At 43.4% G+C, this 72,089-nt stretch overlaps 2 protein-coding genes, 2 long non-coding RNA genes and 1 pseudogene across 6 annotated transcripts; 4 read left to right on the forward strand and 1 right to left on the reverse strand.

Annotated features, from left to right (window-relative positions):
- The first annotated feature begins 18,854 nt into the window (after window positions 1–18,854).
- On the forward strand, window positions 18,855–19,730 carry LOC103647825 (uncharacterized). Its single transcript, XR_563077.2, has 3 exons — window positions 18,855–18,980; window positions 19,447–19,520; window positions 19,625–19,730. It is a non-coding gene; the product is annotated as an uncharacterized lncRNA (long non-coding RNA).
- A 94-nt stretch (window positions 19,731–19,824) lies between these two features.
- Window positions 19,825–20,735, forward strand: LOC103649296 (WD-40 repeat-containing protein MSI4-like; annotated as a pseudogene).
- Window positions 20,736–22,143: 1,408 nt separating this feature from the next.
- LOC109944610 (tubulin beta-1 chain) lies at window positions 22,144–23,301 on the forward strand. 2 transcript variants are annotated; one of them, XR_002267724.2, is made up of 2 exons: window positions 22,144–22,476; window positions 22,790–23,028. XR_002267724.2 is itself a non-coding variant. In XM_020549384.1 (2 exons), the coding sequence occupies exons 1-2, from the start codon at window positions 22,251–22,253 to the stop codon at window positions 23,286–23,288; spliced, it is 534 nt and encodes a 177-aa protein (XP_020404973.1). In that variant the 5' UTR covers window positions 22,144–22,250; the 3' UTR covers window positions 23,289–23,301. The 2 variants fall into 2 exon arrangements, 1 of the variants encoding a protein (XP_020404973.1); XM_020549384.1 differs by having other exon boundaries at window positions 22,981–23,301.
- A 31-nt stretch (window positions 23,302–23,332) lies between these two features.
- On the reverse strand, window positions 23,333–29,593 carry LOC109944611 (uncharacterized). The gene is made up of 3 exons (XR_002267725.1): window positions 29,583–29,593; window positions 24,738–24,740; window positions 23,333–23,428 (listed from the first exon to the last, which is right to left on the reverse strand). It is a non-coding gene; the product is annotated as an uncharacterized lncRNA (long non-coding RNA).
- An 8,455-nt stretch (window positions 29,594–38,048) lies between these two features.
- Window positions 38,049–41,750, forward strand: LOC100276045 (uncharacterized). 2 transcript variants are annotated; one of them, XM_020547585.3, is made up of 4 exons: window positions 38,049–38,566; window positions 39,047–39,265; window positions 41,215–41,228; window positions 41,430–41,750. In XM_020547585.3, exons 1-2 carry the CDS (start codon window positions 38,291–38,293, stop codon window positions 39,263–39,265), a joined length of 495 nt encoding a protein of 164 aa, XP_020403174.1. In that variant the 5' UTR covers window positions 38,049–38,290; the 3' UTR covers window positions 41,215–41,228; window positions 41,430–41,750. The 2 variants fall into 2 exon arrangements, with proteins under 2 accessions (XP_020403174.1, NP_001316393.1); NM_001329464.1 differs by lacking the exon at window positions 41,215–41,228 and having other exon boundaries at window positions 38,251–38,566; window positions 41,430–41,739.
- The last annotated feature ends 30,339 nt before the right edge of the window (window positions 41,751–72,089 follow it).

The following is a 72,089-nucleotide window of genomic DNA, read 5'->3' on the forward strand; positions in this document are numbered from 1 at the left end:
AGGGTTCACAGTCGCCTCAGACACAGAGCGAGGGATGACCCTGGGTACGTTCGATACATAATCAAGGCTCGGGCTACGCTCCCGAGGTACCCTAGGACATTTCCGAGGCCAGCGGGAGCGATCTTGTAACGAAATACCATCAGAGGGAGGCATCAAGCCCTCGGACCCCGTCAAAGGGGACCGGGTCCGGCAGATCACCCGCAGGTACTTTTGGAGCGCGCCTCCGGGCCTCTAGCCGACCCCTAGCAAATGGGGCACGGGCGTCCGCTCGGATTACCCGCCAGCAGCTCACCGGAAACACCATGTTCGGCGCCCTCCGAGGACAACATGGCGCTTTCCCCCCTCCTCCTTGCGGAAAGGCGACGCAGGGGCGTATGTAAAAAAGACGAGTCTGTCCTTGACCGTCCTCTCGCCCTGTGCAGAGGCTCGGGGGCTACTCTCGCAAACCCGGCTCCGGCCAAACCATTGACAGCGTCAACATACCAGCCCGAGAACTTGGGACCCGACCGTGCACTCGGGCTACGGCCAGCTCGCATGAGGGAACAACTAGACCAGCCGAAGTGTTGCGAAACGCATTAAGAGCTCGAAGGAGTAAACCCACTCCTCCGAGGTCTCGGGGGCTACACCCGGCGGGTGCGCTCGCGCGCACCCACCGGAATAGAATGCAACCGAAAAAGGCTGGTCCCCTTGCAAAAAAGTGCGGCAAAAGCCTCCAAGCGAGTATTAGTACTCCCTTGGAGGCTCGGGGGCTACTGTCGGGGACCATAATTAGGGGTACCCTCAAGACCCCTACATCTCAGCTGGTAACCCCCATCAGCACAAAGCTGCAAAGGCCTGATGGGTGCGATTAAGTCAAGGATCGGTCCATTCAAGGGACATGATCGTGCCTCGCCCGAGCCTAGCCTCGGGCAAGGGAAGCCGACCCCGGAGAACCTACGTCTCGCCCGAGGACCCCCCTCCAGCAACGGGCACACTATCGGCTCGCCCGAGGCCCAGTCTTCACCGAGAAGCAACCTTGGCCACATCGCCACGCCGACCGACCAAATCGCAGGGACATTTAATGCAAAGTTGGCCTGACACCTTTATCCTGACGCACGCCCTCCAGTCGACAGAGCCGAAGTGACCGCAGTCACTTCGCCGCTCTACTGACCGGTCTGACAAGAGGACAGCGCCGCCTGCGCCGCTCCGACTACTGAGCCACCTGACGGAGTGAGGCTGACAGCAGCCAAGGCCGGCCTCGGGCGTCATAGGAAACTTCGCCTCGCCCGACCCCAGGGCTCGGACTCGGGCTCAGCCCCGAAAGACGGCGAACTCCGCTCCGCCCGACCCTAGGGCTTGGACTCGGGCTCAGCCCCGGAAGACGGCGAACTCCGCTCCGCCCGACCCAGGGCTCGGACTCGGGCTAAGCCCCGGAAGACGGTGAACTCCGCTCCGCCCGACCCAGGGCTCGGACTCGGGCTCAACCCCGGAAGACGACGAACTCCGCTCCGCCCGACCCAGGGCTCGGACTCGGGCTCAACCCCGGAAGACGACGAACTCCGCTCCGCCCGACCTAGGGCTCGGACTCGGGCTCAGCCCCGGAAGACGGCGAACTCCGCTCCGCCCGACCCAGGGCTCGGACTCGGGCTCAGCCCCGGAAGATGGCGAACTCCGCTCCGCCCGACCCCAGGGCTCGGACTCGGGCTTAGCCTCGGAAGACGGCGAACTCCGCTCCGCCCGACCCAGGGCTCGGACTCGGGCTCAGCCCCGGAAGACGGCGAACTCCGCTCCGCTCAACCCAGGGCTCGGACTTGGGCTCAGCCCCAGGAGACGATGGACTCCGCTTCGCCCGACCCTAGGGCTCGGACTCAGCCCTGGCCTCAGCCGACGGTCTCCGCCTCGCCCGACCCAGGGGCTCGGACTCGACCACGGCCACGGAAGACAGACTCGACCTCGACCTCGGAGGAGCCTCCACATCGCCCAACCTAGGGCGCGGACCGACCACGTCGACAGGAGGCGCCATCATTACCCTACCCCGAGCTGACTCACGCTATGGGGAACAAGACCGGCGTCCCATCTGGCTCGCTCCGCCAGATAGGCAATGATGGCGTCCCGCACGCTCTATGACGACGACGGCTCTCGGCCCCCTTACGGAAGCAAGAGGACGTCAGCAAGGACTCGACAGCCCCGACAGCTGTCCTTCCGCCAGGCTCCAGCGCTCCTCCGATGGCCACGACATCACACGAACCGGGTGCCAAAACCTCTCCGGCTGCCACGACGGCATGTACTTAGGGCGCTAGCTCTCCTCCGCTAGACACGTAGCACTCTGCTACACCCCCCATTGTACACCTGGATCCTCTCCTTACACCTATAAAAGGAAGGACCAGGGCCCTCTTACGGAGGGTTGGCCCGCGCGGAGAAGGACGGGACGACGCTCGTGCAAGGCCGCTCGCTCCCACTCCCGCGTGGACGTTTGTATCCCCCTACTGCAAGCGCACCCGACCCAGGCGCGGGGCTAACACGAAGGCCGCGGGATCCACTCTCTCACGCCTGCCTCCCTCTGGCTGCCTCCTTTCCCCCCTTCGCGTTCCGCCTCGCGTCGACCCATCTGGGCTGGGGCACGCGGCGACAATTCACTCGTCGGTCCAGGGACCCCCCGGGTTTCGAAACACCGACAGAATTAAAATTGGCAAAATTAATGAGTTAATTGATGCCTTGAATGACAAGAATAGGTTACTAGAAAAGCAAGAGGATTTGTTGTATGAAGAACATGATAAATTTGTAGAGGCACAAAAATCTCATGCTTTAGAAGTTAAAAGAAATGAAATGCTTTCTTGTGAACTATCTACTTGCCATGAGACAATTTCTAGCTTAAAGAGCATAAATGATGATTTAAATGCTAAGTTAGAAAAATCTAGTAAATTAACATCTTGTGTAGAACATGTTATGATTTGCAATAGGTGTAAAGATTTTGACATTGATGCTTGTAGTGAACACCTAGTTTCAATTTCCAAATTGAATGATGAATTGGCTAGTCTTAATGCCCAACTTAAGACTAGCAAAAGTGAATTCGATAAGCTAAAATTTGCAAGGGATGCCTACACGATTGGTAGACACCCCTCAATTAAGGATGGACTTGGCTTCAAGAGGGAAGCCAAGAACTTGACAAGCCATAAGGCTCCCATCTCCGCCAAGGAGAAAGGGAAGGCCCCTATGGCTAGTAGTACTAAAAAGAACCATGCTTTTATGTACCATGATAGGAGACAGTCTAGAAATGCTTATAGGAGTTGTAATGCTTATGATGCTTTTGATACTCATGCCATGTTTGCTTCTAGTTCTTCCTATCTGCATGGTAGAGATATGTCTAGAAGAAATGTTGTTCATCATATGCCTAGGAGAAATGTTGTTAATGTTCCTAGTAAAGTTAATGAACCTTCTACAATATATCATGCTTGCAATGCTTCATTTGCCATTTGTAGAAAGAATAAGAAGGTGATTGCTAGGAAGTTAGGGGCAAGATGCAAGGGAGATAAAACTTGCATTTGGGTCCCTAAGACAATTGTGACTAACCTTGTAGGACCCAACAAGAGTTGGGTACATAAGACCCAAGCCTAAATTTGCCTTGCAGGTTTATGCATCCGGGGGTTCAAGCTGGATTATCGACAGCGGATGCACAAACCATATGACGGGGGAGAAGAAGATGTTCACCTCCTACGTCAAAAACAAGGATTCCCAAGATTCAATAATATTCGGTGATGGGAACCAAGGCAAGGTAAAAGGGTTAGGTAAAATTGCTATTTCATCCGAGCACTCTATATCTAATGTGTTTTTAGTTGAGTCTCTTGGATATAATTTGTTATCTGTTAGTCAATTATGCAATATGGGATATAATTGTCTATTCACAAATGTAGATGTGTCTGTCTTTAGAAGGTGTGATGGTTCACTAGCTTTTAAGGGTGTACTAGACGACAAACTTTATTTGGTTGATTTTGCAAAAGAAGAGGCCGGTCTAGATGCATGCTTAATTGCTAAGACTTGCATGGGCTGGTTGTGGCATCGCCGCTTAGCACATGTGGGGATGAAGAACCTCCGCAAGCTTCTAAAGGGAGAACACGTGATAGGTCTAACTAACGTGCATTTCGAAAAAGATAGACCTTGTGCAGCTTGTCAAGCAGGGAAACAGGTGGGAAGCTCTCATCACACCAAAAATGTGATGACCACATCAAGACCCTTGGAGATGCTTCATATGGACCTCTTCGGACCCGTCGCCTATCTAAGCATAGGAGGAAGTAAGTATGGTCTTGTTATAGTTGATGATTTTTCCCGCTTCACTTGGGTATTCTTTTTGCAGGATAAATCCGAAACCCAAGGGACCCTCAAGCGCTTCCTAAGGAGAGCTCAAAATGAATTTGAGCTCAAGGTGAAAAAGATAAGGAGCGACAACGGGTCCGAGTTCAAGAACCTTCAAGTGGAGGAGTATCTTGAGGAGGAAGGGATCAAGCACGAGTTCTCCGCTCCCTACACACCACAACAAAATGGTGTGGTAGAGAGGAAGAACATGACGCTCATCGATATGGCGAGGACTATGCTTGGAGAGTTCAAGACCCCCGAGCGCTTTTGGTCGGAAGCCGTGAACACGGCTTGCCACGCCATCAACAGGGTCTACCTTCACCGCCTCCTCAAGAAGACTTCGTATGAGCTGCTAACTGGTAACAAACCCAATGTGTCTTATTTTCGTGTATTTGGGAGCAAGTGTTATATTCTTGTAAAGAAAGGTAGAACTTCTAAATTTGCTCCCAAAGCTGTAGAAGGGTTTTTATTAGGTTATGATTCAAATACAAAGGCGTATAGGGTCTTCAACAAATCATCGGGTTTGGTTGAAGTCTCTAGCGACGTTGTATTTGATGAGACTAATGGCTCTCCAAGAGAGCAAGTTGTTGATCTTGATGATGTAGATGAAGAAGACGTTCCAACGGCCGCTATGCGCACCATGGCGATTGGTGATGTGTGACCACAGGAACAATTGGAGCAAGATCAACCTTCTTCCTCAACGATGGTGCATCCCCCAACTCAAGACGATGAACAGGTTCATCAGGAGGAGGCGTGTGATCAAGGGGGAGCACAAGATGATCATGTGAGGGAGGAAGAAGCACAACCGGCACCTCCAACCCAAGTTCGAGCGACGATTCAAAGGAATCATCCCGTCGACCAAATTTTGGGTGATATCAGCAAGGGAGTAACTACTCGTTCTAGATTGGTGAATTTTTGTGAGCATTACTCTTTTGTCTCTTCTATTGAGCCTTTCAGGGTAGAAGAGGCCTTGCTAGATCCGGACTGGGTGTTGGTCATGCAGGAAGAGCTCAACAACTTCAAGAGGAATGAAGTTTGGACACTGGTGCCTCGTCCTAAGCAAAATGTTGTGGGAACCAAGTGGGTGTTCCGCAACAAACAGGACGAGCACGGGGTGGTGACAAGGAACAAGGCTCGACTTGTGGCAAAAGGTTATGCCCAAGTCGCAGGTTTGGATTTTGAGGTGACTTTTGCTCCTGTGGCTAGGCTAGAATCTATTCGTATTTTGCTAGCATATGCTGCTCACCATTCTTTTAGGTTGTACCAAATGGATGTTAAGAGCGCTTTCCTCAACGGGCCGATCAAGGAGGAGGTGTACGTGGAGCAACCCCCTGGCTTCGAGGATGAACGGTACCCCGACCACGTGTGTAAGCTCTCTAAGGCACTCTATGGACTTAAGCAAGCCCCAAGAGCATGGTATGAATGTCTTAGAAACTTTTTAATTGCTAATGCTTTCAAGGTTGGGAAAGCCGATCCAACTCTTTTCACTAAGACTTGCGATGGCGATCTTTTTGTGTGCCAAATTAATGTCGATGACATAATATTTGGTTCTACTAATCAAAAGTCTTGTGAAGAGTTTAGCAGGGTGATGACGCAGAAATTCGAGATGTCGATGATGGGCGAGTTGAACTACTTCCTTGGGTTCCAAGTGAAGCAACTCAAGGATGGCACCTTCATCTCCCAAACGAAGTACACGCAAGACTTGCTAAAGCGGTTTGGGATGAAGGACGCCAAGCCCGCAAAGACGCCGATGGGAACTGACGAACACACCGACCTCAACAAAGGAGGTAAGTCCGTTGATCAAAAGGCATATCGGTCAATGATAGGTTCTTTGCTTTATTTATGTGCTAGTAGACCGGATATTATGCTTAGCGTATGCATGTGTGCTAGATTTCAATCCGATCCAAGGGAGTGTCACTTGGTGGCCGTGAAGCGAATTCTTAGATATTTAGTCGCTACGCCTTGCTTCGGGATCTGGTATCCAAAGGGGTTTCACTTTGACTTAATTGGATATTCAGACTCCGACTATGCTGGATGTAAGGTCGATAGGAAGAGTACATCGGGGACGTGCCAATTCTTAGGAAGGTCCCTGGTGACGTGGAACTCTAAGAAACAAACTTCTGTTGTCCTATCCACCGCTGAGGCCGAGTACGTTACCGCAGGACAGTGTTGCGCGCAACTACTTTGGATGAGGCAAACCGTCCGGGACTTTGGCTACAATCTGAGCAAAGTCCCACTCCTATGTGATAATGAGAGTGCTATCCGAATAGCGGAAAATCCTGTTGAGCACAGCCGCACAAAGCACATTGACATCCGACATCACTTTTTGAGAGATCACCAGCAAAAGGGAGATATCGAAGTGTTTCATGTTAGCACCGAGAACCAGCTAGCCGATATCTTTACCAAGCCTTTAGATGAGAAGACCTTTTGCAGGCTGTGTAGTGAGCTAAATATCCTAGATTCGCGGAACTTGGATTGATTTACAACATACATGTATTTATGCCTTTGATCATGTTCCTTATGCATTTTGTTGCTTACTGTGGTGCTCAAGTTGTACAATCACTCCCCGGACCTCACAAGTCCTTTTGCAAGTGATGCACATATTTAGGGGGAGTTGTGTTACAACTTGACCCTTTGAGACTAACTGTGTGCTTGAGTTTGCTTGATTTAGTCTCAAAGGATGTTTGAAAGGGAAAAGGTGGACTTGGACCATGAAAGACTTCCACTGCACTCCGATGAGAGGGTAACTTATTCCAAGTTCATCTCATGTACTCCTATTGCCTTTGTATTCTTATTTGAAGATTTTGGTGAGGCAATGGGGTTAAAGGGTCAAGATTGATCCCGTTTTGGTGCTTGATGCCAAAGGGGGAGAAAATAAGGCCAAAGCAATAAATGGATCAGCTACCACTTGAGAAATTTTGAAAATAGTAGAATAGAGCTTTTGGTTTGTCAAAACTCTTCTATTGTCTCTTTTGTCAAAAGTTGGCCTCTTGTGGGGAGAAGTGTTGATTATGGGAAAAAGGGGGAGTTTTTTGAAATCCTTGATCAATTTCCTTTGGAATACCTCTCTTTATGTCTCTACAAGTGAATTTGACTTAGAGATAGGAATTTGAGTTTGGTTTGCAAAAACAAACCAAGTGGTGGCAAAGAGTGATCCATATATGCCAAATTTGATTCAAAACAACTTTGGGTTTTCATTTGCATTGATATTGCACTTGTTCTAGTTGCTTTATGTTGTGTTGGCATAAATCACCAAAAAGGGGGAGATTGAAAGGGAAATGTGCCCTTGGGCCATTTCTAAGTATTTTGGTGATTGAGTGCCAACACAAGTGCTTTTGTGTTAATCCATGCAAAGTGGTGGACAAAGTGCAAATCATGTCAAAAGGTATGTTTCTAGACTTAGTACATTGTTTTATGGACTAATGTATTGTGTCTAAGTGCTGGAAACAGGAAAAATCAAGTTAGAGAAGAGATGGCTTTGTTCTGCCAAAGTCTGCTCAGTCTGGATGCACCAGACTGTCCGGTGGTGCAGACTGACTCTGGCGAACTTGCTGCTCTCGAGACTTCGACGGCGGTGTACGGCTATAATTCACCGGACTGTCCGGTGGCGCACCGGACTGTCCGGTGAGCCGTTCACAGGCGAACTCGTCGCTCTCGAGAGATGATTAACGCCGTACGACTAAAATTCACCGGATTGTCCGGTGGTGCACCGGACTGTCCGGTGAGCCAACGGTCGATCGGGCCAACGGTCGACCGCGTGATCTGCGCGGGACACGTGGCCGAGCCAACGGCTAGAAGGAGGCACCGGATTGTCCGGTGCGCCAACGACTCTCAAACCCCAACGGTCGGCTTCGCCAAATAAGGAAGGATATCCGCACCGGACAGTGTCCGGTGGTGCACCGGACTGTCCGGTGCGCCAGGCGACAGAAGGCAAGATCAGCCTTCCTGGAATGCTCTCAACGGCTCCTAGCTGCCTTGGGGCTATAAAAGGGACCCCTAGGCTCATGGAGGAGAACGCCAAGTATACTCAAAGCATTCCTAAGCACCGAGACTTCGATTCCACGCATTTGTTTCTTCGTGATAGCATCTAGAGCTCTAGTTGAGTTGTGAACTCGTCGGGTTGTGTTGCGAGCTCTTGTTGTGACTTGTGTGCGTGTTGACATTCTGATTTTGTGTCTTGTGTGCGTTGCTCATCCCTCCCTTACTCCGTTCTTCTTTTTGAACTTCAAGTGTAAGGGCGAGAGGCTCCAAGTTGTAGAGATTCCTCGCAAACGGGATATGGAAAAGCAAAGCAAAACATCGTAGTATTCAAGTGGGTCTTTGGACCGCTTGAGAGAGGTTGATTGCAACTCTCGTCCGTTGGGACGCCACAACGTGGAGTAGGCAAGCGTTGGTCTTGGCCGAACCACGGGATAAACCATTGTGCCATCTCTGTGATTGATATCTTTGTGGTTATTGTGTTTTGTTGAGACTCCTCTCTAGCCACTTGGCATTATTGTGCTAACACCTAATCAAGTTTTTGGTGGCTTAAGTTTAAGTTTTACAGGATCACCTATTCACCCCCCCTCTAGGTGCTCTCAGGTGCGCCCGACCAGGGTGCCTTCGGTTGTCCCTTTGCTCCTTTGTTTGAACCCTTTTTCTTGGTCTTTTTACTGGCTTATTGTGAACCTTTGGTACCTGTAGAACTTATAAACTTGGGCAAACTAGTTAGTTCAATTATTTGTGTTGGGCAATTCAACCACCAAAATTAATTTAGGAAATAGGTGTAAGCCTAATTCCCTTTCAGCAATAAACAAAAAATATTTGGAGACTCACTAGACGGTATGTTGTGAGGCGGAGGGGCTTAAGACGGTATGTTGTGGGCCACAGGGTCTCAAGAATAGGATGTTGGAAGTGCTGCTGCTCCAGCTCGTGGCTACCATGGGGCGAGGTGCATAAGGATGGCAAGATGACGATTGGAAACGCAGGCGAGCGAGGATGGAAGGCGCGATAAGGTTGGCGCATGCATCGAACGCGGGGCTGGCGAGGGTGGAGGGACGATAAGGCTGTTGGGTGAGCGCAAAATGCTAGACAGCGGGGTGGGCGAGAATGGTGGTCGCGACATGCACGAACGCGGTTGGAGCAGACGTGGCAAGAACGAAGCATGGCGTGGATTTCGGGAGGTCACAGTTGCAGCGCCCGTGGGCGAGGATGGTGGCCGTGGTTGGAGCGTCCGTAATTACGGGTGGGTTCATGGCGAGCGGAGGGGTTGCGAGATTTCCTAGGTGCTCGGGCCATTTGCAAGCTCCACGGCAATGGAAGCGTGGCGGAGGCGGCATGAGGAGGGAGGTCGCGGGGAGATCCGGACAAGCAGAGCTGGTGTGGGGACGACCGTCTTTTTTTGCTTTTTGGCCCTTTTGAGGAAAGAATTTCACAAGTAAGCCCTTTTCAGTTTCAATTCAGAAAATGGACCCTTACCTCGGCGCCATCACTATTGGCGCGGAGGTTACACGTCTCGGCGCCAATATAAATGGCGCCACGGTATCGCTCCGGAGCGCCGCTGTGGCGCCTACGTGGTAGGAGTCGGTGCCATTAATATTGACGCCGACCCCTGCCGCCCGCAAACTACCGCTCAGCCCTTGCGTTCGTGCGTTATTAGCCCTCCTAATAACGGCAGGCGTCTAGGATAAGCCGTCCTTGCACTCACGGACGTCTAGTATAAGTCTTAAGCGCTTCATGGATTTATTTCCTGTTCCTTCACGTGAGTAACCTGAAAAGAAAACACATACAATTGCAAGTACCTATCAGTTGGCATGTAGCTGAAATGAAAACTCGTAACATTATGGCTACGACCTAGAGCATGTACGTACGTATGATTGCTAGAGACAACGAAAAATGGGAGCTATTCACAATATATATATATATATATATATATATATATATATATATATATATATATATATATATATATATATATATATATATATATATATCTATACTACCTATTAAGGCTGCAAGGGGTAGACTGCCTCCCCTGGTTCTGCCTTCCATAAATCTACATCGTCCATCTATATCATCAAATCTACACCGTTCGTCCGTGTGCCTCGTCCCCCGCCTGATTCGCCAACATCCCACGTCGGTTCGTGCGCCCCGACCCCCCGCCTCACCGGCTCACCCGCCCCCGCTCAAGCCGCGCTCGCTCGCCCACCCGGCAAGTCCAGATCTCCCACCGCTCACCATGGACCTCCTCGACGCGAGGCACCGCCACACGCCGGATTCGAGCTCCTCCCCACATGCCGCCTCCGACATGGGTCTCCCGCTCGCCGGGGCTGCCTACCAGCCCTACGTCTCTGAGCTCCTCTCCTTCTCCATCGAGCGCCTCCACAAGGTACGTACGCCTACACTTGCCGCGCGACCCTTGATTGGCGGCGATAGTGATTCCCGGTTTGTTGGTTTGGTGAGCGATTGTAGGAGCCGGAGCTTCTGAGGGTCGACGCGGAGCGAGTGCGGCGGCAGATGCAGGAGGTGGCGGTGGAGAACTACGGCGCCTTCATCGCCGCCTCCGAGGCACTCTCCTTCGTCCGCGCGCAGCTCGAGAACTTCGATGGCCACCTCGAGGCTATGGTAATGCGGCCGATCCCTCCCTGCTCGTAGTAATCTTTACTCCATTGCTTCTATTGTCTGCCCCCTTTATGCCAGAAGCTGTTCCTCTATATGGTTCAGTAACATTTAGTAGGTCTTGCGCAATCAACTGATCGGATTAATGCTTGTGGAGGGATTGAGTTCAGCTGCTTTATGCTGGTAGCAAGTAGATCACGTGATCTTGTTACTGTTGCACCCCAGAGATGTGGTTGCCTCTTAAGTGGAACTGCAATTCTGCTAGCAATGTGGTCATTTTTAAGTTGACTTTTTCAATTATTTCTATTGGCCATGAAATCACGGTCATATAGATGTAACTATGTAATAAAAAACGACTCTAATAGAACCTCTTTTTGTGGATCTAAGCTTCCATATAGTTAGCCTAATTATTTCGTGAAAAAAATACAGTGCCTGCATCTTCAAATATGCGTATCAGGACAGAAGTAACCTTAGTTCATTCTGATGAGGCAGGGTCATTCTGATGAGGCAGGGTCTCAACCTCCACCTCACCCTAGCCTGCCTCCGCCCCCCGCCATGGCCTCCCTCACCTCAACCTCCACCTCACTCTTCCCGCAAGCCTCCACATCCAGAAGCCACGTCCGGCATTGACGGGCTCCGCTTCCACGCGCGCCTCGACCACGTGCTCGCCCACGACGACAACCGCATCGCCGTCGCGCGCGCCTCAGGAAGGACCCCACCGTGCACTTGCTCCTCGGCGTCGAGGCGGACCCGTGCGTCGGAGGATGCCACCCCCACCCAATACCACCACCCAGGAATGCAGCCAACCGGCACCCAGTGGCGACATCGGAGCCGGGCACAACCACAACACTAGAGGAGAGCGGCGCGAAGATATCGGCCACGACCGTGGCACTGGAGGAGATGGCAACGAATACTCAACTCATTCACCTTGCCTCCACAATGAACTGGCGATGATCACTCCCTCGCCTCGAAGATGCTGCTACGACCTTCTTGCTACATCCAGGTAGGAAACGACACGCCACACAACAAAGTACGCTCCGTGCTGCCCATATCTACCTATTCAAAGCACATATGCACAACAAGTGTTAGACTTTTTGCCTCTGTGAGATGGTTGTTCAGTTTGGGCCTAAAAAATACTTGCACACAGATGACTGTTGTAGCTGATGGCTTCGAAGTTCATAAAAAACAAATAACAAGTTTTGTTTATGTATTCCAATATATTCAGTCATTTGAATTCAGCAACCTTTCTTATTAGTAGAAGGCCAATGGAAAATAAACATTTATCAAGCAAATGTGCTTTTGTTTATGGTAGGTGAGAACATGCACACAAATAACCCGGAGATTGCCCTTGCCCAGACTTGCTGGAAATTTGGTTAGTACAAATACGATCTCTTGTTGTAAATAGTAGTTTGACAACAACTAGCAAGAATGAAATTTGTGATAAACTTTATCTGTCCTAAGTGTCTTTAAAACACATGCACAATTCATTCTGATGAGGCAGGGTCTCAACTGTATGTCGTTAGACTACCATTCCATGTATGAATAAGCGGCAGGGTCCCAAGTGTATTAATTCTTTGGCTTTAATGGTACAATTACTTGCTTGGTTAGTTCCCTCCCTCCCTCTCTTTCTTTCTGTGTTGTGGAATAGCAAAGACCATCGACGACATCTAGATTGTGTTAACTTGTGTACAGTTTCAGTTGTTGAGCAACTTCAGGTTATGGCATCAAAACATCAGTATAAAGAAGCAGCTGCACACACCTGTAAAAGCTTTAGAATTGATTTCAATGTCTGAAATATTTTAGTGCTCGTACTGATTATTTTGCATGATTCTGCATATGATTTCTAGCCAATTTCTAACTCTGTTCCAGGCACTGAACCAACTATGCAGTCATTTTGAAGCCTATAGAGATATGCCCAAAATAACAGAGCTGAGAGAGAAATTCAAGAACATCAAGAAAAATCCCTTAGTTGAATTATTTGTCTCCCGCGGTGGGCAGTAGTTGCTACTGACGCACGCAACCCATGGTAAATTGACTACAAGCAAGTTTCTTATCTGTCCCCTCGCCCTTACTGTCCCTTATATCCCTTAATTGAATTATCTGTCTGATCACTTGTAAGACGGGGCCATGTCAATATTCCTTACTTTTATTGCCTGGTCAATTAAAAGATTGTGGACAAGATCCAACAACTACAACACTTCCACCTGAATATAAGGCAATTTTTATGTTACTCCTACGCTACAACAACTTTAGGATATAGGACAATTTTTAAATTCTTGCTATTATGTGCTTGTACCATGTTTTCTGGAAACAAATATCGATTCTCCACTTCCTCATCCTCCTGAATTGTTATTAATTGATTGTTTCGTGTCTGTTACTTTGACGGTCTTTTTTCTTAAAGGAGAAGTCGAGGTGTCCTGATTGCAGATCTTGAGGTTGCATCATGCGTTCAACTAAGATACATCATACATGTTTTGTAGTTACTTTTCTCTTAGCTTCTGTTCTTACAATTCTGTGAAGTGAGTGTGGCAAAAACAACGGAATATTGTATGCTGACAAATAATTTACTTTTAAGAATTTTTATTAACTTTCTGAAATGGATAACAATTTCCATATCTCTTTGGTTTCTAGCAACCATAGTTGTTATTACTTCTTTGCTAATGATGACAGTGCCAAAGTTTACAGTTTAGTTATGTTCTCATATTTTTTATAGATTCTTACTAATACCCGAACCTTAAACAACATGAATAAATCTTGGTATTGGTAGTGTGATCTTTACAAAAAGTCAAGATGGTGAAGTTCACGGCTGAAGAGCTTTGTGCCATCATGAACAAAAAGAACAACATTCGTAAAATGTCTGTTAATTGAAGTTGTTCTAGGAGAACTCGAAGTCAACAAAGGTTAGGGATAGGAGTAACCAATATTATGGAAAAGTGAAATGATAGCAGTTTTTTTGTACATCTTACTCGAAGTGGTAATCCAGGAATCAACAGAAGGTTCAGACCCTTTCTCACCTACTCCACCTTTGTGAATAGAAGCAGCCATCCAGAGGGGCATATTGCTAATCCCCTTCTTAAGAAAATAGTATGAAGCTCTCCTGCTTTGTTCCTCGTTGGTTCCATTGCTGGTCACTAGCTCACAGATCTCTCCTTGCCTAACTAATGATAAGCGCTATTGTTTCCGCTACAGACCTATTGCTCTGACTAATGTTGCTTTATTGAAAGGATGAAAAATTTGCAGGAGTGATGATGGGTAATTTGTATCTGGTCTATACTGCCCAGCTGGTAGTTATCTCATTGCATAAATTTATGAGGTAAAAATCTTTTTAAGTTATTATTTCCTACGAACACTATTTCATTACATTTAGAGGTGCAATGTCATGTTAATGTATAATATATATACTACTATTTTCCAAGATAATGCCAGTTAGATACTATTCCATGCTTTATGCTATTTCTCTATTTTTCCATGCTCATGATAACTACGAATGCCACACAATTAAACTAAAATTGTTTCCTTAAATTGAATCTTCATCTCTATTGATGGCAGAACTAGCGTGTGTAACTTGATGAGGTTTACGGGTCTCAAGCAAGCGCTGCTCAGAGCGTTCTTATATGATAATCTACATCATTATCTATTTGGCATTGTCTAAATTTGAAATAATTGAATGCTTTTTTATGACTCTGACCATCGCTATCCTCCCCTGTAGCTAGCTTGTAATCCTACATATGGTCCTTCACTTTCATGATTTAAAGTTGGTCACCTCCATATCAATCGTATTGAATCCCTAGGCAGCCAAACAAAATTGTGGAACATTGAACAAGATTCTGGCAGCAAGTTATTGGTCAAGGAATTGAATGAAGCAATAGCGTTGGTCACTAGGTTTTTGGGCCCTCCATTGCAACCTTTGGCGGAATAGGATGATGAAATGGAGAACACTTGCAGGCAACTCTCTATAGAATGCATAATCGTCTGAGACTACTGAATATTGTTCCAACCTATCAGTAAGCAGTGTTTTATGTGTTTGCACTTATCTCATGCATTGATTTGACCTTATGAAGATAGAAAAAGAAGTTACACACTAATCTTGTATGATGATGATGATGTTTCAAGCTTACAGGCGTATAGCCATATCAGAATTAGGGGCGAATGAAGCTTTTTCTTTTGTTTGTTTGTGTGGCACCTTTTTTCTTGTGTGGTCCACTTTGAGTAACCATATTACTAGGGTTAGAGACAAAAATATCATATGATCTTAATGATTCTATGTATTTGGCACAAATGCAATTTTTTCTTACTCTCAAACTATTGTAGTTGCTTTTGGACTAAAAATTTTGGTAACTGGTTATTTGTTTTGTTTTATGTTTTTATAGTGCAAGCATTAGCAGCTCTATTGAGTGGAGCTCCATTGTCCTCCTCGTATGGATTATGGTAGGGTAGAAACACCATAAGGGAAATGCTCCTAAAGTCAAGTTTCTTCGTACAAAGGTGCCTACAGGTAGCAAGAGAAGTTTCTTTGGAGGTGATTTCCTGTTTCCACTTCTGCTTCTGCTGAACTTCAGTCCACTCAGTTAGGATATACTCTTGCAGGAAGTAGACCTAGCAGCCTATCCAATTACAGCTACAAGAGCCCTATACTGAAGAAGGCTAGGATGGAGGTTAATAGGTAATGGTTGCTCTTGGTATTATGATGATAGATAGAAGCTACTCTTTCTGGAACTGCCACTCTGTGTTGTAGTCAAGTAGGTTGCAATCTGCTATCCAAAAGAACACTTTTGCAAGGTTTGCACCGCTACTATGCTACCAGTCCATGTCGACATGAATGGTTTTAGCAAAATGCAATTTCAATCATGAAATTCCCAGGTTCGCAGTTTTCTAAGCATCTTTTTTTCATTGTATCTACTGACGGCCAGTGACAGAAGAGGCTTTGTTGAAGCAACCTAAAGTGTTCCCTTGTAATATTTCAGCGCTTATTTCTGACGTGCATTTGTTTCATTCTTATCTTAATGTGAGGCTTATGTGTGTTTTGGAATTGAGTTCCAAGAAGGCCACTAAGAGGAACAAACCTACCAAAGGAAGAAATAGGTTCCGAAAGAACATTGGCTTTGGTTTCAAGACACCCAAGGAAGCTATTAAAGGTCAGTATCTCTTTTCGTGTCTAGCCAAGTAGTTGGTGTTTTTGTTAGCTTGTTAGCCCATATGAAGCTATGAAGACCCCACAACATGCATATAGTACATGACTATTTTGAAATGATAAAATTACTAATCTTTACTACTATTAAGGTTGTAAGGGGTAGGCTGCCTCCCTGGTTCTGCCTTCGGTGAATCTGCATCGTCCGCTCGCTTCTGTAAATCTACACCGTCCGCCCGCCCACGCCCACGTTCATCCCCCCGCCTCCCCCTTCCCCCACCCTGCGTGAGCCGCCACCGCCCCGCCTCCCCCCTCCAGTCACGGTAACCGTCGGCGGCCCCGTGTGCGCTGCTGGGGAGGACGCCGCGCCGGAGAAAATGTCGGAGGAGGACGAGGAGATCGTGGCCGCCCCCGCTCCCGTCACTACCGCGCCCCTCGACCACAGCCGGGTACGCCATGCCCCCGCTCCCGTCACTACCGCGCCCCTCAACCCTCCCCTCCACTCACCGCGACATCGCCCCATTCTCCTGTGATCACCGCCGAGCAAACCCGACCGTGGTCCTCCTCCTCGCCTGCCCCTTCCATCAGCTCGAGCGCTCGCTCCCGTATTTTTCTCTCCCCGACATCGTGCCCTCTGCGCTCGCCTCCTGCTACCTTTCTCTCCTCGACACCGTGCCAGCCGCGCTCGCCTCCCCAACAATCCCCTCCATCTCGCCTCCCACTCCTGTCCTTCCCCTTTCTCTACCCGACACTGTGGTCGTCGCGCTGACCTCCCACACAATCCCCCTCCATCCGCACGAGGACGTGGAGTTGTTCGTCCGTTCCCTCCTCAGTGGCATCTTCCTCCGTGGGTGACTTCTGTGCGCTCCCCTTGATGGGCGCCACCACAGCGGTGGACCAGATCTTGTCGGGCTCGTGGAGACGACGGTTGACCTCCTTGGAGTATGCCTAGAGCACCTCTACCCTGCTCGGCCCCACTGACGTGCTGCTGCACGATTTCAAGTTCGAGCTAGAGCAGGTGCTGAGCAGGGAGATCCTGTGCAACGAGAACTGTGTCACCGGTAGCAGCACCCCATTGTTTAGGACACTTTGTCATCCACGGGGGTGGGGCCACCGACGCCTTCTACTCGGGCCAGGAGGATGGTTCGTTTGAGTTAGGGGAGAAGACGCGTCGCAGCCGCCTCAATTAAATTAGTGGTCGGTCTCCCTTGCCATGGAGACGGGAAAGCATTAGCGGTCGGCACCAGCCTTCTTGGCTAGCTAATCTTCATCGTACCCATCAATTTTTTGAGAAATTTTTCTTGCATATATATAATTGATGTGGTTTGGTTTGTGGGGGCAAGAACTGTAAGCACAACCCTGAAATACATATACAAGCTAGGAGCTTTATACTGGCAGAGAAAAGGATGTGATCATGCAATATAATGTCAAATCTGATGGTTTTTATTAGAGTGGGTGTTTCTTTAGTAGCTTGAACTTGGTTACAGTTGTAGCAAATCTGATGGGCACCAAGTTTGACTTCTTGGCCTACTCGTCGACGCTCAAGCATTTGGTACTTGGTCAGGTCTACTTATTATACGGTTCTTTCTAGTTCAAGTATCCTTGTCTTCATGGTGGCAACATGATTATTCTGGTCACCATGGAAAACTATACTCTTTACATATTTGGATACGGACAGACAAGCAGAGAAACACCAGTTGGTCAAGATGTTAGCTGGTTTCCAGCTCGGTGTGATCAGGTCACTTGCACTCTTTGTTGCTATTGTCATCTGCAACAAAGCTCTCATCTGCACGCTTGGTTTTCCGTTTGGTTAGTACAACATACTTTGTTTTTCCCATGCATCAATGCACCTTGAATAACAAAGCATCAAGTATAGCTGCTCAGAGCAGGATGTTGACTTGTCTTGTTTATGAACCTATGTAGCTACAACATTAACAAGCTAACATCTGATGGTGGCCTTCTGCACCCTTCATGTGGGATGTGACATAGCGCTTGCATTTTTTAGCCCAAGATGATTGATGGACAAACAATGATACTCTTTGGGTTGTTGAATAGCATGTCAAATAGCCTTCTCAACCTGAGTTTCGGATTCAACTACTGGATTCTACTAGGTAAGCTCGTTTAGGTACTATCTTGATCTGGTCCTCTCTTTTTGATAATAATCCTTATTCAGGTAAGCATATCTATTTGTTCCATTTTTTGTTTATGTTCTTCATCAGTTTCATTGTCAGTAACTAATTATTTAGATACTCCATTATAAAGTTTGTCAAGTAGAGTTGTAGCAATTTCAAGTAATCTAGAATGGAGTGTTCCATTTTGTTTCCTGTTAAGTGGTTATGAAGTCTGATTTGTTTTCTCCTCTATACCTTGGGAAAGAATACCCACCACATTGTCAAACTTTATTTTATCCCTAGCATATGTGCAACTTTTAAATAGTTGTAATGCCTCTCTTTGAAGATATCGTAACTTATCCTTTGGTACAAAACTTACTCTATTGCATAAAGAGTGGCTTTTAATTATTTATTTTTTTGATGTTGTAGTATCCACATCTTCACAAATATGCACTAAATTTTCGACGACCATAGTTATTATTCAACAAGCATAGTTATTTTATTGTCTGAAGATCCTGTATATGGTGACAAACACAGTTCTCATTAGCTTTTGGACCTCTGTACAAGTTCACAAATGCCCGAGTCAGAACCAAATATTTTGCGTCCCCATCCCCCAATAACTCACACCAAACACTATAATGTTCTGAATTCTTAAAGCCCATCTTCTCGTTATGAAGTCCCACATTTTTATTTATATTAATACCCTATATTGTTTTTTTATTTGGGGATGAAGTGCGCAGGAGTTTTGTAGTGTGGGTGATGATGCTTGTCTTATTCTGTGGGATGCTCGAACTGGCACTGCCCCAGCTGTTAAGGTGATAGTTCTCTTGTTCTATATCTAATTGGATAAAATATGTTTTTGGCCAAAATTGAGTCCATGAATGCAATGCGGCTTCTTTTGTAATAATATAACTTCACTCAAAGAGGTGATGGGTTGTTGGTTTTTAATGAGACCATTGCAATCACATGGAGCTATTTAGTTAGTCAAATTGGCCTGAGATACTTTACTTGATGCATGATAATTGTGTTTCTAATTTTATTTCTTGAATGACTGTTCATTTTCATTAACTTAACTGATATAATGTGTTGGGAAATTGATCCTGACTGATTTATTAGTCGAAAGTATTTTGTTCAGTTTTTTACTTGTTCCAAACAGGGTGACATTATATTTCTTTCTTAATCCTAATGTGTTGTACCTTTAGAATTTTCTTTTTCAGGATATGGAGTTTGTAAATGCAGTATGGACTATGATGTTAAAAGTTATTTATTATTTATTTCCAGGTTGAGAAAGCTCATAGTGGAGATGTTCATTGTGTTGATTGGAATCCCCTTGATGTGAACTATATCTTAACTGGGTATGATGGCATTAAGGCTCAATTCAGCATAATCGTTGAAACAAATTTGATCTCGACCAGTTCCTTATACGTTCAAGTAATGAATGTTTCAATTGATATTTCAGGTCTGCCGATAACTCTGTCTGAATGTGGGATCGTCGGAATCTGGGTTCAGGAGGAGCTGGTTCTCCAATTCACAAATTTGAAGGCCATAAAGTTGTTGTTCTTTGTGTTCAGACATGTCAGGATAATATTTTTGCTGTTATTTTCTCTTTATGTGGATGTGGCTGCTTTCTATGCTGTTTTTTTACCTTTTTTGGCCATAATTCTCTCTTTTGGATTTCAGTGGTCACCTGACAGAGCATCTGTTTTTGGAAGTTCTGCAGAAGATGGTTTCTTAAACGTGTGGGATCATGAGAAGGTAACCACTCATACACTGAACTATCTTGTCTTTTCTGAAGGAACCATGCACAACATCGGTGAAGGTGATTGGGTTCAATTGCTTGTGATTTCTCATTTATTTCTCTGGCCTGACTAATAGAAGTGTTTGTAATGGCAGGTGGGGAAGAAGAAAAATTCTAATGTCCCAGCCGGGCTTTTCTTTCAGCATGCTGGTCATAGGTTTGTTTTCTCAGATGCAAAAACTAACCCTTAGCATACATGCTTCTATGTCTACCATGCATTTCATAATTCATACGGTACATCTTACAGGGATAAGATTGTAGACTTCCACTGAAATTCGTCAGATCCTTGGACAATTGTCAGTGTCTCTGATGATGGCGAGAGCACTGGTGGAGGTGGAACACTGCAGGTACCACCTATTTCTTGCAATATTTTTTGACTGTCTTTTTGTTTTGACTGTCCTTTCTTGCAATATTGCAAACAAATGATTTTATAACACAAATATCAATCTGTATTTTCATAGTTAATTGGAGTCACTAAATCTTCTATATAAATGTCTTGTATTCTTACTGTTTTGTCTGCGCAGATTTGGCGCATGAGTGATTTGATCTACCGCCCAGAGGATGAAGTTCTTGCAGAGCTGGAGAATTTCAAGGCTCACTTGGCCAGTTGTGCACCGAAGAATTGAGTCATGTGGGTTACCTGCGGAATACAATCCTGTGGAAACTGAGTAGGTGATGTAGTTTCCTGGCCATAAGTATGAGCTCCAGTTGACATTGAATCTGTCCTCTGATGCTCCTAGAGTTGTACCCTTGAGGGGCTTGTGCTTTTGTGTTCTTGGTCGCAGGTTTATTGATATGGCAGAATCCTTGTGTCAGAAACGTGCTTTGGAGGCTTTCCGTTTGGACCCGACGAAGTGGGGAGGTAAAATCTTGTGTAGTCTAGCAGCAATATCTATTATGTTGCCATGTCGTATGTTCCTTTTTTGTGAACATATCTCTTTGCAGTTAATCTTTTACTGCACTAAAGCTGTAGTACTTTTCTCCTTTCCTGGTTTGGATAATGTGAATTATAGAAGGCAATGATGGAAAACACTCTGTTTTACCTATGAGAGATTAAGAACAGTTTGTAGCAATTTAGAAATGTTACAAAGTTTGCAAGGAGTTCAGATTACATAGGATCAGTTGAGAGAATTAACTTCTGCATATGTAGGAATTGCTCCATCACAGACTAAACAACTTGCCCATCTTACCTACATATAATGTGTGTCCACTCTTCTACATTATTATATATGTTTTTCAATATTTATCTTTTGTTTCTGACCATATTTCTCTCATAATGTTAGCTGCCTTTTCACCAAAATTTTATTAACTCATGACCAATTTTCAACCTGTACAGCGAATAATGTGCAACCTCTATCCGGTTCGCCCGCCAACTTCCATGTATACACTGCACTCTTGAAGCCACATGAAAGGATCATGGCTTTGGATCTTCCTCACGGTGGACATCTTTCTCATGGTTACCAGGTACATGGGTCTGGAGTTTCCTTGTACCTCCAACTATTTTTATTTTGATGCTGCACACAATCATGGATGTTTCCTTCTCTGTTGCCTTTATTTCCTTTCTGTCTCTGTGGTTTGTTTGGATTTCTTTATGGCTGTTCCATTATTGCACTGGCACCTGCTATGCAAAATTAAGTTCTGCCTGCATGCTTGATTATGTTATGCATACGTACTATCTGCAAATGAGTGACATTTTCCCATAAATTCTTAGTAACATTCAGATATGATGCTCTAGATACTCATATAGCTCAAAAGTTCTACCTACTGTTTGCATACTGACACTAAGAAGATATCTGCAACTTCAATATTTTTTGAGACAATGCCTTACAGATTGGATGAAAGCACTGGATTGATTGATTACGATCAGGTCATTTGCCTTTGCAGCGTGGGCGCACACTAGCTGTTCGCCGAAACTCCTGTGGAGTGAGTAGTGATAAGTATATTTTGTGACAAATGGACTGCATCGACAAGGATTAGGTTTTCTACACATATTGTTTATAGTCTGACCCATGTATGTTGTTTGATTGATTTCATATCTGAAAGACATCAAAAGTGTCGTGAGGGATATGTGATTGACACCCTCAATAGGTATTTTATTATGTGATATTGGACCACACATTGCCCTACTCTTTTGTGAGAGAACACATTTAGGTTGTCTCTATTTTGTTTGTGCACAGGTTTACTATGATGGTAACATTCAGGTGTCCTTAGTCTCACTAATTTTCTTAACTTGCTGTAATCAGGCTTCCAAGTCTGTCATTCCCTTGGAGGAGGCACTGGATCTGGAATGGGCATGCTTCTCATTTCAAAGATCGGAGAGGAGTACCCTGATCGGATGATGCTGACATTTTTTGTCTTTCCCTCGCCCGAGGTGTCAGACACTGTTGTTGAGCCATACAATGCAACCATGTCTGTCCATCGGCTGGTTGAGAACGCTGATGAATGCATGGTTCTTTGCAACGAAGCACTTTATGACATTTGCTTCCGAACTCTGAAGCTGACGACCCCTAGCTGTAAGTTGATTTAAGCTCAAGTTTAATTTTCCTGTTTTCAAAATGTGTTCTTTGCGATATGCATTGTCAGAAGATTTATATTCCTATGATGGCTTTGCCACAATATATTTTTGCTCAATAATTTCATTGAGCTTTTATTTATTTGTATTGTTAGCAGATTATATACACATGGCTGCCGAAATAAAAAACAAGCTGGCATTTGATCTGTACCAGATTTCAATCAATGATTTCGCTTCTTAGTGTTTACATAAATCATGTTGTCATTTAGTGTTTTGAAATTCTTGAATACTTCTGACAGTTTGTTTCTGAACAGTTGGAGACTTGAACCACTTGATCAGTGCAACGATGAGCGGTGTCACTTGCTGCCGAAATAAAAAACAAGCTGGCATTTGATCTGTACTAGATTTCAAACAATGAATTTGCTTCTTAGTGTTTACAGAAATCATGTTGTCATTTAGTATTTTTGAAATTTTTGAATACTTTTGACAGTTTTTTTCTGAACAGTTGGAGACTTGAACCACTTGATCAGTGCAACGATGAGCGGTGTCACTTGCTGCCTCTGCTTCCTAGGACAGCTGAACTATGACATGCACAAGCTTGCAGTCAACCTGATCTCGTTCCCTCGGCTCTACTTCTTCATGATCGGCTTTGCGCCACTCACCTCGCGTGGCTCGCAGCAGTACCGTGCGCTCACCGTCTCTGAGCTAACCCAGCAGATGTGGGATGCCAAGAACATGATGTGTGTTGCTAACCCACGCCTCTGCCATGTTCCACAGCCTCTGCCATGTTCCGTGGGTCAGCCTCTGCCATGATGTGTGGGTCGCTGTCTCACAGCCTCTGCCATGTTTCGTGGCAAGATGAGCACTAAGGAGGTTGATGAGCAAATGATTAATGTCCAGAACAAGAACTCGTCCTACTTTGTGGAGTGGATCCCCAACAACGTCAAGTCCAGCTTATGATTAAGCATTATATATTTACTCTTTAGAAATTATTTGTGCGATTCTATTTCAATCTATTTGGGTAGACATATTTATACCGTTCTGTATCTATGTTTAATCACAGATTTTACCGTCACTATTGTACTCACGTCGCTCGTCGCCAGTGCCCTAAGTCCATTAGAGGGTCGTAATTTGTGTTCCGTGGCATCGCACGGGCACATTCCTAGTATATATATATATATATATATATATATATATATATACGGCGGCACGAAAATGCACCTGGGTGCATTCTCTATATTGAATGCACCCACCTGCAATAACACCTCGAGCACGCCTCGGCCTCCTGTATGCGCGCCTTCCTGCCCCCCGCCGCCGCGCGCCTCCCTGTCCCCGCGCCACCCTCTCCCCCACCGCCGCCGAGTGCCACCCTCTCCCCCACCGCCGCCGAGCGCCACCCTCTTCCCCACCGCCGCCGAGCGCCTCTCTGTCCCCGCGCCGTCGCGTGCCTCCCTGTCCCCGCGCCGCCGCGCGCCTCTCTGTCAGCGCGCCTCCATGTCCCTCGTATTAGGTGTGATTGCAACTGCTGTATAATTCTACCCAAATATCTGTTAAAAATGTAAACACAATGATTGCAACTGCTGGTGTGTTGTAATTGCAACTGCTGGTGTGGTGTGGATGCAACTGCTGAGTTGCTCTGATGTGATTGCAAGTACTGAATAACTCTGGAAATTTTGTTAAAAAATATGATTGCAACTGCTGGTCTGGTGTAATTGCAACTGCTGGTCTGGTGTGATTGCAACTTCTATATAACTATGTCCAAAAATTTGTTAAACAAACAATGATTGCAACTGTTGTCTGGTGTAATTGCAACTGTTGGTCTGGTGTGATTGCAACTTCTTTATAACTATGTTCAAAAATTTGTTAAACAAACAATGATTGCAACTGTTGTCTGGTGTAATTGCAACTGCTGGTCTGGTGTGATTGCAACTTCTATATAACTATGTCCAAAATCTGTTAAACAAACAATGATTGCAACTGTTGTCTGGTGTGATTGCAACTGCTTTCTAGTGTAATTGCAACTGCTGGTCTGGTGTGATTCCAACTTCTATATAACTATGTCCAAAAATCTGTTAAACAAAACAATGATTGCAACTACTGTCTGGTGTAATTGCAACTGCTGGTCTGATGTGATTGCAACTTATGTGAAGAGGTTGAGTCGTTCGTGGAGAAAGAGGGGTGTGGGCGGGAAAGTGAAAAAGTTCTGTCGGGAGCGGGCGGGAGCGACGAAGACGTGCGGGAGGGACGAAGACGGACGAAGACAACCTGGGTGGGACGGTTGGCTCGGACCTGGCGCGTAGGTTCGGCCTGGGTGCATTCTCTATATTAAATGCACCCAGGTGTAATATATAAAAACAGTATATATATATATATATATATATATATATATATATATATATATATATATATATATATATATATATATATATATATAAACACAAGGATTAAACTGAAGTCTGCATAAAGTTCGAATTCCTCAATAATCCATTGTGCTTTTATGTGAAAAATAGACCATACTAGCATCTTAATATGGAGATTAGTTTGTGTTTTTGAAATCAAATAACAGATTAAGCATGTCCATCAAACAATACCTATACACGTCATCAAGTCACTTGTTCAAATAAAATCATTTTCTTTATTTAGCACGAGCCAGCATTAGTTGTGTTGGTTAGAGACGTGAGCTTTAATCTTCTCGGCTGTTGGTTCAAACCCCTGCCGCATAGGCGCCACGTCGACGCTTCGGAGCGATGCCTCCGTGGAATTCAATCCGAAAAGGGCATATTTGTGAAAAACTTTCTAAAAAAGGGTCAAAAAGCAAAAAAAATACGGTGGGGGACGACAGCGTAGGAAGGAAGATCGACGAAAATGATGTTGGACTCAGCGTGGGAAGGAAGATCGATGAAAATGGTGTGGATCCAGAGAGAGGTGGGACAAAGAAGTGCGTAGGACAGTGTGTTGATTCGTAAAATTTCAGTGGGTATTTATAAAAAAATAACGCTGGACGACCGGTGAAACTAGTGCTTAATATAGTATAGATTTGAAGCCCTACACTTTAAATTTTTATATATATATATATATATATACCTATTAAGCCAGTAAGGGGTAGGCTGTCATTCCATGTTCTGTCATTCACATTCCCATTCCCTCCTCCCCACAAAGCTCATTCTCATTCCCGGCTACCATTCTATGTTCTGTCATTCTCATACCTATTAAGGCAGTAAGGGGTAGGCTGTCATTCCGTGTTCTGTGGCCCTAATGGGATTCGAACCCGCGACCTCTCACGCAAATGTGCTCGTAGTTACCACTACACCACATGTGTGTTTATATGAATATCTGTTACAGTAAAAACATCTACTACATCTCTCCCAAAACCCACCTGCTACCCTTACACAATGTGTAGTAGTAGTAGATAATTATCAACGAGATTCCCGAATTACATTTTTAGATGGAGAGAGTAGTATTTAAAGAAGAGCCATGCATGCAACTTCTTTTGTTTGAATAAGTTTTCAACTTAAATTCCTTTTTTATATGTGTGACATTTATTCTCCGTAATATTTTTTCTATGGATCTGACTTGTGAGTCATTTTCATAAACCAACGCCAAAGATGAATTCATGTTTCTTACTTCGAAACCCCAAACAAACACCACTGGCATGAGGCGCTCACGTTGGCGTCGCTCATCGACGATGAGAAGCTTGGCGACTGCCAGTTCGACCTCTGAAATCAGTCTTACTTGGTCGCATGTGTCGCTATGTTCGGCAAGCTCCGGCGCAGCCGTCGCTTGGACGTGGTCCAGAGCGGATACATCGCTGTCCATATTCAAACGGGGGACCTCATAGTCGTCGCCAACGCCGGTGACTCTCGGGTTGTTTTGGGCATCGCATCCAACGACGGCGCCGTCACGCCATCTAGCTCATCATCCACCTGAAGCTCAACCGACCACGTAAGTTGCTACTGACCGGCCATGAATTCTTGTGCGCTGGGACGACGACTATTGCTGATGTTGTGTGAGTATCCTTGAACAAGATGTATGTAGAGGAGTAGCACATACAAAATATATTTGTATATTATAATTAGCAAGATGTCCTAGATATTTATGTGCTACATTTTTATTATAGAGGAGTAGAACGAAGAGTGTCATGTAAGTTACAGATTAGAAACAAATTCTAATCATGCATAAAATCATTTCCTATCCTCCACCCTATGAATTTGAGATAAGCTTATATCTGAACTTTGGAAAGTGGTGGAATGCCAAATTCCAAACTAAATAAGTTACTTTATTGAGTGAATTCCAATTCCTTTAAAATGAAGGGATCCAAACGCCCCGTAATAGTAATTTAGGCATATATCAATTAAGCTAATTCGGTTTTATGCAAAATATATTTGTATATTATTATTAGTAAGATGTCGGAGATATTTATGTGCTACATTTTTACTATAGAGGAGTGAGACGAAGAGTGTCATGTAAGTTACAGAGTAGAAACAAATTCTACTAATGCATAAAATCATTTCCCACCCTCCACCCCATGAATTTGAGATAGGCTTATATCTGAACTTTGGAAAGTGGTGAAATGTCAAATTCCAAACTAAATAAGTTACTTTATTGAGTGAATTCTAATTCCTCTAAAATGAAGGGATCCAATCGCCCCGTAGAATACATTTTCAACGGTCATCTTTTTTTTTAAAAAAAAAGTCCATACATTTCTTCTAAATCAACTCAGCATACAATGCTAAAAAGCGATGCAGCAGTTGTGGTTTGAACCCACACCTTGATAGAAGAAAGATGAGAGACACTAGACAAAATTGTCTAACCAGTAGAATATCATGCTCATGAGTTTATAATAATGAATATAAATTGTATATATATATATATAATTTTTTGTAAAATAAAAAATAATCGTGTCGGGCCGGGCCAACACTACGAGCCGAGACTACGGCTGAAGCACCGCACAGTGCTCGTGTCGGGTTGGCACATGCATTATTAAATGGGTCGTGCCTCGAACCGGCTCGCCAGACACGAACCATCTGGCCATCTATACCTCCGCACGGTAATGATGGTCCTCGCCTCAGTTGTCACCACCTCGTTCGTCATTCTACTTTTTTCTCTCCTCTCGTGCCTTCACCTCCGCACCACCCAATTCTCGGTAGAGGACACAGGAGCATGCACCCCCTCCCCGTATTCGTCCGACATCAGCCCTGACACCCACTTGTGCAGTGGCTATTGCACGCCTATGAGAACGTTTCACATGATGCGCGCACCATCATTTTCGCCGTAGTCAGACGTCTCATTCGTCTTCCCGGCCTTCGCCCTGTTCTTCCTCCCCAACCTGCTGCCCCCGTCCACGGTCGCAGCCGCGAGCCGACTAACGCTCGTCGACGCGGGTACGGGGCGAGTCGGACATGCTCTTGTCCTTTCTCCGTGCTCAGGTGTTTATAATAATGAATATAAATTGTGCATATGTATATATGATTTTTTGTAAAATAAAAAAATAATCGTGTCGGGCTGGGCCAGCACTACGGACCGAGGCTACGGCCCAAGCACCGCACGGTGCTCGTGCCAGGTTGGCCCAGGCACTATTAAATGGGTCGTGCCTTGAACCGGCTCGCCAGACACGGTCCATTTGGCCATCTATACCTCCACACGATAATGATGTCCTTGCCTCAGTTGCCACTCCCTCGTTCATCATTCTACTTCTTTTCTCTCTCCCTTCATGCCTCCACCTCCGCACCACCCCATTCTCGGCAGAGAGCGTAGGAGCATGCGCCTCCTCCCCGTATTTATCCAACACCAGCCCCGACACCGACTTGCGCAGTGGCTATTGTACGTCCACGAGGACGTTTCACATCATGCGCGCACTATAGTTTTCGCTGTCGTAGGACATTCCGTTCGTCTTCCCGGCCTTCGCCCTATTCTTCCTCCCCAACCTGCTATCTGAAAGGGAAATGTGCCCTTGGGCTATTTCTATAATGTTTTGGTGATTAAATGCCCAACACGTTTGAATAAGTTCTTATGGGCCAAATAAAGTGAGAATTAAAAATCAAGGCACAAGGTATGTTTCTAGACTTAGTACATTGTTTGTTGAACGCTAATGTGTTTCTCTAAGTGCTAGAAACAGTGAGAAAAGAAAAGAAAAGGATTGCACAAGAATTGCTGTGTGTAGCCAAAGTCTAGCTCGGCCTGGCACACCGGACTGTCCGGTGCGCCAGGCTGGTCTCCGGTGAAAGTGCCGCTCTCGGGACTCAACGACGACGTACGGCTAAAAATCACCGGACTGTCCGGTGAGTCATCCGCGGTGAACTCGTCGCTCTCGGGAAAAGCAACAAGGCGACGTGGTTATAATTCACTGGACTGTCCGGTTGGGCACCGAACTGTCCGGTGAGCCAACGGTCGGCCGCGAAATCTGCGAGCGACGCGTGGCAGTTCCAACGGTCAGAAGGAGGCACCGGACTGTCCGGTGCGCCAACGGGTCCAGAGCTGCAACAGTCGTCTATGCCCATTTTGGAAAGAAATCACGCACCGGACAGGCTACAGTAGTTGTCCGGTGGCGCACCGGACTGTCCGGTGCGCCACTCGACAAAAGGCAGGAATTGCCTTCCAAGATTGTCTCCAACGACTCCTAGTTGCCTTGGGGCTATAAAAGGGACCCCTAGGCGCATGGAGGAGTCACCCAAGCATTCACTAAGCATCCTAAGACTCCAAGACCCCAACTCCACGCATTTGATTCTCTGTGTTAGTGATTTGAGCTCCATTTGAGTTGCGAACTTCGTGTGTTGTGTTTTGAGCTCAAGTCGTGACGTGTGTGCGTGGTTGTGCTGCGAATTTGAGTCTTGCGTGTGTTGCTCTCCCCAACCTTACTCTGTGCTTTCTTTGTGATCTCTATTGTAAGGGCGAGAGACTCCAAGTTGTGGAGATTCCTCGCAAACGGGAAAACACTAAAGGAAAAGACCGTGGTATTCAAGTTGATCATCGGATCACTTGAAAGGGGTTGAGTGCGACCCTCGTCCATTGGGATGCCACAACGTGGAAGTAGGCAAGTATTACTTGGCCGAATCACGGGATAAAATCGCGTGTCTCTTGTGTTGCTTTCTCTGTGTTTGTTTTGTCCACAAGAACTCGCCTCAAGACTACTTAGTCGCACTAACACTTCTATAACTAAGTTTTGTGGCTATTTAGTGTTTGATTTTATAGGATCACCTATTCACCCCCCCCCCCTCTAGGTGCTCTCAATTGGTATCAGAGCCATACTCTTCACTTAAGGGACTAATCGCCTGAAGAGATGGATCCTAAGGGAAAGGTGATGGTGATCAACGACAAGGAAAAGGAGTCCTTCCTCAACGAGCCTAGAGATAACAAGCCAACCGACTCAGGCTCTAGTCACAAGAAAAGAGACGGGAAGAAGAAGAGGTGCATCAAGAAGATCATATACTATGACAGTGATGCCTCGTCTTCTTCACCACACGACGACGATGACGACTCCTCGTCAAAGAAGAAAACTGTTAATCAAAACTATTCATTTGATTATTCTCGTATTCTGTACAATTCTAATGCTCATTTGCTATCAATTCCACTTGGGAAACCCCCTCACTTTGATGGAGAAGACTATTCTTTCTGGAGTCATAAAATACGTAGTCATTTATTTTCTCTCCATCCTAGTATCTGGGAGATTGTTGAAAATGGAATACACTTTGATAGTACTGACAATGCCGTGTTTATTAATGAGCAAATTCATAAAAATGCCCAAGCCACTACTGTTTTGCTAGCATCTCTGTGCAGGGATGAATACAACAAGGTTAGCGGCTTGGATAATGCGAAGCAGATCTGGGACACCCTCAAGATATCTCATGAGGGAAACGACGCCACCATGATCACCAAAATGGAGTTGGTGGAAGGCGAGCTGGGAAGATTTGCGATGATCAGGGGAGAGGATCCAACACAAACCTACAACAGGCTCAAGACCCTGGTCAACAAGATACGAAGCTACGGAAGCACAAGATGGATGGATCATGATGTCGTCCGACTCATGCTAAGGTCATTTACTGTAATTGACCCCCATCTTGTCAATCTTATTCGTGAAAACCCCAGGTACACCAAGATGACGTCCGATGGGATACTCGGAAAATTCTTGAGCGAGCGCATGATGGTAAAGGAGGCACGATACGTGGATGACGCCTTGAACGGTCCACTACCCATCTATGAGCCGCAGCCCGTTGCCCTCAAAGCAACAAGCAACAAGGAGGCGCTACCAAGCAAGGTAGCTCAAGTGGAGGCTACTGGACTCAATAAAGATGAGATGACACTTATCATCAAGTGCTTCAAGACCGCACTTAAAGGACGCAAGGAGTACTCCAACAAGAACAAAACAAGGGGAAAGCGCTCCTGCTTCAAATGCGGTAAGACTGGTCATTTCATTGCATAATGCCCCGATAACGATAATGACCAGGGACAAGAAAAGAGTGGGAAGAAGGAAAAGAAGAAGAACTACAGGAAGGCGAAGGGCGAGGCACACCTTGGAAAGGAGTGGGATTCTGACTGCTCGTCATCAGACTCCAATGACAAAGGACTTGCTGCCTCGGCTTTCGACAAATCCTCACTCTTCCCCAACGAACGTCATACATGTCTTATGGCCAAGGAGAAAAAGGTACGAGTTCGGGACACACCCAAGTACACTTCATCTAGTGATGAAGAATCCTCCGATGATGAAGTAGATTACTCTAGTTTATTTAAAGGTTTAGATATAGCCAAAGTAGAAAAAATTAATGAATTGATTGATGCTCTGAATGAAAAGGATAGACTTTTAGAAAAGCAAGAGGACATTTTGTATGAAGAACATGATAAATTTGTTAGTGTTCAAAAGTCTCTTGCTCTAGAAGTTAAAAGAAATGAAATGCTATCCTCTGAGTTGTCTGCATGCCATGAATCTGTCTCTAGTTTAAAGAATTTAAATGATGAATTAAATGCTAAGCTAGAGGAGGCAAATGCAACTAGATCATGTGTAGAACATGCAGTTATTTGCAATAGATGCAAGGACTTTGATGTTAATGCTTGTGATGAACACCTTATTTCTATTGATAAATTAAATGATGAGGTGGCAAGTCTTAATGCTCAACTTAAGACTTGCAAAATTGATTTTGATAAATTAAATTTTGCTAGGGATGCCTATACTGTTGGTAGACACCCCTCAATTAAGGATGGACTTGGTTTTCGAAAGGAAACCAAGAACTTAACAAGCCAAAAGGCTCTCGTTCTCAACAAGGAGAAAGGGAAGGCCCCTATGGCTAGTAGTTCTCAAAAGTGCCATGGCTACATTTATGATAGAAAATTTTCTAGGAATGTTTATAATGACAGAAACTATGATCATGCTATGCGTGCCTCTAGCTCTACTTTTGTTCATGGTAGAAGTAGGCCTAGGAGAAATCATGTTGTATCTCATGCTCCTAGAAAAATGTATATTGGACCTTCTACCATTTACCATGCTTGTAATGATTCTTTTGTACTTTCACGTAAAAATGCAAAAGTAGTTGGTAGGAAATTGGGATCCAAATGCAAGGGAGATAAGACTTGCATATGGGTTCCAAAAACTGTTATAACTAACCTTGTAGGACCCAACAAGAGTTGGGTACCTAAAACCCCAAGATTAAATTGCCTTGCAGGTTTATGCATCCGGGGGCTCAAGCTGGATCATCGACAGCGGATGCACAAACCACATGACGGGGGAGAAGAAGATGTTCACCTCCTACGTCAAGAACAAGGATTCCTAGGATACAATCATATTTGGAGATGGGAATCAAGGCAAGGTCAAAGGTTTGGGAAAGATAGCCATCACAAGCGAGCACTCCATATCCAATGTATTTCTAGTAGAGTCGCTTGGGTACAACCTTCTGTTTGTAAGTCAATTGTGTCACATGGGTTACAATTGTCTTTTTACAAACATTGATGTATATGTCTTTAGAAGGAGTGATGGTAGGGTGTATTAGATGGCAAAATCTACTTAGTTGATTTTTCGAAAGAGGAGGCCGATCTAGATGCATGCTTAATAGCTAAGACTAGTATGGGCTGGCTGTGGCATCACCATCTAGCACATGTTGGGATGAAGAACCTTCATAAACTTCTAAAGGGAGAACATGTGTTAGGACTAACCAATGTTTGTTTCGAGAAAGATAGACCTTGTGCAGCATGTCAGGCAGGAAAACAGGTGGGAAGCACTCATCACAGCAAGAATGTGATGACAACATCAAGACCACTGGAGCTTCTTCACATGGACCTCTTTGGACCCGTTGCCTACCTTAGCATCAGGGGAAGTAAGTATGGTCTTGTAATTGTTGATGATTTTTCCCGCTTCACTTGGGTATTCTTTTTGCAGGATAAATCAAAAACCCAAGGGACCCTAAAGCGCTTTCTAAGGAGGGCTCAAAATGAATTTGAGCTAAAGGTGAAAAAGATAAGGAGCGACAACGGGTCCGAATTCAAGAATCTGCAAGTTGAGGAGTATCTTGAGGAGGAAGGCGTCAAACATGAGTTCTCCGCTCCCTACACACCACAACAAAATGGTGTAGTAGAGAGGAAGAACAGGACGTTAATAGACATGGCCAGAACGATGCTTGGGGAGTTCAAGACACCCGAGCGGTTTTGGTCGGAAGCTGCGAATACAGCCTATCACGCCATAAACCGGCTCTACCTGCATCGCCTTCTCAAGAAGACCTCCTACGAACTCCTTACCGGTAACAAACCCAACGTCTCTTATTTTCGTGTATTTGGGAGCAAATGTTACATTCTAGTGAAGAAAGGTAGACATTCAAAATTTGCTCCCAAGGCAGTAGAAGGGTTTTTACTAGGGTATGACTCAAATACAAAGGCGTATAGGGTCTTCAACAATTCATCAAGATTAGTTGAAGTCTCTAGCGACGTTGTATTTGATGAGACTAGTGGCTCTCCAAGAGAGCAAGTTGATCTTGATGACATAGATGAAGATGATGTTCCGACGGCCGCAATGCGCACGATGGCGATCAGTGATGTGCGACCACAGGAACAACAGGAGCAAGATCAGTCATCTTCCTCTACAATGGTGCATCCCCCAACTCAAGATGATGAACAGGTACATCAAGAAGAAGGGCATGATCAAGGGGGAGCACAGGAAGATCAAGTGATGGAGGAAGAAGCACCACAGGCCCCTCCAACCCAAGTCCGAGCAACGATCCAAAGACATCACCCCGTCGACCAGATTCTGGGTGACATCAGCAAGGGAGTAACTACTCGCTCAAGATTAGCTAACTTTTGTGAGCATTACTCGTTTGTCTCTTCTATTGAGCCTTTCAGGGTAGAAGAGGCCTTGCAGGATCCGGATTGGGTGTTGGTCATGCAGGAAGAGCTCAACAACTTCAAGAGAAATGAAGTTTGGAGCCTGGTGCCACATCCAAAGCAAAATGTTGTGGGAACCAAGTGGGTGTTCCGCAACAAGCAAGACAAGCACGGGGTGGTGACAAGAAACAAGGCTCGACTTGTGGCAAAAGGTTATGCCCAAGTCGCAGGTTTGGATTTCGAGGAGACTTTTGCTCCTGTGGCTAGGCTAGAGTCTATTTGAATTTTATTAGCCTATGCCGCTCACCACTCTTTTAGGTTGTTTCAAATGGATGTAAAAAGCGCTTTCCTCAACGGGCCAATCAAGGAGGAGGTATACGTGGAACAACTCCCTGGCTTTGAGGATGACAGGTATCCCGACCACGTGTATAAGCTCTCTAAGGCGCTCTATGGACTTAAGTAAGCCCCAAGAGCATGGTATGAATGTCTTAGAGATTTCTTAATTGCTAATGCTTTCAAGGTTGGGAAAGCTGATCCAACTCTTTTTACAAAGACTTGTGATGGTGATCTCTTTGTGTGCCAAATTTATGTCGATGACATAATATTTGGTTCTACTAATCAAAAGTCTTGTGAGAAGCTTAGAAGGGTGATGGCACAAAGTTCGAGATGTCGATGATGGGCGAGTTGACCTACTTCCTTGGGTTCCAAGTGAAGCGACTCAAGGATGACACCTTCATCTCCCAAACGAAGTACACACAAGATCTTCTCAAGCGGTTTGGGATGAAGGACGCTAAGCCCGCGAAGACACCTATGGGAACCGACGGGCATGTTGACCTCAACAAAGGAGGTAAGTCCATTGATCAAAAGGCATACCGGTCCATGATAGGTTGATTGCTTTATCTATGTGCTAGTAGACCGGACATTATACTAAGTGTATGCATGTGCGCTAGATATCAATCCGACCCCAAGGAATGTCACCTTCTGGCCGTTAAGCGAATTCTTAGATATTTTGTTTCTACGCCTTGCTTCGGGATCTGGTATCCAAAGGGGTCTACCTTTGACTTTATTAGATACTCAGACTCCGATTATGTTGGGTGCAAGGTTGATAGGAAGAGCACATCAGGGACGTGCCAATTTCTAGGAAGGTCCCTAGTGTCCTGGAGTTCAAAGAAACAGACATCTGTTGCCCTATCCACCGCTGAGGCTGAGTATGTTGCCGCAGGACAGTGTTGCGCGCAACTACTTTGGATGAGGCAAACCCTCCGGGACTTTGGCTACAATCTGAGCAAAGTCCCACTCCTATGTGACAATGAGAGTGCAATCCACATGGCGGATAATCCTGTTGAACACAGCCGCACTAAGCACATAGACATCCGACATCACTTCCTAAGAGACCACCAGCAAAAGGGAGATATCGAGGTGTATCATATTAACACCGAAAACCAACTAGCTGATATCTTCACCAAGCCTTTAGATGAGAAAATTGCGTAGTGAGCTAAATGTCCTAGATTCACGTAACTTGGATTGATCTATAGCATACATGTGTTCTATGCCTTTGATCATGTTACTTTGTGCATTTCAATCAATTATTGTTATTTATGGTGCTCAAGTTGTACAAGTGATCCCCGGACCTCATAAGTCCATGCGAATGATGCACATATTAAGGGGGAAATGTGCTACAACTTGACCCTTTGAGACTAACCTATTTGGTTGAGTACTCTTGATGTAGTCTCAAAGGTGCATTGAAAGGGAAAATAGACTTGGACGATGCAAAGACTTCCACTGCACTCCGGTATTGGTGTATTTAATTCCAAGTTCATTCTTATGCTCTATTTGTTGTTTGCTCTTAACTGATATTTTTGGTGAGGCAATGGGGTTAAAAGGGCCACAAATGACTCCGTTTTGGTGCTTAATGCCAAAGGGGGAGAAATTAAGGCCAAAGCAAATGGATCAGCTACCACTTGTGAATTTCAAAAAATAATAGAGTTAGAATGTTTAATTTGTCCAAAATGCTCTTATTGCAAAATTTGGTCTCTTGTGGGGAGAATTTTGACTATGGGAAAAAGGGGGAGTTTTTGGCACTTAATCAATTTCACTCTTGGAATATCTCTCTATTTGCCCAAACAAGTGTGTTTGACTTAGAGATAGGAAAAGAATTTGATTTGCAAAAACAAACCAAGTGGTGGCAAACAACGATCCAAATATGCCAAATTAAAGTCAAAAACAATTTGGTCCTCAATTGCATTGATTTTGCACTTCTTTTGTTGCTTTTTGATGTGTTGGCATAAATCACCAAAAAGGGGGAGATTGAAAGGGAAATGTGCCCTTGGGCCATTTCTATAATGTTTTGGTGATTAAGTGCCCAACACGTTTGAATAAGTTCTTATGGGCCAAATAAAGTGAGAAGTAAAAAATCAAGGCACAAGGTATGTTTCTAGACTTAGTACATTGTTTGTTGAACGCTAATGTGTTTCTCTAAGTGCTAGAAATAGTGAGAAAAGAAAAGAAAAGGATTGCAAAAGAATTGGCTGTGTGCAAACAAAGTCCAGCTCGGCCTGGCACTCCGGACTGTCCGGTGGTGCACCGGACAGTGTCCGGTGTGCCAGGCTGGTCCCCGGTGAAAGTGCCGCTCTCGGGACTCAACGACGGCATACGGCTAAAATCACCGGACTGTCCGGTGAGTCATCCGCGGCGAACTCGTCGCTCTTGGAAAAAGCAACGGGGCGATGTGGCTATAATTCACCGGACTGTCCAGTTGGGCACCGGACTGTCCGGTGAGCCAACGGTCGCCAGCGCCAATGGTCGGCCGCGAAATCTGTGGGCGACGCGTGGCAGTTCCAACGGTCGGAAGGAGACACCAGACTGTCCGGTGCGCCAACGGGCCCAGAGCTGCAACGGTCGTCTGTGCCCGTTTTGGAAGGAAATCACGCACCGGACAGGCTACAGTAGCTGTCCGGTGTGCCACTCGACAGAAGGCAGAAATTGCCTTCTAAGATTGTCTCCAATGGCTCCTAGCTGCCTTGGGGCTATAAGAGGGACCCCTATGCGCATGGAGGAGTCACCCAAGCATTCACTAAGCATCCTAAGACTCCAAGACTCCAACTCCACGCATTTGATTCTCTGTTTTAGTGATTTGAGCTCCATTTGAGTTGCGAACTCCGTGTGTTGTGTTTCGAGCTCAAGTCGTGACGTGTGTGCGTGGTTGTGCTGCGAATTTGAGTCTTGCGTGTGTTGCTCTCCCCAACCTTACTTTGTGCTTTCTTTGTGATCTCTATTGTAAGGGCGAGAGACTCTAAGTTGTGGAGATTCCTCGCAAACGGGAAAACACTAAAGGAAAAGACCGTGTTATTCAAGTTGATCATCGGGTCACTTGAAAGGGGTTGAGTGCGACCCTCGTCCATTGGGACGCCACAACGTGAAAGTAGGCAAGTGTTACTTGGCCGAACCACGCGATAAAATCGCGTGTCTCTTGTGTTGCTTTCTCTGTGTTTGTTTTGTCCACAAGAACTCGCCTCAAGACTACTTAGTCACACTAACACTTCTATAACTAAGTTTTGTGGCTATTTAGTGTTTGATTTTACAGGATCACCTATTCACCCTCTCTAGGTGCTCTCACTATCTCTGCCTACAGTCGCAACCACGAGCCGACCGACGCTCGTCGACGCGGGTATGGTGCGAGTCGGTCATGCTCCTGGCCTTTCTCCATGTGTGCCATCGAGGAGGACATGGTGACACCTGCCACGCTTAGGTTATCTTGGTGATGAGGAGTCCAGGTCTGAGATATTGGACAACTAAGGCCCATAGCGTAGCAGCAGTCGGCATATGCTACGGAGTTGGTGGTGGTGTAGTATCGCTTCGGCGGGTACAAGGCTGGGAAGACACCTGCATTCTATTGCCATTCTCGGATTGACACCTGGTGCGGGTGTCTCTCGGTTTGAAGCTGTTCCGACTGGGCTTCTTTCTCCGCTTGCGTGCTCTCTCCTTATATATCTAACGGTATACTACCTATGTCGCCTTCAGATGCCCAGGTCTTCGTCGTGCCCTTCTCTGGCAACGAACAAGTATGTCCGCCTCTTCCCTTCCCCTCCTGCTCTACGAAATCTTGGAAGTGGGAGAGCCGAGGGATGAGAGTCTCTGATTTGCTACCTATGGTACCTATACGTTCATAAAAATATTATGCGAAGAGCGGAGACAAATAATAAAAAAATTTGAAATCTTTTTGATGAATAATTTACGTAGATATTGTTGTGAGCCGTCGCAACACACAGGTAACTGACTAGTAAATGTTTATCATTCATAGCGTCCCACGAAATAAGATGACTGTCAAAACCTTTCCTAGTCTGTGCCCAAATCAAACACAACACAAATCACTTCGTTTGAGCACAGGAAAAAAATGCTTTTCGAATCCTAAGACTTGGGCCCACTGTCAGCCTCGGTAGATATCACACTCACTAGTCCACTCCCCTCTTCACTCCCGTCGGTGGATTCCATGTCCAACCGCGTCGCCGGAGGCCGGAACCATGAAGCCTGTCAGTGTCGCCGAACACAACAACCACCAGCCTCGCCTGCACTCCCCCACGCCGGCGTCGGCGACCAAGATCTCGATCCCCATCTCTTCGAGCGAGGCGGCGCTGTTCGGGAAGGGTAGGTACAAGGTGTGGGCCCTCGCGGCCATCGCGCTCCTAGCGCTCTGGTCCATGTTCGCCGCCTCCGTCACGCTGCGCTTGTCCTCCGTCGATCTCGCCACCACGTTCGGGGACGCGAGCGATCCGCTCATCGACGAACTTGATCCCCTGGTACGACTCATCAATCCCTTCCCTTTCTCTCCTAGATCTAGCCGCTTACTTGGTTGTTCATCCTCCTCATAACTTACGATGTGTAAATGCGTGCTAAGAGCTTTCTGGTATTGCAAAAGGGAAAGGAAAGTAGACGGTGTGTTTACTTATATAGTTCTAGATTTGAAGGGGTGATTGTTTACAAGATATTCTAAGGCAGGAAAAAGTGGGAGGTATTTGTCAGTTTATGACTCGTAAAAAAAATGTCAGGTTATCACTGAGCTCATCTGCCCTTACAAGATTTTTCAATTTTCAGGACGATTAGCAGTTAGCACCATGCTAAACTGTTAATAAACAGCTACACTTACATGAACTTTAGTCTCCATTGGTGCAAGGTGGTTAGATTGTTTCAGCTAGACTAGACAAACATCTCTTTTGCCATGCACTCATGCTTTTGGGCTGTAAGACAAGACTGAAACTTGCCTAACCGTGGTTGAACAGGAGATGGAGCAAAGAGAAAAGCTAGTGCGCCGGATGTGGGATGTGTACACACGCACAGATAATCATGTACGGCTACCACGGTTCTGGCAAGAAGCATTTGAGGCTGCATATGAGGAGCTTGCTGGTGATGATACGCTTACTACTGATGCAGCTATATCTGAGATTGCTCGCATGTCAATCCATAGGCCTGAGGTTGAGCAATCGTCGAATAAGGATTAGGTATGAACTAACTGACCTATTTGTGAACTTAGTGGCTGAATGCTGTCTCCTTTTCTTAGGATGTGCCATCAAATCTTAATGCAGCATCTTTTTTAAAACATATATGTAGTGCAAACCTATATGTTTGCACCTTAGGAATATGTAGTATAAACCTATGCAGCAAAATATTTTGTCTATTTATGCTTGGTTTGCCTTGTGAGCATCTCGTTCTGATAATTGATTATCAGCAATAAAGTCGCATCATATTGTAAACTTCAGAAGTTAATGAAAAAATATAATAAAGTTACTGCTTCTGCAGACTGCTGCACGTGTTAACTTTTCTGAATCCAATGCTGCAAGTAAAATCAAAGTTTGAGACGTATTATAAGTTGTAGTAATGACTAATGAGCTATATATGAGGCATGCATAATTAGCTTACCCACACATCATTTTTTAACACAGATTCCATTTATAGTACCATGGGTCGCTCATTGTCCTTTGCCCTCATTGGTAGGCTTTTTCATTGTATACTGAAATCCCGGTTTCTCAAATTGATCATGTATCTGACCAACGGAGAGTCCCGTTGACGAACCTGTACCATCGTTTTACTGCAAATACACGTGTACTCTGAAAAATTTAGCTTACCCACACATCATTCCAATTTGGCACCTGTCTTGAAATTTAAAACTTTCCTCCTAGTTCCCAGTTTTCAGATAATAAGTTGTACTTAATATATAAACAAGGAAAGAAGATTTAGTGGTAAATTACTAAAAAAAGAGTATGTGGTTATCTGGCAGAAAGAGGGAAAATGTACTCCATCTGTCCCAAATTAAAATTCGTTTTAGATTATTACCAGATTCGTACAACACTTGATGTACATGTTTTATGTATTTGTCTAGATTTATCTTTGTTCGTTTGAATATAGACATAAAAACTGAGAGCTGAAACGAATAATATTATGGAACGGATGGAGTATATATTTGTGCTGCAAAACTGTTAGGGCTAGTTTGGGAACCCTATTTTCCAAGGGATTTCCATTTTACCAAGGGAAATTAGTTCGTTTTCTCTTGAGAAAATAGAAATCCCTTGAAAAAATGGAGTTTCAAACTAGTCCTTAACTGGGAAAAAAATACAGAAAGTTCTTATAGCAATTTTCGATATGCTGCCCCTCTAGCTATGCATGCCTTATACGTCTGGATTCGTGCTGCTTAGTATTGTTAGCGAGTTCTCGCTCGCTCCAATTTGTCAGCAGTTATGAAAACTGAATGTGTGGATTATTATATTCATAATGTGAATGGTGTGGAACTTCCTATTTGTTTATGTGAGCGGATTTTAGAGATCTAGTGTAAATGGTGTTCCATGATTTCTTCTGCAACTTTAATTGTGCGCATGCATACTCTACTGGTTTAGCAACATTCTATGTTGATTTGCATGCAACCCTGCTTGCCTCACAGCCTGAGATTTTTTTTTTGAAACCCAACAAACAAGCTTCGTTAAGTACCAGCTGAATCGCGAATCAGCTGTCAGCTGAGCATTTACAAAAGTTGGGAAAGGATCCACCCACATCAACACCTGATCAGTTTCCCCATTTAACGCTAAGTGAGCAAGCTCATGAGCACACTCATTACAGGATCGCTTACAATAATCGAAACCCAACATTGAGAAGAAAGATTTTATAGATAGCGCCCTTCCTTGAACAGTAAGCTCGCCGGTGCCAGATCAAAGTCATCAGACTTAAAAGCTTTTATCAAATTCAGGCGATCAGATTCCAAGATAATATGTGAAATTTCCAACTTTGTTGCTCTTCTCAGCACTGTGCATCCTTTCGCTTCAGCTTGCATAGCATTGTATATATGTGCTAGTTTTCCAGTCCCTGCAGCAATTCGCTGCCCATAGTGGTCTCTGATTATGAACCCTCAAACTCCTCTTCTTTCTTCTCCAATGAATGTTCCATCAAAATTGATTTTCAGGTATTCTTCCGGAGGTGGTTTCCATTTCTCAGTTTGAAGCAACGTCCATTGGATCTTTTATAATTTTGAGCTGGTTGAACTGTCCGTATATATATATATATATATATATATATATATATATATATATATATATATATATATATATATATATATATATATATATATATATATATATATATATTTGGATCTCATTAACCTCTGATTGTATCTCGCAGGAGATCAGAGGAACAGGACAGATATTTGGAAGGGTGGAACTGGTACGCTGAAGGTGAAGAACGTTAAAAATGGTGCCGTCCCATCTAAAGACGGAGTTGCAAAGTCTGACCCTTAGCGCCGCAGCAATTTAAGGAGATGTTTGGTTTGAATAATCAATCTATTTTAGATGAGGTGATGTATCATAAGTTCATTCCACAAATTTGGTAGAATAAATTTATTCCTCATATTATGACTAATTATTAACCTATGAGGAATAAAATTATGGTGGATCAACCTATTCTATTATTTAAACCAAAAGTAAGGAGTAAGAAGATGGACTATCTCATTTCTCAAACTAAACATCTCATAAGCTTTATAAGTTGCGTTGTCTTTAATTTGTTAGTTTTGTTTACAACCTATTCTATTATTTAAACCAAAAGTAAGGAGTAAGAAGATGGACTATCTCATTTCTCAAACCAAACATCTCATAAGCTTTATAAGTTGCGTTGTCTTTAATTTGTTAGTTTTGTTTACCCGTAGCCATAGGTAGATGCTATTTAGATAGTTGCATTTAGGGATGAAAACGGTCGGGAACGGTCGGTAAAATACCTCTACCGTTTTCATTTTCATATTTAACTTGCGGGACGAAAACGAAAACGGGATATGTCGGTAACGAAAACGAACGGGATAAATACGGTAATCGAAAACCGATACGATCCGGTCGGGTTAAAGTCGAAATCGGACGGGAACCGATATTTTTGTTCGGTAAAATCACACCATAAAAACATATATTCAAAACTTAAAAATAAATATAAAAAATTGTAAACACAAGTCTTAATTAAACATAGATAAAAGCCATATAAATCCGGAGCACACATAATTTAATGTAGCACATAAGTGATAAATCTTGGGCTCTTGGCTAACATAAGAAGCCATATAAGTCTACTAGCACTAGGGATGAAAACGATCGGAAACGGTCGGTAAACACTAAAACCATTACCGTTTTCATATTTTTTATCGGAAACAAAATCGAAAACGGTAACTCCGGAAACGGAAACGATATTGGTATTTCGGAAACATCAGAAACGAAAGTTTGGTGCGGAAAATACACCGGTAACGGTCGAAATCTAAAATACGATCGGTAAACATATCAAATTTCACAATACAACAAAGTTGACAAAAGATCACAAAGACCACAAGTTCACAATTCATGATATAACAAGTTCACAATATAACAAGTTCACAAGGATCACAAATTTATAGTATAAAAATTTTACAAAGATCACAAGTTCACAATATAACAAGTTCACAGTATAACAAGTTCATAAAGATCATAAGTTCACAGACTCAAAGTTTACAATTCACAATATCCACTTGATCTAGCTGACATGGCATGCTTACTTATGAAATATTTTTTCCTCACATAAAGAGTTTTTTACAATCTCACAGGAAAACCCTAAAACCTAGTGTGTGGAAAAGACCAAATCGTTAATCCCAACTGACTTCCAACACCATCTATCCAAAAAAAAATCTTAACGCGTTCAAAAAATACAAAAATAAGTAATCCTTATCTATAGAGGTACAGGCGATGTTCCGAGACACAATTCCGAAAAATTCCGAGACACAATTCCGGAAAATTCCGAGACACAAATCCGGTAATTTTCGACAAAACCCGGTAACCGAAGGAAACGGTTGGTAAAACACCAAGCCGATTCCGATACCGATTCCGATAGAAAATTCCGAAAACCGATTCCGTTTTCGAAAAATACCGTTACCGATAAATCCGATCGAAAAATTTCGAAATCGGTTTCCGGAATACCGAAAAATTCCGAAACCGTTTCCATCCCTAACTAGCACACATGACACAATATAAAGTTTAAAACACATATTCATAATCACTTGCTCACATCTGGATCACTTAGCATACATAGACTATTACAACCAAGGCTCATCTGTCAACAAACATAAGACACATTGCTTATGGAGAGGAGCCACTTGCTACATCTTCGTTATTCTTAAAAAATTCTAGTGCGTCTTCATCCTGTTAATGCACAAAAATAAGTCAGTTTTGGATAAATAAATACATATAGAACATGAATTGGTAGGCAGGGAGTATCAAATAACAACAGCTATGCACCAACAGAAGTACGCACCAGCAGTTATGTAAAATAGCAAGATAGCAAGTATTATGCACCACAGAATTAAAACAGCAACAATAAAAAGCAAGGCAGCAAGCAGCCCATGCACCAAAACGTGGTGGAGTACGGCTGGGAGCTAGCAGCTAGCGCCTAACACGGCAGGACTGCAGGACGGCAGCGTGGTGTAGCAAGGCAGCAAACAGTAAAAAAGCAAGGCAACAGCAAGCAGCCCATGCATCAAAACAGTAGTGAACAATAGCAAATTAATAGCCCATGCACGAAGTAAATGATAATCTTTAAATACCTCATCCATATGATTCTCATGATTTGTTGCAGCAGCAATAACAGAGTCTAGCACCTCGAGATCACCAATCATTGTTGGAAAATATGTAGCACCTTGAATGACACAAATATGCATCAATATAAGTAAAATAATTGTTGAATAACTATAAATTGGAACTTCATTATAACATATATGCATTCACCTTTCCTAGATGCTGCTATCCAATCTTTTGTGCATATCAAAGCTTCAACAATCTCCGAACCAAGACGATTGCGGTAAGGATCAACAACACGACCACCAGCACTGAACGCAGACTCAGAAGCAACAGTTGACACTTGTATTGCTAGCACATCCCTTGCAATTTGGGTGAGAATAGGATATTCTGCAACCCTTCCCCTCCACCATGATAAAATATCAAACTGACCACTATGCTTCAAAAGGGGTTCAGACATATATTTATCCAATTCATTTGACTCTACTTGATCATAATCCTTCAACTCATGCAAATAGTTTTGAAATTCATCATCTTCATTTTCCATCAAGGTATCATCTGTACTATCATTAGTAGTTGTCTTTGTCTTTGGAGCTGAAGGAGTACAACTAGAATAGAATTGATACAATTTTCTAATGACCCTAACAAAGTCATCTACATGAACTTTGTATGAATCACCATGGAATTTTTTCATATAGAACTCAATCAATATTTTCTTGTACCTAGGGTCAAGGAAGCATGCTACAGCTAGTGCAATATTAGACACTTTCCAATATTTCTCAAACTTTTCACTCATTGCAACGGCCATTCTCCTAATGACAAATTTTTCATGAACACACCATTGGTCAATCAAATCCTTTATCTCACAGAAACCTTTGTAAAATAAATTTGCAGTAGAATATTGAGTACCAGATAGGAGTTCAGTGAGATCAAAAAACTTCTTCAAACACTTAAAAAGAGTTAATGCCATCTTCCACTCCTCGGCCTTAGGACAAATTGCTTCGTACCTACAAGAATTGACATTTGATTAATTGAGAATTTATAATGATGACATGTACAACAATTGAGACAAACGTACCTACGAGGATCACTTGTTTTAAGCCTTATTAGTCCCCAACAATTAGGGAAGTTGCAATGTCCCCATACCTGAACGTATTTCTTTCCATCGACCTCCACTTCAATTTCCTTCTTGGTGAAATGCTGCCACACATCAGATGTGCACTTCTTTACCCTCTTCTGTGGTGCTTCTTCTTCGGGTTCAGCTTGACTCGGATTTGTAGCTTGTGGTTGAGGTTGAGGTTGTGGTTGTGGTTGTGGTTGTGGTTCATGAACAATAGCCATATCGTCTTGACTCGGATTTGTAGTTGTACCATTTGCATTTCTACTGCTTACACTCTGAATAAAATGCCTCTCGGCCTCAGTTGTTGAGGATGATGGTGATGTGCGGCCACATCCATGCCCACGCGCGCGTGCACGTACATTCTGAATCCGACTAGAAGAGGCTTCAGCTTTTCTTTTCAACCCTGTGACAAACAGATTTTTCGTATTATTCTACAGTCAAAATGATGCTTCCCAATCTACAACCAATTAGTAATGCTAATGCTATTGCTACTGTTTTTCTAATATATACCTTGCGCATATGCAGAGAATACTGAATTTGTTTTGCGAGTAGAAGGCGCTCTTGTGGTAGACATCAACTTGGCCAATCTCATGGCTGAGCTTGAGCGAGAATTATTTCCAACCGGAGGCGTCATCTCAGGAATGACGTGCTGGTGCAGTGGTGCTGCGACTGCAAGGGGCAGAGGGAGTCAAGCTCGAGCAGCAGTGGAGGACGGCCTGTGGAGCAGCCGAGCAGCAGTGGAGGACGGTGGCGTGTGGTCTGTGGAGGGAGCTTGAAAGTTGCCTAGAGGGGGGGGTGAATAGGTAAGTTAAAACTTTTTCAACAAAAACTAGAAGCAAACTGGGTAAAACTGAATTGATCTCGAAATTCACCCAATTAACTTTGGAAATGAGATATTCTAAATGATCCACAGGGTTCAAAGTAGTAGATCTGAGAAGGGCACTTCTCAAAATCCACACACCAAAAAGATATAAACAAATCTTTCATGAAATGGTGAGAGAACGAAGAACACGAATAAGCACAATGAACAAGAACACAAGAGACACAAGATTTATCCCGAGGTTCGGTCACACCACCAAGGTGCCCTACTTCCTCGTTGAGGCGCCCACAAAGAGCCGGGTCTCTTTCAACCCTAATCCTCCCTTTGCCGACCACAAAGGTCAAGCTCACACACTAATCTTTGCTCAAACGAGCGGGTAATACAAACTTTCTTGTGGTCTTCCACAAGATTTGGAGACTCACAAGAGACACCTAGTCGTCTAGGAGCTAGAAGCTCCAAGAGTAATGAATCCACAAAGAACTCGATGTAGTACCAAAGCTCGAATGAAGAAGAAGAGCAAGAGAGATTTAGAGATGAAGCACAAAACCGCAGCTCTCAAGCTCACTCAAAGATTTCTCTCCAAAGATTTGAAATGGGAGAGGCAAGAGATGTGTGTGAGAGAGAGAGGGAGGTGTTTCTTGGGTTAGAAATGGAGTTTAAATCGTGCTCACTGCTTTGGGGTGAGAGGTAGGAGTGAGTATATATAGTTGGAGCTCAAAACTAGCCGTTGGGGCAGATTTTTCTGCCTGAGACCGGTTGAACAGCCCCCTAGGGCGGTTGAACCGCCCCTGGCAGACCTGGCAGCCTGTCTGCCGGTCTGACTGGCAGACTGACGCGCAGACTGGTCAAAGTTGACCAACACCGGTTGAACCGCCCAGGGGGGCGGTTGAACCGCCCCTGACAGCTCTTGGTGACCTGTTTGCCAGTCTGACTGGCAGACTGCAAATCAGAGGTCAGAGGGGTCAGAGACCAGCTGAACTGCCCCTCAAGACCAGTTCAACCGGTCTTGACCAGTGAGTTTAGGAGAGAAAACCCCAGCTCAACTGCCCGGAGGCAAGTTCAGCTGGTGTATGGTCAAAGAGGTTCACAGCTGAAGTTGAGTTCAGCTGAAGTTGAGAAAGCTCAACTCAGCTGAAGTTCAGCCCAGCTGAAAAGCTCAGCTGCAGCTGAAGAAGCTCAACTCAGCTGAAGTTCAGCTCAGCTGAAAAGCTCAGCTGCAGCTGAAGAAGCTCAACTCAGCTGAAGTCAAGTTCAGCTGGAAAGCTCAGCTGTAGTTGAAGAAGTTCAGCTGCTTTTCAGCAAGAACACTCTAGGTTTCTCAACCCTAACCACGGTCAACCATAGAACGTTTAAGAGATTTTTGCTTTTCAAAAATAGCTTTTGAATAGAGAGGTTTGAGCTTTGGCAAACACCAACCTTCTTTTGGATCCCCCTTTATAGTACGACGATTCCTATACTCAAGTTAAATAAAATAAAATGAAGTAAACTCCTTGAGTCATTGGTGTCTCATGTGTGATTTCTCCATGGCATTGCTTCATAAGGATCACAAACATCTTTGTCTCACCTTTTGAAGCAAACTCAAATCAAACCATGTGACTTGTACCATATCACCTTATATGAGTTCAAATCATGGCTTCAAGTCACCTTACTGATGCATCAACATGTTATAACTCTTCATAGCTGATTAGTTCATCGACTTAGTGCAAGTACTCTCTTCTTCACCTTAGCCATGGTACCTCGGTCTACAAGCCGTCGCTTGGCCTTCACCTTCGCTTAGTTCCTCGAAGCCCTTTCCTTGCTATCTTCACCCTATCAAGCCATTCTTGAGTCACATCATATTGAGCATCCATTGAGAGAATCATTTCTTCAATATTGTGAACCTTGCTTGAATGTCTTCTAGATATAATTGTTAAGATTAATCAAGCTCTAGTTTGATTCTCATAGAAGCATATATGGACTGATAGTAATATAGTCAAGCCAATTCACGATTCCTCATATCTTATTCTCTTTGGCTTGACCAATCCTCTAAATCACTTTGTCCTCTATTCTGGTCATATGTATGTAGTGATTTCTCAGGTCTTGTCCATATATTCAAACCAATATAGAGATCATATTATATCCATTTGCATTGTCTCATTGGTTATTTAACCTCGTGTTGAACCTTTGTTCACTGATCATTATACACTATTCAAGTATGTTCATCATACTGAATTTTCTGTTCAACACTTAGCAAACTTGTTAGACCTTTAAATGTGTTGTTATCCAAATCACCAAAACTCACAAAAGGGATGAATGCACTTTCAATCTCCCCCTTTTTGGTGATTGATGACAACACATTTAAAGCTTACATAAGATTTGATAAATAAGATTTTAAATCCTATGATATAGTTTCCTCCCCCTAAATATGTGCATTTCAGAAAATAACACTTTTGTACTCAAATGCCAAAAGCACATATTTAGGTCAAAGTATAGACAACTTATATCATACTATTCATAGGGTGCAGTGTGTCATAAAATAAACGTGATGCTCATGACATGGAATGCACTTATCAACTTTCTTCATCTTATGTTTTTCTTATGACATCCCCTTTTTGTTAATTATTTCTCCCCTTTTTAAAAGTCTTCTAACACTTAGTTACATAAGACAAAAGGTAAGCTTTAATGCACAATTTCTCCCCCTTTGTCATAAATCTCCAAAAAGGATACAAAGAATATAAAGGATAGAAATTATGATTAAGCAAGATGAGAACACACTATTATGAAAAGGGTCCTTAGATGGCACAAAGGTAATGGAGAAGTGTCATAAGTGATGTACCTTTGCGTTTTACCTTTTCAAGGGGTTTCCAGACTTGTGTTGGATTTAGAATTCATTTGCAAGCTCTTGTTGGCATAATTGTGACATAGGTCCAAGATATCAAATGAAGATTGTCATACTAACTGAAAGATAAATCTTGATACCTGGAGTCTAGATGTCACCTAGCATTTTCTTATCACAACAAGAGGCAACATGATAATTGCACAAGTATGGATTATGCAACTAGTGATCATGTATGAAAAATATCAATTGAAAAACACCAATTGATACAATTTGATAGATAAATAGATCACTAATAGCATATTACACTAAGTTCTCCTCAAGTTTTAGTGCACACATATATATATGAATTCAATTGATATCTGTTGAGAGTACTTATTTGCAACTTAAAGTACCATTAGCATAAAAGGAGTATCAATTGAACATAATCATACAACATAAGAAACATGTGCACTATTTAATCAATTAAGTTCTAGACAGGAGAATCTATAAGCTATGCTACTTCAGATATTTGTAATCAAAAAAGATGTGATACATATTTACCAATTTTAGATGACGTTGGAGTAGCATATACAGGAGAAACTCATTCTCTTATGAAATGTATAGAAGATACATTTATTGGAGCAAAGAATCTTTGATACCCATCAAAATTTGCAGTGGAAGTGATTGTCTTTGCCCGAAGATTCCTTTCTAATTCGAGACTACACACATAATAGACTTGGAAATGAAGTTAGTCTCAAAGATTCAAATTATAGACTATTCTCCCCCTAAATGTGTGCATACAAGTGATGAATACTTGTTTAGCTTATGCACTTGGACTTGTGAGGCCAGGGGGATTAAGTCCTACAATTTGAACCTTGGTACAAATAAAGTATGAAAATGTGAAATTGTACCAATTTAAGGAATTACTCATAATTAAAAGGTATATTAATAGACATGATATGCAATATTTTAAGTCAAGATTCTTGAGAAGTTAGCATGTTTGACTCATACCTCACTAAGATGACTTAAGACTAACTTATGATATCACCACAAGAGGTATTAATCAAATATCTAGAGATTCTTTAATCGTCACCACAAGTGCAACCTTATGATGTGACTTAAGATATTGCATATACATGCACACACTAGCATGTAAGAGCCTAGATACACAAATGTAATACAATAGTTCATGGAGTGACGCACCTTTGTTCTACGCCACATGGTCTCCATTATAATCATGAATTTCCATCTTAGCTTTTGATAGGCTTGACATTTCAAAGAGAAACTCATCCTCTTCAAACGATCAAGAGAAACTCATTTTCTTGATAGGTTCAAGAGAAACTCATTTTCATTTCTATGGAACCATTCGTCCTCATTTGATGCTCTCCAAGGTGTGAGACTACACAACATGAACTTGAAAGAAATCATTAGTCTCACAAGATATAGGCTAAACTCTCCCTCAATTTGTGCATGCAAGAGTACACAAAGTACACTTATGCACATTAACAATGTGAGGTTAAAGGAGATGTTTGTACTATATCTTGGCTTAACATAACATGCTTTATATAGATGATGAAAATTAAACCAATTGAAGATTTAAGAACTGAAAGTATATCAATTGAAATCCTGAAGGGTAAAGCATGCTAATATGAACCTCAAACCTCATAATGAAGGATATCATATAAATATGTCACTACATCTTCATTATTTGGTTGACAAAAAAAATAACTCCCTTCTTGAATCACTGTGATCTCTTTTCTCTTTACGATTTCATCCAACCAAGTGACCTTGAACTTCTTTCATCTTTTCTTGATTCGATCATACTTGATATGAGATCAATTGAAACTCAATGATTGAAACAACCAAGACTCTTATATCCGTAGATTTTAAATCCATCTTGAAAACACTTGGAAGGACCTTATTGAAACACTTAGAAAAGAGAGCATTAGAAAAACAAGGGAGGGTTTCACAAATGATAATCCTTATATGTGGATGGAGAATGAATCATCATTCTTGAAACCCAAAAGGATAGATTAAATTCCTTTAAATTAGTGCACACATATATTTGATCTCAAAGTTATATGCACTATTGAACATTTTATATTGCAAGGAAATTAACCTATACTATGGTACATCCCACTAAGGATAGAATACTAAAACAACTGAAGGAGAGGAAGTTTTCATACCTTGGCCTCTTATCAACTTCATCTTACTTTAGTTGAATAGTATCCCTTAAGCTTGTGATTTATCCAATTTAATAATAAGCACCATCTCTTAATATAGATTTTCTATGGATAAACTCAACACAAGAGATGGCATTAGTAGCACAAGCACAAGTTTCTTATTTAGCAATCCTTTATATGTGGAAGGCAAGCGAGTTGCTAAAATAGAGAAACCTCATAATATGGACTAAATTTCCTTTGAGCCCTCATGCACAATATATTTTGAATGACATGGATAATATGCATGGTGTTCAATGAAGTCTAAAGGGCTGACTTAATCCATATTATGGTAAGTGTCTAATATAGAAGAATCAAATCCAAATTAACTAGATAGAGAATACATCACATAATTTTGGATTGTTGACCATATGATAATATTCATTCATCTTCCAATTGGACCTTTATTTCATATTCAACAACTGATGTATATCCTCAAGTGCTTCTTTTCCCTTAGTGGCTACACAAGTCACAAAAGAGATAAGATTTGAAAATAATATGCACTTGAGATTCAGTTGTTACCACCCTTGCTACTATCTCCAAATATGATTTATACATTCATTATCGAGCACCCAACTTGATCCATTGAAGGAGTGATCCTGCAAAACAAGTTTAAGCTTCATATCTTGGTACCCAATTTGATTTGGGTCCTTTGAGATTAGTAGTAAAAGCCTTGAGTACCCACACAATCCTTATTGTGGCCTTTCTCTTTGTGTAGGCACTCACATATACATGACAACCATCTTACATGGTTTCAATTCAATATTTAATCACATAGATAAAAGCTAGAGTTAAGAATAAGAGCCTTTTCTCCTTTTCTTGATACATCGTTGTGTTGCCTTCTTGATGATGAACCTAGCTTGACCTTGGGTGCACCTAGCTTATCAAGGTTAGTCGCACAAGCATTCATATCATGAAGACAAGTTATGCATGGAATTTACAACTTAGTGATCCAATTCAATGTGAAGCATATGGATACCGATTGAAGTAGATTTCTAAGATATCAAAATATGAGTTTCTAAAATTTAGAGAGTATGGATCACTAATTGTACCTTTTACAGTTTAAAAATCATATCCATGTTAGTGCATATGTATGTCATGAATATCACCAAAAAGATTCTTATGCACTTTTAGATTTAACGATAAGGCAATTTTAAACTGCATCAAGAGTAGCTATTTAGAAAACAAAGATTACAATCCATATTAATGAGATACAAATTTACCATTTTGGATTGTCTTAGTATAGCTTACTCAAGGGAAACTTATTCTCTATGACACAAGATATATAATGTTCTCCCACTAGATATGTGCATCAAGTATTTGAATGACTTGCCACATGCACTTTCAATTCAGTTAAGAGTCTCATGGGGAGTACATTACATATCATGGTCAAGGCATGACAAATTTGCAATGAATTAACTTATGCCTAAGAATACTTACCACCATATAGAACGTACCATTTGTTATACCAATTTGACAGATCTTACTATCTGTGGTGGTGTCACCTTAGTATTCTTCTTTTCATCATTTGTGGAGACTTCCTTCTTTGTTATCTCTTTCCCTTTTAAAACTAGTCGATAAAACAGTTTGAGAAGAGGTATTAGTAGTACAAGGAAGTATTTAATGAATGATGATATCTATATATGAATGGCAAACAAATCATCATTTATGAGGCATAAAGGCATAAATTTAAATTCCTTTTAAGTTAATGCACATGGAGGAGTGAATTAATAATATGCACCAATTTACAAATTTAAGCCAAAAGGAATTTAACCTTCATATTGACATTTCTTTCCATAAAATAGATTATTACCAATTGAAAGAATGCCACTTGAAAGGAACTATTATTGGTCACATACCGAATGAAACAACTAGTTCCATACCTTTGCCTTGAGCATTCCTAATCTTTCTTTTAGGTGAAGATTAACCTTTAATGCTTGTGATTTTACCAAATGAAAGAGCACAATCTCTACTTATGAATTTCCATGAAATAGCTTAAAAGAGATTGCATTGGAAACACAAGCAATAGTTTCCTATTTAGCAACCTCTAGTATATGAATGACAAGAAGGTTACTAAAATAACGAAACCTCATGATATGAACTAAATTACCCTTACAAGCATCATGCATAACACCGATTTAAACAAGGTGAAAATAGCATGATTATTTAATTAAGTTTACATGGCAAGTTTAATTCATAACATGGTGAGTGATTAATGTAGAAGACTCAAAACCAATTTAAACAAGAAGGAATACATCACATAGTATTGGATTGATCTTCTTTGAATGTTGAATGGCACATTCCATGTGAGAAACACATTCTCATGTTGTGAGACTACACAAACACTTAGATAGAAACATTAGTCTCACAACTCTAGTCATATAAAGAATTCCCTTTTGGTAAGTGCTTTAAGAATTTGAATTTCTTACTTAGCACTTTATTCATTTAAGAACATGGGATAATACTCTTTATGTCTAGGTCATGGCAATAATACGATAATAAATTTGAAATATGCCACAAGATACATATAATACAACCAATTTAAAGGATGTAGATTGCCATATATAAGAATAAAAATATGCAATCTACCATATAATTAGATCCTTTCCAAAGCAAGGTAAAATCTTTTAAGTTCATTCTCAAGTGCTTCATTTTTCCTATGTGGCTACAAAAGACACAAAGGAATATACTAATTAAAAGCAATGTGCACTTAAGAATTAATTGTTACCATCCTTTGGATATCACTTGGTTGTAGGCCTTTTGCTTGATTCCCACAAAGGTTAATCCTTATTCCCTACAACACAAGTTCTTGCTAGAGATGAATATGAAGTTAGTGATATAACAACTCAATTCATCTTTGGGTCAATCTTAAAGGATAGACAATGTAAGATTGATAGCTTGAGATAAGAATTGAGTTAAACCGCTCAAGCACCCCAAAGCTTCATATCATCTCTAGAAACCTGCAAAACTTATTAAGTACACTTTGGTACCCATTTTTGGATGGGTCCACCAAGGTTAGCTAATAAGTACTTAGGCACCCAAATGGCCTTTGTGCTAGTTTTAGGTGAACTAATTACCTTTCTAGCACAAGTGTCATTTTTGGGTCTCCTAAGCGAATATGAATGAATTGACATGGTAGACTTAGGATACTTACTCATGGGACAATCCTTGCAAAGGTGTCCCTTTCTTCGGCAAGTGTAGCAAATATGATTTTTAATTTTGCAAGACTCCTTCTTGCCTTGCTTCTTGTTTGCTACATGATTAGTGAGCCTCTTTCTTTCCAAAGTTAAACCACTATCTTTTATGTAAGGACATGACTTAATCTCATGTCCCTTCTCATGACATTGATAACACTTTCTAGTGCATCTTCTCTTATTTGGAAGAGTGGCTTGTTTGTTACCTTGTGTGGAGCATGTGGAGGAATGGTTGAGGCACTTGTCATGAGCTTTGGCTTTCTTCTCTTGATGTTTGCTCATGCCTTTCTTAGGGAACTTAGCATTATTTTGAAGCGGGTTTGTGCATGCTACGGTTGTCCCCTTCTCAAGCTTCTTCACCATGTTATCACGGTTATCGTGAGAAGGTTGAGCATGACACTTTCCCTTCAAAAGAGTTAAGCTCCTTCTTAGCCTTCCAACTTCTTCCTTGAGCTCTTTATTTTCTTGTGTGATAGAAATATCACTAATTCCTGAAATTTCTAGCTCAATGGAAGATTGGCTTGCTTGATAACAACAATTGTTAGCACATGGTAATATAGTTTCAATTTCAACACATGTGCACATGTGAGGTTGGTATGATTTCAAATTAGTTAACACAACCTCATGAGCCATTTCTAACATGATATGTGAATCCATAAATTTATTATGAGAGCATACAAGCATATCATGTTTTTCTTGCAAAGCTAGATTTTCAATGTTTAGCTTTTCTACCTTGTTCTTGAGCATAGCATTTTTATTTTCTAATTGAGCAATATATGATGAATGATTAATAGCTTTAATTTGCTCAATTGAAATGTTTTCATACCTTTGGACCAAATCATCATGAGAGCACTTTAGCTTCTCATGCTCTTTGGTCAACTTCTCCAAGTCTTTGATTTTTTCGATGAGGATATCTTCTTGCTTATGAATCATTTCCTTTTGTTCTTCTGCTCTTTTCATGAGTTTGAGCAAGCTCATCTGGTTCTTCTTACTTAGTTGAGCGAAGAATTTTTGAAGATCATCCTCATCTTCACTATCACTTTCATGCTCCTCCTTATCCTCTCTTTCGCTTTCACTGTCACTCTCATTAGCAACAAAGCACATATGAGAAGTGGATTTGAAAGACGAACCTTGTGAAGAGGTGGATTCGTCGTTTGGTCTCCATCGATCATTTTCTTCTTCTTCAATAATGTTCTTCGCCTCATCTTCCTTCATTTTGAGGAACATCCTTTCGGCGATTCTCATGGCAAGGTCTATTGCCCTAGGATCAACATCTGCACCAAAAGATGAAGTCAAGGCAACCTCAACTTTTTCAAGCTTAGAAGCACTTTTGTTTCTTAGTCCCCCAGACATGATCTTTCCTCACGCGGTTAAGCGTTAGAACGAGGATTAGGCTCCGATACCAATTGAAAGTTGCCTAGAGGGGGGTGAATAGGCAAGTTAAAACTTTTTCAACAAAAACTAGAAGCAAACTGGGTAAAACTGAATTGATCTCGAAATTCACCCAATTAACTTTGGAAATGAGATATTCTAAATGATCCACAGGGTTCAAAGTAGTAGATCTGAGAAGGGCACTTCTCAAAATCCACACACCAAAAAGATATAAACAAATCTTTCATGAAATGGTGAGAGAACGAAGAACACGAATAAGCACAATGAACAAGAACACAAGAGACACAAGATTTATCCTGAGGTTCGGTCACACCACCAAGGTGCCCTACTTCCTCGTTGAGGCGCCCACAAAGAGCCGGGTCTCTTTCAACCCTAATCCTCCCTTTGCCGACCACAAAGGTCAAGCTCACACACTAATCTTTGCTCAAACGAGCGGGTAATACAAACTTTCTTGTGGTCTTCCACAAGATTTGGAGACTCACAAGAGACACCTAGTCGTCTAGGAGCTAGAAGCTCCAAGAGTAATGAATCCACAAAGAACTCGATGTAGTACCAAAGCTCGAATGAAAAAGAAGAGCAAGAGAGATTTAGAGATGAAGCACAAAACCGCAGCTCTCAAGCTCACTCAAAGATTTCTCTCCAAAGATTTGAAATGGGAGAGGCAAGAGATGTGAGAGAGAGAGAGAGGGAGGTGTTTCTTGGGTTAGAAATGGAGTTCAAATCGTGCTCACTGCTTTGGGGTGAGAGGTAGGAGTGAGTATATATAGTTGGAGCTCAAAACTAGCCGTTGGGGCAGATTTTTCTGCCTAAGACCGGTTGAACCGCCCCCTAGGGCGGTTGAACCGCCCCTGGCAGACCTGGCAGCCTGTCTGCCAGTCTGACTGGCAGACTGACATGCAGACTGACCGCAGACTGGTCAAAGTTGACCAACACCGGTTGAACCGCCCAGGGGGGCGGTTGAACCGCCCCTGATAGCTCCTGGTGACCTGTTTGCTAGTCTGACTGGCAGACTACAGATCAGAGGTCAGAGGGGTCAGAGACCAGCTGAACTGCCCCTCAGGACCAGTTCAACCGGTCTTGACCAGTGAGTTTAGGAGAGAAAACCCCAGCTCAACTGCCCGGAGGCAAGTTCAGCTGGTGTATGGTCAAAGAGGTTCACAGCTGAAGTTGAGTTCAGCTGAAGTTGAGAAAGCTCAACTCAGCTGAAGTTCAGCCCAGCTGAAAAGCTCAGCTGCAGCTGAAGAAGCTCAACTCAGCTGAAGTTCAGCTCAGCTGAAAAGCTCAGCTGCAGCTGAAGAAGCTCAACTCAGCTGAAGTCAAGTTCAGCTGGAAAGCTCAGCTGCAGTTGAAGAAGTTCAGCTGCTTTTCAGCAAGAACACTCTAGGTTTCTCAACCCTAACCACGGTCAACCATAGAACGTTTAAGAGATTTTTGCTTTTCAAAAATAGCTTTTGAATAGAGAGGTTTGAGCTTTGGCAAACACCAACCTTCTTTTGGATCCCCCTTTATAGTACGACGATTCCTATACTCAAGTTAAATAAAATTAAAAGAAGTAAACTCCTTGAGTCATTGGTGTCTCATGTGTGATTTCTCCATGGCATTGCTTCATAAGGATCACAAACATCTTTGTCTCACCTTTTGAAGCAAACTCAAATCAAACCATGTGACTTGTACCATATCACCTTATATGAGTTCAAATCATGGCTTCAAGTCACCTTACTGATGCATCAACATGTTATAACTCTTCATAGCTGATTAGTTCAGCGACTTAGTGCAAGTACTCTCTTCTTAACCTTAGCCATGGTACCTCGGTCTACAAGCCGTCGCTTGGCCTTCACCTTCGCTTAGTTCCTCGAAGCCCTTTCCTTGCTATCTTCACCCTATCAAGCCATTCTTGAGTCACATCATATTGAGCATCCATTGAGAGAATCATTTCTTCAATATTGTGAACCTTGCTTGAATGTCTTCTAGATATAATTGTTAAGATTAATCAAGCTCTAGTTTGATTCTCATAGAAGCATATATGGACTGATAGTAATATGGTCAAGCCAATTCACGATTCCTCATATCTTATTCTCTTTGGCTTGACCAATCCTCTAAATCACTTTGTCCTCTATTCTGGTCATATGTATGTAGTGATTTCTCAGGTCTTGTCCATATATTCAAACCAATATAGAGATCATATTATATCCATTTGCATTGTCTCATTGGTTATTTAACCTCGTGTTGAACCTTTGTTCACTGATCATTATACACTATTCAAGTATGTTCATCATACTGAATTTCCTGTTCAACACTTAGCAAACTTGTTAGACCTTTAAATGTGTTGTTATCCAAATCACCAAAACTCACAAAAGGGTTGAATGCACTTTCAGAGCTGCCGAGCGTGTGGTCTGTGGAGGGAGCAGCAGCCAGCAGTGGAGCCGTGGAGGACAGCAGAGGGAGTCGTGGCCAGTGGAGCGAGCTGCCTGCCGAGCGCCGAGCCGTCGCGGACGTCTGGTTGCCTGGTCGCCTGGGCGTCGACCCCTGGATCGCTCACCTCACCGCTGGGCGCTGGCTAGTGGCTAGGGACAGTGCTGCACTGCCGCGGGCCGCGGCGACTGGCGAGGCCAATCTGTAATACTCAAAGTTGTATTCAAGGAATGTATAGTAGATCTCCTCATTTCATGTGCCATATTTGCATCATAAAAAGAGCACACATGTAATCGAGAGTGATTAATTAAAACCAATGATACCAAAATAAAAGAAAGTGCATTTTGTTGGAGTTTTTATATGTTTGTGCATTAAATAAAATAATAAGGATAATGATAATAAAATAATAATTCTAAAAGTTGGATTAAACCCTAAAATGAAAGTAGGGTTTTAAAAATAAGAAAGAGAGAAAGGTGATATAAATAATATATATCATTATATTCCTCAAATTGGCGCTTTTCATTTCGCAATGTGATTTGAGAATAAATTGCACAAATTCATATTTAAATTCAAACTCAAACTAAACTTAGAAAAGAAGAAAATAGAAAGAAAAGATAAAAAGAAAAAGGATAAAAGCTTCATGGGCCTCGAGACTTCAATTCGGCCCAGCAGCCAAACCCACCCGCGCGGCCCACACATTGTCTTTCTCACGCTCGCGCGCGTTGACCTATGGGTCCCGCTTGCAGCCCCTCTGACCCGCGCTCGCCTAGTGCTCGGTCGCTGACATCGTGGCCCTGCACGTCAGGAGCGCTACCTTCTTCCCCGATCTCCCCGCGATGGTAACAGACCCGCCCGAGCTACTCGCCGTCTCTCGCGTTAGCTGGGTTCCGTAACCCCTCCTCCACCCTGCGCCTATAACACCCGAAGCAGTCGTTTCCCCCTTCTCCTCCCTGTTCGCCCCACCAATTACACCGCCGCCGTGTGCCTTTAACGAAAGGGAGAAATCGCCGTCGCTGCTGATCCGCGCAGGCATCGCGCCGGGGGTGTTGCACCGGTGTGGGGAGCTTTGTCGCGTCTGCGGAAAGCTGCCAGACACTTTCGCGGGGGAAAAGGAGGCTCTCGTGGTCGGTGATTGCTCACCGGAATTGCCGATCTACCGCGGGGCCGCGGGACATCGTGGGCAGAAACACCGGCACGATTATAGTAAGTAAGAACACCCTAATAGACTTCGGTTTTGCCCCCGCAAAATGTAGATACGTTTAAGGCTAAACCCTGGTGGTCGGAGTCTCGCGTGGCCGAGTCCGGCGATGCCGCTGCCGGTACGGCTCCAAGCGCCGCCGTGCTCCGCGTTAGAGAATTGGGGAGAAGCGCCCTGACCGTCGATCAGGGAACACACGGCTAGGATTAGTTTTGGGCATACCGATTCGCTAGGATGGATCGGGGTCGTCAATCTGTCAATCTATGGCTTGGATTAGACCATAGCATACCCGCGTCTCTCGGCAAGTTTTCTTCCGTTCGATCTGATCCTATGGCTGGCATGGGGCGGTAGCGTGGTCGCGCGATGGCCCTCGGATCTGAATCCAGCGATCCGCGAGCGCACGCAGAGTTAGTTAAACCTAGATCTAATCTGGCACGTACATCTCTAATCGGACGGCCAGAATCTCGCAATACCCCTTCGGCCGCGCAACTTGCAAATGTGACCCCCTTGTTTTCAGGAATTAAACCCGCCGTCCTTGACCGCTATTCACTGAGTCTTGGAATTATTGCACCAGAGCCCCTGACCTTTCTGGAAATTGAGGCCCAGTCCATAATAGTATTAAATCAGAGAAAAATAAATTATAAATGAATTTTTAATATGAAAATAAATACTAGAACTTGATAAATCCATAGGAAATTCATTTTTAATCCAAATCACTCCATTCCAATTTCTAAATTTTTGTAATAATATTCTCTATCATTTAGTGTCTCTGTTTTGACATGAAAACATTATGAAAATTAATTTCTCATTTAATCCTATTTCAAGCACATTAAACCTTAGGAAATTCATAACTTGAATTCTATAACTCCAAATTTAGTGATTCCAGTTCCTATGATCTCATTTTAATGTATAGATTTTTACTGTATATTTTATTTGCATGTTTGATGTGATGTTAATTTATGCTATACTATGTATGTATTGTGTTGATGCGAGTAGACGAACAAGCCACTGTGGAATCTGAGGTTCAACAAGTAGAGATAGCTGAGCAGGAGCTCATTGAAGGCAAGTTGTGCCCTTGATCACTTACTTTTCCTAGCCATGTTCTTATTAATTTTAATGATCTGCATAGGTTAATTTTGATGGGATCCTTTAAGTTACCCTAGTATTGGTTATCTTTATACCTTGTTCACCCCTGGAATATTTTTGGGTATTACCTGCTATTGCTTTATGTGGATTGGGTATGAAGATACACTATTCATGATTATTCTGTTATTATCTTGTTATTATTACTGTTCATGTTAAGATCATTAAATTAATGGGAACATGGAGAGACCACCCGGGAAAACAGTGCTACTGATAGTCGCCTAGAGGGGGGGTGAATAGGGCGAAACTGAAATTTACAAATATAAACACAACTACAAGCCGGGTTAGCGTTAGAAATATAAATGAGTCCGAGAGAGAGGGCGCAAAACAAATCCCAAGCGAATAAGCGAGTGAGACACGGAGATTTGTTTTACCGAGGTTCGGTTCTTGCAAACCTACTCCCCGTTGAGGAGGCCACAAAGGCCGGGTCTCTTTCAACCCTTCCCTCTCTCAAACGGTCCCTCGGACCGAGTGAGCTTCTCTTCTCAAATCAAAGCCGGGAACAAAACTTCCCCGCAAGGGCCACCACACAATTGGTGCCTCTTGCCTTGATTACAATGGAGTTGTGATCTCAAGAACAAGTGAGAAAGAAAAGAAGCAATCCAAGCGCAAGAGCTCAAATGAACACGGCAAATCACTCTCACTAGTCACTAGGGATTTGTGTGGAATTGGAGAGGATTTAATCTCTTTAGTGTGTCTAGAATTGAATGCTAGAGCTCTTGTAGTAGTTGAGAAGTGGAAAACTTGGATGCAATGAATGGTGGGGTGGTTGGGGTATTTATAGCCCCAACCACCAAATGTGGCCGTTGAGAACCTGTCTGTTCGATGGCGCACCGGACAGTCCGGTGCACACCGGACAGTCCGGTGCCCCCTGCCACGTCATCACTGCCGTTGGATTTTAGCCGTTGGAGCTTCTGACTTGTGGGCCCGCCTGGGTGTCCGGTGCACACCGGACAGGTACTGTTTGATGTCCGGTGTGCCAGCATGGGCAAGTCTGACGTCTGCGCTCGCTGCGCGCGCATTAAATGCACCGCAGGGAGCCGTTGGCGCCGAAGAGAGCCGTTGCTCCGCTGGTACACCGGACAGTCCGGTGCACACCGGACAGTCCGGTGAATTTTAGCGGAGCGGCTGCCACCCGAACCCGAGGCTGGCGAGTTCCGGAGACCGCGCTTCCTTGGAGCACCGGACATGTCCGGTGCACACCGGACAGTCCGGTGAATTATAGCGCGCCGGCTTCCGAGAAATTCCGAGGGTGAAGAGTTTGAGTCTGAGTCCCCTGGTGCACCGGACAGGTACTGTTCACTGTCCGGTGGCACACCGGACAGTCCGGTGCGCCAGACCAGGGGTGCCCTCGGTTGCCCCTTTGCTCCTTTATTGAATCCAAAACTTGGTCTTTTTATTGGCTGAGTGTGAACCTTTTACACCTGTATAATCTATACACTTGGGCAAACTAGTTAGTCCAAAGATTTGTGTTGGGCAATTCAATCACCAAAATTATTTAGGAACTAGGTGTAAGCCTAATTCCCTTTCAATCTCCCCCTTTTTGGTGATTGATGCCAACACAAACCAAAGCAAATAGAGAAGTGCATAATTGAACTAGTTTGCATAATGTAAGTGTAAAGGTTGCTTGGAATTAAGCCAATATAACTACTTACAAGATATGCAAGGAATGTTCCTTTCTTATTTAGCATTTTGGACCACGTTTGCACCACATGTTTTGTTTTTGCAAATCCTTTTGTAAATCTATTTCAAAGATCTTTTGCAAATAGTCAAAGGTAAATGAATAAGAGTTTGCAAAGCATTTTCAAGATTTGAAATTTTCTCCCCTCGTTTTAAATGCTTTTCCTTTGACTTAACAAAACTCCCCCTAAATGAGATACTCCTCTTAGTGTTCAAGAGGGTTTTGATATACCATTTTTGAAATACTGCTTTCTCCCCTTTTGAACACAATAGGATACCAAATGATAAATACTTTTGGAAAACACTAAGTTTTTGAATTTGGTGGTGGTGCGGTCCTTTTGCTTTGGGCTCATTTCTCATTTCTCCCCCTTTTTGGCATGAATCGCCAAAAACGGAATCATTAGAGCCCTCGTTAGTGTTTTTCTTCCTCTTTGGTCATAAATGAATGAGTTAAGATTATACCAAAGACGAAGTCCGTTCCTTTTGCTTTTGAGCTTTTACTCTCTCCCCCAAGGATGAAGTTCTTTTCTTTGATGCTCATTTCTCCCCCAAAGAGTAGAGAGTTGCTCGGAGTGATGGCGAAGTATGAGTTGCGGAGTGGAAGCCTTTTTCTTCGCCGAAGACTCCAATTCCCTTTCAATATACCTATGACTTGGTTTGAAATAGACTTGAAAACACATTAGTCATAGCATATAAAAGAGATATGATCAAAGGTATTCAAATGAGCTATGTGTGCAAGCTAACAAAAGAAATTTCTAGAATCAAGAATATTGAGCTCATGCCTAAGTTTGGTAAAAGATTGTTCATCAAGTGGCTTGGTAAAGATATCGGCTAATTGATCTTTAGTATTAATGTAAGAAATCTCGATATCCCCCTTTTGTTGGTGATCCCTAAGAAAATGATACCGAATGGCTATGTGCTTAGTGCGGCTATGCTCGACGGGATTGTCGGCCATTTTGATTGCACTCTCATTATCACATAGCAAAGGGACTTTGGTTAATTTGTAACCGTAGTCCCGCAGGGTTTGCCTCATCCAAAGCAATTGCGCGCAACAATGTCCTGCGGCAATGTACTCGGCTTCGGCGGTGGAAAGAGCGACCGAATTTTGCTTCTTTGAAGCCCAAGACACCAAGGATCTTCCCAAGAACTGGCAAGTCCCCGATGTGCTCTTCCTATTAATTTTGCACCCCGCCCAATCAGCATCCGAATAACCAATCAAATCAAATGTGGATCCCCGAGGGTACCAAAGCCCAAACTTAGGTGTGTAAGCCAAATATCTCAAGATTCGTTTTACGGTCGTAAGGTGGGATTCCTTAGGGTCGGATTGGAATCTTGCACACATGCAAACGGAAAGCATAATGTCCGGTCGAGATGCACATAAATAAAGCAATGAACCAATCATCGACCGGTATACCTTTTGATCCACGGACTTACCTCCCGTGTCGAGGTCGAGATGCCCATTAGTTCCCATGGGTGTCTTGATGGGTTTGGCATCCTTCATCCCAAACTTGGTTAGAATGTCTTGAGTGTACTTCGTTTGGCTAATGAAGGTGCCTTCTTGGAGTTGCTTGACTTGGAATCCTAGAAAATACTTCAACTCCCCCATCATCGACATCTCGAATTTCTGTGTCATGATCCTACTAAACTCTTCACATGTAGACTCGTTAGTAGACCCAAATATAATATCATCAACATAAATTTGGCATACAAACAAGTCATTTTCAAGAGTTTTAGTAAAGAGTGTAGGATCGGCCTTGCCGACTTTGAATCCATTAGCAATAAGGAAATCTCTAAGGCATTCATACCATGCTCTTGGGGCTTGCTTGAGCCCATAAAGCGCCTTAGAGAGCCTATAAACATGGTTAGGATACTCACTGTCTTCAAAGCCGGGAGGTTGCTCAACATAGACCTCTTCCTTGATTGGTCCATTGAGGAAGGCACTTTTCACGTCCATTTGATAAAGCTTAAAGCCATGGTAAGTAGCATAGGCTAATAATATGCGAATTGACTCAAGCCTAGCTACGGGTGCATAGGTTTCACCGAAATCCAAACCTTCGACTTGTGAATACCCTTTGGCCACGAGTCGAGCTTTGTTCCTTGTCACCACACCATGCTCATCTTGCTTGTTGCGGAAGACCCATTTGGTTCCTACAACATTTTGGTTAGGACGTGGAACTAAATGCCATACCTCATTTCTAGTGAAGTTGTTGAGCTCCTCTTGCATCGCCACCACCCAATCCGAATCTTGGAGAGCTTCCTCTACCCTGTGTGGCTCAATAGAGGAAACAAAAGAGTAATGTTCACAAAAATGAGCAACCCGAGATCTAGTAGTTACCCCTTTATGAATGTCTCCGAGGATAGTGTCGACGGGGTGATCTCGTTGGATTGCTTGGTGGACTCTTGGGTGTGGCGGCCTTGGGTCTTGCTCATCCCCCTTTTCTTCATCATTTGCATCTCCCCCTTGATTACTGCCATCATCTTGAGGTGGCTCATTTGCTTGGTCTTCTACTTCATCAACTTGAGCTTCAACCTCATTTTGAGTCGGTGGAGATGCTTGCGTGGAGGAGGACGGTTGATCTTGTGCATGTGGAGGCTCTTCGGATTCCTTAGGACACACATCCCCAATGGACATGTTCCTTAGCGCTATGCATGGAGCCTGTTCTTCACCTATCTCATCAAGATCAACTTGCTCTACTTGAGAGCCGTTAGTTTCATCAAACACAACGTCACATGAGACTTCAACAAGTCCAGTGGACTTGTTAAAGACTCTATATGCCCTTGTGTTTGAGTCATAACCAAGTAAAAAGCCTTCTACAGTTTTAGGAGCAAATTTAGATTTTCTACCTCTTTTAATAAGAATAAAGCATTTGCTACCAAAAACTCTAAAGTATGAAATGTTGGGCTTTTTACCGGTTAGGAGTTCATATGATGTCTTCTTGAGGATTCGGTGAAGATATAACCGGTTGATGGCATAGCAGGCGGTGTTGACCGCTTCGGCCCAAAACCGGTCCGGTGTCTTGTACTCATCAAGCATGGTTCTTGCCATGTCCAATAGAGTTCGATTCTTTCTCTCCACTACACCATTTTGTTGTGGCGTGTAGGGAGAGGAGAACTCATGCTTGATGCCCTCCTCCTCAAGGAAGCCTTCGATTTGAGAGTTCTTGAACTCCGTCCCGTTGTCGCTTCTTATTTTCTTGATCCTTAAGCCGAACTCATTTTGAGCTCGTCTCAAGAATCCCTTTAAGGTCTCTTGGGTTTGAGATTTTTCCTGTAAAAAGAATACCCAAGTGAAGCGAGAATAATCATCCACTATTACAAGACAGTACTTACTCCCGCCGATGCTTATGTAAGCAATCGGGCCGAATAGATCCATGTGGAGTAGCTCAAGCGGCCTGTCGGTCGTCATGATGTTCTTGTGTGGATGATGGACTCCAACTTGCTTCCCCGCCTGGCATGCGCTACAAATCCTGTCTTTCTCAAAATGAACATTTGTTAATCCTAAAATGTGCTCTCCCTTTAGAAGCTTATGAAGATTCTTCATCCCAACATGGGCTAGTCGGCGATGCCAGAGCCAACCCATGTTAGTCTTAGCAATTAAGCAAGTGTCGAGTTCAGCTCTATCAAAATCTACCAAGTATAGCTGACCCTCTAACACTCCCTTAAATGCTATTGAATCATCACTTCTTCTAAAGACAGTGACACCTACATCAGTGAATAGACAGTTGTAGCCCATTTGACATAATTGAGAAACGGAAAGCAAATTGTAATCTAAAGAATCAACAAGAAAAACATTGGAAATAGAATGGTCAGGAGATATAGCAATTTTACCAAGTCCTTTGACCAAACCTTGATTTCCATCCCCGAATGTGATAGCTCGTTGGGGATCTTGGTTTTTCACATATGAGGAGAACATCCTTTTCTCCCCGGTCATGTGGTTTGTGCACCCGCTGTCGAGTATCCAACTTGAGCCCCCGGATGCATAAACCTACAAAACAAATTTAGTTCTTGACTTTAGGTACCCAAACTGTTTTGGGTCCTTTGGCATTAGATACAAGAACTTTGGGCACCCAAACACAAGTCTTGGAGCTCTTGTGTTTGCCCCCAACAAACTTGGCAACAACCTTGCCGGATTTGTTAGTCAAAACATATGATGCATCAAAAGTCTTAAATGAAATGCTATGTTCATTTGATGCATTGGGAATCTTCTTCTTAGGCAACTTGGCACGGGTTGGTTGCCTAGAACTAGATGTCTCACCCTTATACATAAAAGCATGATTAGGGCCAGAGTGAGACTTCCTAGAATGAATTTTCCTAATTTTGTCCTCGGGATAACCGGCAGGGTATAAAATGTAACCCTCGTTGTCCTGAGGCATGGGAGCTTTGCCCTTAACAAAGTTGGACAATCTCTTAGGAGGGGCACTAATTTTGACATTGTCCCCCCTTTGGAAGCCAATGCCATCCTTAATGCCTGGGCGTCTCCCATTATAAAGCATGCTACGAGCAAATTTAAATTTTTCATTTTCTAGGTTGTGCTCGGCAATTTTAGCATCTAATTTTGCTATATGATCATTTTGTTGTTTAATTAAAGCCATATGATCATGAATAGCATTAACATCAACATCTCTACATCTAGTACAAATAGATACATGCTCAACAATAGATGTAGAGGGTTTGCAAGAATTAAGTTCAACAATCTTAGCATGGAGAATATCATTTTTATCCCTAAGATCGGAAATTGTATTTTTGCAAACATCAAAATCTTTAGCCTTAGCAATTAAACTTTCATTCTCTAATCTAAGGCTAGCAAGAGATACATTCAAATCATCAATCTTAGCAAGCAAGTCAACATTATCATCTCTAAGATTGAGATTTGAACTATTACAAACATGTGAATCAACCTTAGCATTTAAAATAGCATTTTCATTTCTAAGGTTGTCAATCATCTCACGGCAAGTGCTTAGCTCACTAGATAATTTTTCACATTTTTCTACTTCTAGAGCATAAGCCTTTTTAACCTTAACATGTTTTTTGTTTTCTTTAATTAGACAATCCTCTTGGGAATCCAAAAGGTCATCCTTTTCATGAATAGCACTAACCAATTCATTTAATTTTTCTTTTTGAGCTATGTTAAGGTTGGCAAAAAGGGAACGCAAATTATCTTCCTCATCACTAGCATTGTCATCACTAGAGGATTCATATTTAGTGGAGGATTTAGATTTAACCTTCTTTTTGCCGTCCTTTGCCATGAGGCACTTGTGGCCGACGTTGGGGAAGAGGAGTCCCTTGGTGACGGCGATGTTGGCGGCGTCCTCGTCGTCGGAGGAGTCGCTTGAGCTCTCGTCGGAGTCCCACTCGCGACAAATATGGGCATCGCCGCCCTTCTTCTTGTAATACCTCTTCTTTTCCTTTCGTCTCCCCTTCTTGTCGTCACCTCGGTCACTGTCACTAGATATAGGACATTTAGCAATAAAATGACCGGGCTTACCACACTTGTAGCAAACCTTCTTGGAGCGGGACTTGTAGTCTTTCCCCCTCCTTTGTTTGAGGATTTGGCGGAAGCTCTTGATGACGAGCGCCATTTCCTCATTGTCGAGCTTGGAGGCGTCGATTGGTTGTCGACTTGGTGTAGCCTCCTCCTTCTTCTCCTCTGTTGCCTTAAATGCAACGGGTTGGGCTTCGGATGAGTCGCCAAGCTCGTTGATTTTCCTCGAGCCTTCTATCATGCACTCAAAACTTACAAAATGCCCGATAACTTCCTCGGGGGTCATTTTAGTATATCTAGGATTACCACGAATCAATTGAACTTGAGTGGGATTAAGAAAAATGAGAGATCTTAAAATAACATTTACCACTTCGTGATCGTCCCACTTCTTGCTCCCGAGGTTGCGCACTTGGTTTACCAAAGTCTTGAGCCGGTTGTACATGTGTTGTGGCTCCTCTCCTTTGTGAAGCCGGAACCGACCGAGCTCCCCCTCGATCGTTTCCCGCTTGGTGATCTTGGTGAGCTCGTCTCCCTCGTGCGCGGTTTTGAGTACATCCCAAATCTCCTTGGCGCTCTTCAACCCTTGTACTTTGTTGTACTCCTCTTTACTTAGAGAGGCGAGGAGTATTGTTGTTGCTTGAGAGTTGAAGTGCTCGATTTGGGCCACCTCATCCTCATCATAGTCCTCATCCCCTACGGATGGTACCTGCGCGCCAAACTCAACAACATCCCATATGCTTTTGTGGAGCGAGGTTAGATGAAATCGCATTAAATCGCTCCACCTAGCGTAATCTTCACCATCAAAAGTTGGTGGTTTGCCTAATGGGACGGAAAGTAAAGGTGTATGTTTGGAAATGCGAGGGTAGCGTAGGGGGATCTTACTATACTTCTTGCGCTCTTGGCGCTTAGAAGTGACGGAGGGCGCATCGGAGTCGGAGGTCGATGTTGATGAAGTGTCGGTCTCGTAGTAAACCACCTTCCTCATCCTCTTGTGCTTGTCGCCTTTCCGGTGCGGCTTGTGGGAAGAAGATTTTTCCTTCTTCTCTTTGTGGTGAGAAGAAGATTTCTTCTCCTTCCCTTTGTTGGAGGAGCTCTTCTTCTTCTCCCTCCTTTTAGTGCGGGACTCTTCCGATGAAGTGCTCCCATGGCTTGTAGTAGGCTTTTCGCCGGTCTCCACCTCCTTCTTGGCGTGATCTCCCGACATCACTTCGAGCGGTTAGGCTCTAATGAAGCACCGGGCTCTGATACCAATTGATAGTCGCCTAGAGGGGGGGTGAATAGGGCGAAACTGAAATTTACAAATATAAACACAACTACAAGACGGGTTAGCGTTAGAAATATAAATGAGTCCGAGAGAGAGGGCGCAAAACAAATCCCAAGCGAATAAGCGAGTGAGACACGGAGATTTGTTTTACCGAGGTTCGGTTCTTGCAAACCTACTCCCCGTTGAGGAGGCCACAAAGGCCGGGTCTCTTTCAACCCTTCCCTCTCTCAAACGGTCCCTCGGACCGAGTGAGCTTCTCTTCTCAAATCAAAGCCGGGAACAAAACTTCCCCGCAAGGGCCACCACACAATTGGTGCCTCTTGCCTTGATTACAATGGAGTTGTGATCTCAAGAACAAGTGAGAAAGAAAAGAAGCAATCCAAGCGCAAGAGCTCAAATGAACACGGCAAATCACTCTCACTAGTCACTAGGGATTTGTGTGGAATTGGAGAGGATTTGGTCTCTTTAGTGTGTCTAGAATTGAATGCTAGAGCTCTTGTAGTAGTTGAGAAGTGGAAAACTTGGATGCAATGAATGGTGGGGTGGTTGGGGTATTTATAGCCCCAACCACCAAATGTGGCCGTTGAGAACCTGTCTGTTCGATGGCGCACCGGACAGTCCGGTGCACACCGGACAGTCCGGTGCCCCCTGCCACGTCATCACTGCCGTTGGATTTTAGCCGTTGGAGCTTCTGACTTGTGGGCCCGCCTGGGTGTCCGGTGCACACCGGACAGGTACTGTTTGATGTCCGGTGTGCCAGCATGGGCAAGTCTGACGTCTGCGCTCGCTGCGCGCGCATTAAATGCACCGCAGGGAGCCGTTGGCGCCGAAGAGAGCCGTTGCTCCGCTGGTACACCGGACAGTCCGGTGCACACCGGACAGTCCGGTGAATTTTAGCGGAGCGGCTGCCACCCGAACCCGAGGCTGGCGAGTTCCGGAGACCGCGCTTCCTTGGAGCACCGGACATGTCCGGTGCACACCGGACAGTCCGGTGAATTATAGCGCGCCGGCTTCCGAGAAATTCCGAGGGTGAAGAGTTTGAGTCTGAGTCCCCTGGTGCACCGGACAGGTACTGTTCACTGTCCGGTGGCACACCGAACAGTCCGGTGCGCCAGACCAGGGGTGCCCTCGGTTGCCCCTTTGCTCCTTTATTGAATCCAAAACTTGGTCTTTTTATTGGCTGAGTGTGAACCTTTTACACCTGTATAATCTATACACTTGGGCAAACTAGTTAGTCCAAAGATTTGTGTTGGGCAATTCAATCACCAAAATTATTTAGGAACTAGGTGTAAGCCTAATTCCCTTTCAGCTACCACAAGGGTTTAATGGGACGCCCTTGGCTGATTAACTAGGAAAGCTAGTGGAGGTCTTCCTTACCCGAAAGGGGCAAGGGCAGTAGGGGAGTGGTCAGTGTAGGGAGGTCCTTGGTTGACTTTGCTGCGATGGCGGTCAGTCAAGAACCCTACACTGGAGCTTCCTATAAACTGTAGCGGGATTTCTGAAGCTAGTGGAACTTTGTAAAGGCCTCGTAGTGTTACCCTGCCTCGCCTCCTCGGTAGAGGTGTATGGGATTGGCCGTCTCTTGGCAGATGGGTAACATGACTTGTGGGTAAAGATGTGCAACCTCTGCAGAGTGTAAAACTAGTATACTAGTCGTGCTCACGGTCATGAGCGGCTCGGACCCTCACATGATTAATTATGGAACTTAAATTCAATTTGACATTTGCATCGCATTTGAGATTATTTTACTATTACTGTTCTTTATTATTATTAAGGTTTGGTATTTACTTACACTTAGTAATTGCTAATAAAATTTTGACCAACTTATAAAGCAATGCTCAGCCTCAGCCTTTATTTCATTGATCAGCCTTACACTTCATGAACTCCCACCTTTGGTGAGTTCATGCCACATTATTCCCCACGACTTGTTGAGCTATGAACGTATGTGAGCTCACTCTTGCTGTCTCACCCCCCCCCCCACAGGAGAAGAACAGGTGGATCAGGAGGAGCCACAAGGCTGAGGCATTCGACTTGATCTAGGTGGCGTTTCGCAGTTGACATTGGCGCCAACGATCCTTAGTTCGTTTTATATTTATTCTTTTATTTTGTAATAAGTCTTCCGCTATGTAATAACTACTCTGAATTATGTGACATTTATCTCTATACACTCTGTTATTATATATGTTGTCTTCTTGGCGCATGTATGAGATGCACCCGGCTTTGTTCCTTAAAACCGGGTGTGACAGAAGTGGTATCAGAGGAAATGTTGACTGTAGGACGAAACCTAGATAGAAACGGACAAACCCTTATCTACTTATCTTACTCTGATTCATTCCATACTTACCTTATCTTGAACCTGTCTCACCTTTTGCTACTCTACTCTGATTATTCTTACCTTTACTACTCTAAGACAAGATGGATTTCACACCCTAGAATCCTGCCACTATGATCTTCTTAAGAGATAGGGAACCTAAGACGAAATTTAAACTATTTTCTCTATGTAAAACTGTTGATTGATTGTTCTGATGATAGATGCTTGATTTGCTTCTTTGGTTGATTGAAATAGTATAGACGGGCATCTTAGCATGTACCACCATAAGGTAATGAATTAACTTTAGTAGATAACACACTAATCTACTCAGCTAATAAATCCCCCACAAAAACATCCCTCGTAAATACTCGCCTTGTCTACAATTCTTCCTTCCTTACCCTATGTTTCTAACCTAGATGGGCTACCCCTATAGTGTTAGAAGAGAGCACTATAGACGTGATCCTTGGATGTCATGGTTAAGAAAGGCAAAGGCAGTATATACACCGTGCTAAGGGAACTGTAGAACTCACCAATTCCAAAGGACAAAGATTTGAAGTTGAAATTGCAGTAACCACCACCACCAGACTAGCGACATTCTTAGTAGATGAGAAGTTTGTTGGTGTCAACATCCGTGTAGTTAGAGATTTTTCAGATGTCTTCTCAGAAGAGTTACCAGGGATGCCACCATATAGGGAAGTTGAATTTGTCATTGATCCCTTACCTGGGCTGCCCCTACTTTCAAACGGCCATACAGGATGTCTGTAGAAGAGTTAAAGGGACTGAAGAAGCAGTTAACGGAATTACAAGAGGCTAGGTACGTTCGTTTGAATTCTTCACCTTGGGGAGCACCGGTGTTATTCGTACAGAAGAAGGATGGATCACAACGGATGTGCGTGGACTATAGATCACTTAATGATGTCACTGTGAAGAACAAGTATCCATTACCCCGTATTGAGGATTTATTTGATCAGATGAGAGGTGCTAGAGTATTCTCGAAGATTGATCTCCGATCGGGATACCATCAGATGAAGATTAGACCCTCAGATATTCCTAAGACGGCTTTCTCAACCCGATATGGATTATATGAGTTTACTGTTATGTCATTTGGATTAACCAATGCACCGGCTTATTTCATGAATTTGATGAACAAGGTGTTTATGGAGTACTTGGACAGATTCATCGTGGTGTTTATCGACGATATTCTGATCTATTCTAAGAATGAAAGTGATCATGAA

Source organism: Zea mays, chromosome 2 (assembly GCF_902167145.1).
Source record: "Zea mays cultivar B73 chromosome 2, Zm-B73-REFERENCE-NAM-5.0, whole genome shotgun sequence".
In the NCBI taxonomy this organism is placed as follows: domain Eukaryota; kingdom Viridiplantae; phylum Streptophyta; class Magnoliopsida; order Poales; family Poaceae; genus Zea; species Zea mays.

Excerpts from the sequence above, each read along its gene's own strand:
- LOC109944610 (XM_020549384.1), top strand. The coding sequence starts at position 22,251 with ATGGGCATGCTTCTCATTTCAAAGATCGGAGAGGAGTACCCTGATCGG. Across the intron at positions 22,477-22,980 it reads GAAGCTGACGACCCCTAGCT|TTGGAGACTTGAACCACTTG; the intron begins GTAAGTTGATTT and ends TTTTCTGAACAG.
- LOC100276045 (XM_020547585.3), top strand. The coding sequence starts at position 38,291 with ATGAAGCCTGTCAGTGTCGCCGAACACAACAACCACCAGCCTCGCCTG. Across the intron at positions 38,567-39,046 it reads TCGACGAACTTGATCCCCTG|GAGATGGAGCAAAGAGAAAA; the intron begins GTACGACTCATC and ends GTGGTTGAACAG.